The sequence below is a fragment of the Pituophis catenifer genome, unplaced genomic scaffold, assembly GCF_029215685.1.
Source record: "Pituophis catenifer annectens isolate HBS135680 unplaced genomic scaffold, rPitCat1.0.hap2 SCAF_1, whole genome shotgun sequence".
In the NCBI taxonomy this organism is placed as follows: Eukaryota; Metazoa; Chordata; class Lepidosauria; order Squamata; family Colubridae; genus Pituophis; species Pituophis catenifer.
In genome coordinates, this window is record NW_027256881.1 from 179,639,656 (window position 1) to 179,695,008 (window position 55,353).

General features: G+C 39.4%; 2 protein-coding genes across 2 annotated transcripts; one reads left to right on the forward strand and one right to left on the reverse strand.

Moving 5' to 3' along the window:
- Positions 1-9,096: 9,096 nt before the first annotated feature.
- CYP20A1 (cytochrome P450 family 20 subfamily A member 1) lies at positions 9,097-36,877 on the reverse strand. The gene is made up of 13 exons (XM_070933236.1): positions 36,598-36,877; positions 34,207-34,256; positions 32,971-33,137; positions 24,709-24,854; positions 21,861-22,028; positions 20,791-20,869; positions 20,128-20,243; positions 17,704-17,758; positions 16,045-16,165; positions 13,597-13,708; positions 11,781-11,845; positions 10,266-10,355; positions 9,097-9,852 (listed from the first exon to the last, which is right to left on the reverse strand). Exons 1-13 carry the CDS (start codon positions 36,667-36,669, stop codon positions 9,690-9,692), a joined length of 1,404 nt encoding a protein of 467 aa, XP_070789337.1. The 5' UTR covers positions 36,670-36,877; the 3' UTR covers positions 9,097-9,689.
- LOC139309097 (alpha-aspartyl dipeptidase-like) lies at positions 36,720-48,704 on the forward strand. Its single transcript, XM_070933237.1, has 8 exons — positions 36,720-37,134; positions 37,752-37,840; positions 40,606-40,680; positions 42,301-42,380; positions 45,419-45,592; positions 46,374-46,433; positions 47,769-47,851; positions 48,455-48,704. Exons 1-8 carry the CDS (start codon positions 37,034-37,036, stop codon positions 48,528-48,530), a joined length of 738 nt encoding a protein of 245 aa, XP_070789338.1. The 5' UTR covers positions 36,720-37,033; the 3' UTR covers positions 48,531-48,704.
- The last annotated feature ends 6,649 nt before the right edge of the window (positions 48,705-55,353 follow it).

Sequence of the window (55,353 nt, forward strand, 5' to 3'; positions counted from 1 at the left end):
TTGTTCAATGAAAGTGCCCATATAGTGTTCATCTGCTGGAGGGAAAAAAAAAACACCAGCATGTTAGGGATAAGAAGAAATGCTAATGAAAATGGAGGTGCCAATATTATAATACCCTTACAAATCAATGATATGACTGCATCTGGAATAGTGCATTTTCAGAGGAGAGCTACTAAGATAATCAAGGAGTTGAAGGAAAGATTGCAATATCGGAGCCTTTTTAATCTAAAAAGCATAGATAGATCTGAAAGATTCTCTTAAGGTAGCCAAAGTTGATAACAAATAGAGAATAGGCTTGCAAAATTATGTGTGACCTAAATACACGGAACTTATTTCCCCTTCCCAAAATACTAGAAGCAAAAATTACCCATTTAATCTTGGGAGGACAAACAAAAGGAGATTCTTTTTTTTAAAAAAATTAACAACATATAATTAAGCTTTGGAATTTGCTACCATGAGATGTCCTGGTAACCAGTCTGGTTGACTTCAAAAAAGGGTTGGCCCAATTCATGGAGTCATGGAGATTAGTGGCAGTTAACCTTGAAAGCAGAGAGATTACCTCTGAAAGATCTCTTGGGAGACTAGTGGATCTCCTTGTTTTCCAAATGCCTCTGTTAAACAGAAAGGCAACCTCCCCCCCCCCTTCCTCAGGGGGTGATTAGTAATATTTGGCAGGTCCATTCCCAGATCTTCATGGTATGCAGATCAGTGGTGGGTTGCTACCAGTTCACACCGGATCGGGCGAACCGGTAGCAGCGGGAGGCTCTGCCCACTCAGCTGGACACTTCTGCGCATGCGCAGAAGCATCCCGTGTGCACACCCACAAGCGAACCAGTAGCGACGGGATTTGGAACCTGCCCCTGATACAGATATAAGACAGGTTGGACAAGGATGAAGTGGGCACATGGCACTGCCCCAAACAGCCTATTTCCATCCTTAGGAATTACAAGATAGTCAGTCCCAGTATGTAGACCAAACCAAATAATCAACTCCATACGAAGACTAAAACTATTTTTTATCAACATTGGCTACATTAACAGAATCTTCCAAATGTGTCCATGATTTACTTGCCCACCCCCGCTTTACATTCATGTGAATTAGGAAGGCGTCTGCCTGAATCTTTTGAGCATCACTTTTTCTTGCTTGGGGCTTAAGCCATGTTTTTCCCTTGTTGTTTTGATAATGGATCTGACCTATTTCTGTCCGGGTCATCTTCCTTACTCTCTACATCAGCAGTCTCCAACCTCTCTGACTTTGTGGACCAGCGGCGGTGGCAGGGCAGGGGGGAGAGGAGATGGTTTCATACTTTGCCACTGCTTGCGGGGCCCGATTCCCAATGGGCCACAGACCAGTACTGTGCCACCCTTGCTCTACATTATTAGATGTGAGACAAATTTTCCCTACCTGAGCTGTAGTGTCTTTCTTTGCTGCTTCAGCTCATTGAACCCTTCCAGGTACCGTAAGGCTGACTCTGTGGTGGTTCTGAAAGAATGCTGGAGGCAAATGTATATATAATTCTAATGAGTTCCCTATCCTAAAACTCATCTGAAACATCAACAGAAGCTCTTATAAGAACCCTCCTATAGACAGCCTTTTTTGGCTAGATCAGTTATCATAGTTCTACATGAGAATGGTTATATATCAAACTTTAACCAGACAGTGGCTCATTTATCTCAATGGGATCACCCATGAAACACTATCCCATCCAAAAGAAGAGGCCAAATTGAGTATGTGACTACTGATGTGTGTTGGCTTTGTGATCAGTTATTGTGGCTGCTCTAAACTCTTGAGCCACCCCAAACAAGCCATATCCAAAATGGATTGAAATAATCCACCAGGAATAATCTAAAATACTCCAGTATCAACCACAGTCAACTTGGCCCAGCATTGTAATGGTAGGTACATAAGAGGCAGGGGTCAGTTCTACTTACCTTTACTAACGGTTCGCAGCGGGGCCGCGCCAGAGGTGGGTTCTAAATTTTTTTACTACCGGTTCTGTGGGCGTGGCTTATTTTGTGGGTGTGGCTTGGAGGTCATGTGACTAGGTGGGCATGGCTAGCTGGCCAGTCATTTCTGGAAGGTCCTCGCACTTACGACCAAGTCCTCGCACTTACAACCCGACTCATTTGTTTGCTTTTAACTGATCAGCTGTAGGGCGGCCCTTTGAAGCCCCGCGGCAAAAGTTTAAACAGTTTTTTTCCCTCTAGTCATCAGCTGGGACTCAGGAGGCAGCAATAGATTGGGGGTGGGGCCAAATAAAAGGTAAGAATAATGTGGGTGTGGGGGTGGGGGTGGCATGCGCAGAAGCATTTTGATGACGTCAAGATCGGTGGGCAGAGCCTCCCACTGGTTTTACTACATATTCAACATAGATTACGTCTCTGTTAGTAAACTTAGCTCTAACTTGTCAATTAAGGTGGAGTCTCTTAAACATTTTTTCTGAGATTGCTGAAATGCTTCATTTGAGATAAGCATTCATATCTTTGTTCCCTGTTTCCCCTGAGTAAGCCTTTCTGAAACCACTACAATGTAAACACAATCAGATAGCATGTGTGACAATTATATTTCTTTTGAGATTATCTTTTGACTCCATAAGTACACACATTTGGAATGCTGAAAACATTTGACGGATGCTTTCACAGAATAGTTGCTACAAAATACCCTCTGAGGTTTCCCTGAGGGCAAACTGGTGTGATTGCTCCCCTTTCCCATAATTCTTTTTAGAGTGCCCCCCTCTCTACTACCTCTTTTTAAGCTAAGCTTTTTCAAAAAAATGTCTTGAGCAAGTAATAATTTTGCTGCACTTGATTGAAGCTATCAGCCAGTTATATTTTTGGAGAACACTTATGTGTTCTCCTAGAGGCACTCTTGTAAATCAAAATGATGCCAAAAGCTTGTGCTTACAACACTGCAGTTTGCAACACACATTGCTGCACAAGCACACACATCATGTATCTTTGTATATAAATTAAATATCTAAAAGAAATAACAGGTGTGGAAGTATCTGCATGTACCACATGATTTATTCCTAAATTATATGAACAATTTAAAAGAATTATTTCTGAAATACTTTCTAAATGCCTTCCTGCTATAGCCAATACATTGTTTGATGTTATTCTGTCAAATATATATATATATCTATCTTAGTCTCCTTAGTCTCCCAATGGGCAGCAGAGTGTTTGCTGGCTGCCAGAAAGAAAAAAAAGCCTAGAAACTAGTGGATTGTGATTTCACTGAACTAGGGCTGCAACGTTTCAACAAAGTCTCATTCGTCATCTTCAGGCTGGTGTTTTCGGCTTCGTGCTTCTAGGAGCAATGTGTGATCACAGCTGTTTCTTCCTTTTAACTGCCAGTGGGGGTGTGTTCTGATTGGGTGGGAGCTTGGCTGTGTTCTGATTGGGTGGAGATGTGTTCTGATTGGTTGGAGGTTTGGCTGTGCTCTGATTGGATGGGTGGTTGGCTGTGCTCTGATTGGCTATGGGTGTGTTCTGTTTGGGTAGGGGCTTGGTTGTACTCAGGTTAGTCTGAGTTGCAGGGGGATTTGAGCTGGTGAGCTGCGTTGCTGTTGTTTGGCTTCGCGTTCGTGGTCGTGCCACATCTTCATGGTGGTTCCTCTTTTCTGACTGAGTTCTTGTGTTCTTCAATGTGTGCACTTATTCTTCTGTTGGTTTGTCCAATGTATGTGGTGGGGCAGGCGGTGCATGGGATTTCATATACTCCTTGATTTTCTAACTCAATTTTGTTTTTGGGGTTTCTTAGGATGGTGGATATTTTTCAGTTTGTGCAGAATACTGTCTTGATGTTGTGTTTGTGGAGGATCTTGCTGATTCTGTCTGTGGTGCCTTTTATGTATGGGAGGAGGGCTTTGCTGTTTTCTTGTTCTCTGTCTTGGATTTTAGTGGGGGTTTCTTTTTGGATTAGGTTGGTAATCTTATTTCTTTGGAATCCGTTGGATGTTAGTACGTTAGTGTGTAGTTCAGTTTTTAGGTGTTGTTCGTCAGCTAAGCGTTTTGTTCTGGAGATGAGTGTCTTGGCTATGGAGTTGATCTGTGCTGGGTGGTGGTGTGAGAGTGCGTGCAGATAGCGGTTTGTGTGTGTTTTCTTCTGGTAGATGGTGTGTCCTAGGGAGCCATTGGATTTCTTGTAGACTAAGACATCCAGGAAGAGAAGTTGTTAGCTTCTGTTTCCATGGTGAACTGTATTTTGGGGTGTAGGCTGTTGAGGTGTGTGAGGAAGTTGTCCAGTTTTTCTTTCCCGTGTGGCCAGATTATGAAGGTGTTGTCTACGTGTCTGAGCCAGAGTTTGGGTTTGTGATCAGATTTTTCTAGAGTTTGGGTTTCAAAGTGTTCCATGTAGAGGTTTGCAATGACAGGTGAGAGGGGTGATCCCATGGGTGCTCCTTCTATTTGTTTGTATTTTTGTCCATTATAGATGAAGTATGTGTTGGATAGGCAGTGGTTGGTCAGATCTAGGATGTGCTTGGGGGGGTTATATTTGTTTTGGATAGCTGTCAAGGCTTCTTTGATTGGCACTTGGGTGAAGAGGGATATGACATCGAAGCTCACGAGTAGGTCGCTGGGCTGTAAGTTTTGTTTATGATCTCTATGAACTGGAATGAGTTTTTTACGTGTGAGGTGATGGATTCTGCATAGGGCTTTAGTTGTTTGGCAAGAAATTTGGCTAGGTTTTGTAGAGGTGAGCCTATGGAGCTGACTATGGGTCTAAGTGAGGTTCCTTCTTTGTGTATCTTGGGGAGACCATAGAGTTTAGGGCATCTGGATGATTTCTCTCTGGGAATGATTCTTTGCTGGATCTCTTCGCTGATGGGGGAGGCTTTTATTTTGGATCTAGTGGTTTTTTCCAGGTAGGTTGTGGGATCTGTGTTTAGGGGTTTGTATGTGGAGTCTTGGAGTAGGTTGGTTAATTTGGTTTGGTAGTCAGATGTGTTCATAACCAGATATATATATATAAGTAAGAAAATAGATATATATCTATATCTATATATCTTTAGCCAGGTTCTTCCTATGTAAACCAAGATTTTTATGCAGCCCTAGTTCAGTGAAATCCCAATCCACTAGTTTCTAGGGTTTTTTTCTCCAGCAGCCAGCAAGCTCCCTGCTGCCCATTGGGAGACTATAAATATAATATCTTAATATAAAATAGAAATAGAAATAAAAGATAATGGAAAACTGGAAAAGGAAAGGGAATAGAGGGGATAAAGTGAGGGAAGGAGAAAAATAATTAAGAAACAAAAAGCAATGATTTCTGACTTTGTTTGGTGCAGTAAAATACATAGTAAAGTTATAATATCAACTTTTTAATTATGTCTAATAATAACCACTAGCCACTATAAAAATAACCCATTTAATTGTCAAAACCCAAAATCAACATTTCTTTTTTTTTCTCTTTCTTACACACAGAACTTAAAACTTTTAACTGGTTTGATTTTCAATCATTTTGAAAAGATGTGTGAACCCAAAGAAAATTATTTTGGGATATGCAATGAAATGAGAGCTTACATTGGATGTGAGGGGGAAGTCAGAGGTATTGGTAGAGATTGGAGAGATTTGTGTTGTGGACTATCCTTAGCCATGGAAGCTTGTTGGGTTGCAGAGCTCACCCTTTAAGACAGTTTTTGACTTCTAGTAACTGCCTATACTAGTCCCTGCATTTTTCTTGACAAGATTTTGGAGATGAATCTCTTTCCCATGGTTAAATGTATCTCACTGACCCAAAGTCACCCAGGTCCAATGGTCAGATCACTCTTCCAATTTCTACCCTAATGCTTTAACCACTGCACCAAATTAGCTTTCATTAAGGTTATAGTACTGCATATTTAAAGTGTCTTCCTTAAGGCAAGCACTTTTATTGCAAAGATACACATTTCCCCAAATTTCAGTACTTTGTTATTTTGAAAGGAGTGGATCATTGAGCAGAACATGATTTGCTTGCCTGCAGACTGCTCAACATGTCGTTTCACACTCCAGAAATGCAAAGTAGTATTTTGGTCCTGTTTAGTCTACAACTTGTTTTCATTTCCCATCATTCCTTTTGTGGATAAACCTGTATGTCGAATGGCCCTTGGCATTATCTAGTATTATACCTAAATGCACATTAATGGGTGGGGCAATGGAGATTGGATTAATCCCCATTCTCTTTGCATAAATTGACTCTATTACCAATACTTAGACCATCTTATTTATTTATTATTATTTATTAGTTTGATTTATATGCCGCCCTTCTCCGGAGACTCAGGGTGACTTACAATGCTTTTAAGCAATAGCCTTCATACTTTTGTATATACCTGCTTAGTAGGGCTTTTGGCCCCCCCTAAGCGGTGTTCTATTTTATACAAAGTCAGCTTATTGCCCCCACAAACCGGGTCCTCATTTTACCTACCTCGGAAGGATGGAAGGCTGAGTCAACCTTGAGCCTGGTGAGAATTGAACTCGCAGTAATTGCAGGCAGCTAGCAGCTAAATACTACTTTAACAGTGGTTTAGTCCACCGCACCACCAGGGTCTTATCTTATCTTCTTGGTATTGAGCAAGGAACTCAGGCAGCATCCTTTTATTGATCCTATTTCTGGAAATACACACTACTGTATTTCCGGTAGAATCTTGTCTCCACAGTTACAGCATTCTGAAAGCAAGCTTATAATAGGTAGTCCTTAATTTATGACAATTGAGCCCAGAATTTTTTTGCTAAGTGAGAAATTTATTAAGTGAGTTTTGCCCCACTTTACGATTTTTCTTGCCGCATTTGTTAAGTGAATCACTGCAGTTGTTAAATGAGTACCACTGTTGTTAAATGAATTTGGCTTCCCCATTAACTTTGCTTGCCAGAAGTTTGCAAAAGATGACCACATGACCCTGGGACACTGCAACAGTCATAAATATGAACCAGTTGCCAAGCATCCAAATGTAAGTCACATGACCACGGGGATGCTGCAACGGTCATAAGTGTGAATAATGGTCATAGGTCACTTTTTTCAGTGTCATCATAACTTTGAATTGTCATTAAATGAATTGTTGTAAGTCGAGAACTACCTCTATTAAGCATAACACCAAATATTTTATGGACACTTGGATGAAAAACTATAAATCAGAAGAGAAAATTTATTTTTGGTAATTATGTAAAAATTTTACAAAAGCTGCTTTAAAACCAACTGTGCTAATTAGGGAGCATTAGATGATCTATAGCTTAGTGTCTAATTCTCACTGGCATTCTTTAGCAAGCAAGAGCTTTTATTTCCCTACTTCTATCCCATGCCTGCTTCCAATTTCATACCTACATGAACATCCAAATAATTGGTTTCTCAGTGAGCCTTGTTTTAACTTCACTCTTTTAAGAGCACCACATTCAGTGCAGCAAGAGGTTTTGAGGATAGTTTAGGGTAGAATTCTCCATTTTGGATCTCCATATGATCCAGAGGCACAGGCAAGTTGTGACTGATATCTGGACAACTAAAATTGGAAATCATTAGTTGAGGGAGCTTTCTTTTTCTTAACATACCACTGCATAAGTAACTATAGTAAAATATTTAGTAAAATACAATTACTGAACAATGTAATAATACTATTACTATTTATAGAAAAAGCCCATTGAGTTACCCTTGAGTCTTCCAAGCATGCTAATTTGAATAAGCAAACTATGTCAAAAATAAGTTTATTTTAAAGAAGGTAAAAAACCAACAACAATCAGAATAGCAAACTCAAACAAATCTAGGATCAAGTTAGAATAGTAAGTCAGAATTCTGATTAACTGAATGCAATAAAAAGAATCCACAGGGCAGTGTAATTTGATACTGATAGGTAAAACAGAAAGTAAAACTATTTCATCCCCAACTTTCAGGTAGTTGCACATTTCTACTTCATGAGCTTTGAATGTTGGTAAATAAGAACAGAATGTTAATAAACAAGATGTCTAAGATAATGTCGATGTATTTACTTGGGCTGTACTGTTATACAATAAGATCTGCTTGGCAAGAGAAAAAACTTTCAAAACCAGCCCATTGTCTACCCCCACTCTCACCCCATGAATTCCTTCCAGAAAAAGTTGAAATATATGGATATTGAAGGGTAACAAGCAGCAATAATCACCGGTATCAGCAGTTTCTTCCAACTGTTCCATGGCTCATACAGTTCTGATGCTAATAACTTTTATCATTCTGCAAAGCAATCTATTTAAACATGGACTTCAGAATATTGGGGAATGGCTATGCTGGAAGGTACCTGAAGATTAACTTCTCTCATTTTACACCCATACAAAAAAGGAAGATCTATCCAAGCACTCACCCACACACAGCTTCACTTTTTATAACATACAGTCTGTCAAGATAGAAATAAGCCACCTCCCTCCATTTGGGAAAAAATGCCTATAAATTTAAAGAATGGTTTTGTAAAATAACAAATATGATTCACCACCAAACGTAAATTGAGTCCCACATTCTAAGAGAAAACAAAACCCACAGGTTGCTATTCCAAGCTATTGCCCTGTATAATCAATTTACTGATTTTGGTTTTTCTATATTATAGTTTACTATTTAAATAGTAGGTAAGATTGCTATTTAATTCAGCAATGGGAAAGGCAAAGTGACAGCACTGCTCTATAAAAAACATATAGATGAATATGTCCTCTTGGAACAACTGACAAATAATAGGTTAATTACACATAAAGACTGCTTTAGAGTCATTTTGATCAAAACTGTTACTAAAAAAAGCATAATGCACTGGCAGTACAATTGCTTCAACAATTATGTAGCAAAGGAAAGAAAGAACAAAAAAATAGCATGTCATCTTTCCCATCTCTCAAGACAAGGAAGCCCAGATTTATTTTTTTTTTTTTAAAAGAGATGCATTATTTTTTCCTGAGAGAGTCCAGAATGACCAGTACCAATTTTCTCCCCGCTCCCCACCCCAAATATTACTTTGGCCTCAAAATTAACTGCGAGTACATTCATTAAAAGCAATGGAACATATATTAAGTTGCATTGCCAATAAACTGCTCCCGTTATTTGTACTGGGTTGCGATTATGACTAACATTTCTACCCAAGCCCTGATAGAAAGGAAGAGACATAATCAACTGACACAGGAATGTTTCTTATTGGAAGTGTGCTTCCACCATTTTTATTGAATTGCATGAACCCATTACTCATATTGGAACTTAATTTAGAGCAGGGGTGTCAAACTTGCATTGTCACGTGACGTATTGGGACTTTTTCCCCCTTCGATAAACCGGGCGGGGGCGGGGCCAACACATGAAGCATCAGGCTCTTGGGCCGTGAGTTTGACACCCGATTTAGAGCAAGGGTTCACCTTTAGGTTTCTCTGTGCTATAACTCAAAGCTTGAGTTGTATGTCATTTAAAAATAGATTTTTAAAAAGTTCTTCTATCCAAATGCACAGTGCCTTTCCACAATGTGACTGTTTACACCTGTTTTTTATGGCTGAGGACTTCTAGGTTAGAATATAGGACTTCTTGCTGCTCTTGTTAATGGGAAGTGAGGAGCAAATTAATCACTGCCTCACAAGGTCCAGTTTTCCCATTAATCCTACAGATTTGTTTATAGGATCCAAGGAAATTTTTAGGAAAGGAGGGAAATATTTTGAGCCAAGAATGCCTAACGATGATTCAAAGGAAGCATTGGAAGGTGGTCAGTTGTGCCAAAGGATTCTCCCGCAGCAATTTCACTCCTCTCCTTTGTTCCTTCTGGATATGGTTATCCATGCTTCTTCCTTGGGTGATGTAACCAGCTCATACTTCGTGTCAATGACTTGGCCTTCCACAGGCTGCAGGTGGAGTTTCCTCACAATCACGCTCAGAAGAACTGTAGCAACTGTACAGGCAAACCTAGCCATGAAAAAAAGATCAGCCAAATAATTGGAATTCAGTGTTACAGAAACAGAAAGATACCCATGGAAGGAAGCCACTTCTTGCTACCGCAGGCATCTGAATCTCTGATAGATCAGTCACCCTTTGGACAGTGTGGAATGAGAGGCTAAGAAAGAAGGGGTGGGTGGTTTTTTTTTCTCATTTAGGAGATTTTCCTCCTGCCACAACCACCTCTGGATGCTTTTCTAGAAGATCTCCAAGATTCCTTCCAACCCTATTATTCTGTGTTCTATCTTCTAAGTACATAAGAGGCTTTTTACAGATCTCAGAGAACTACCAAAAGAAGAGAGTATTGTTTTTCCTCCCCTCCATTTAGAGCACATCCCTCCCCCCCAACTTTTTTTTTTAAAAAAATATTAATTTTCTCTCACCTCAATTCAGGGCATTCCTGACTTCCTGAAAAACCCAGGAGAGAGAAATTTTTTATAGCAGCTTCATCACTGAATCTATCTGGATCAAATCTATCAAAAAGAAAAGGAAAAGATCAAAAGCTACCCACTCCTTGAAATGAGCTACAAGAAATGTGAATTGGCAATTAAGAAGCTCTTCAGCAGAGAGTACCCAAGGCCGCCTGCATCCACCCAATGTACATTTTCTGATTTGGCACAATTTGGTGAGAGACAGAGCTGCTATCTCTTTCCCCTTTCCTCCCTTCCTTCTCTGCTGCTTGCACCAGGCCGCCTCCGTTTTTTCTCAATCCAGCTGGCCTGCAAGCAAATGTGTGCTCAGCAGCGGATGATTCATTAGAAAGAAAAGCATGTTTCACCATCACTGTTGGGAAGGAGGGGCAAACAAGCAATTATTCAGCCTCGCCTAAAACTAACAGTAGGGTTTTCATAATGAAAGGATGGACAAAGCAATCAAAAGGATGCCTGGTTATTTACTTTCTCACAACTCCACCCCGTCCCCCCATCCCGCTGCAATATTTATTAAAATCTGTAGTGTAGCACATGTGTGTTTTTCATTAACTTGATGTTTCTTTGGGCAATAAATCTTCTATTGTTCAACCCTTCAGCTGTCTGTTGGTTGTACCTCATCATGTTCCCTTTAAAAGACCAACTATATTCTGCAGGGAAACAGCAAAATCTGGAAAAGCTGTTTTGTTTGATGTATCCCTTAATTTGTTTTAATTAGCAGAGTTAAGAGTTGGATTGTAAGTGTCAGGAAATGATAATGCCTGGCTGATGCTAATATAGCTTTTTTTTGGGGGGGGGGGCGGCAATCTTGAACTCATTTGTGAACTCATTTCCTAACCCCCCAAAAATGTCTTTGATGTGGAATGAAGAATGCATTTGTACAGTTTCCAGAGCCAGATTTTTTCTTAATTTTTTTAAGCTGTTTGGTTAATTTTATTTCAATCAATTCTATGGTATTTTCCCCTTGGATTCAAAATCAATGTCTTCATTTCAGCTCCCCAGTCCTGCCTCTACTTGGCTGAATGAGATTAAAGGTTGCCATTTGGAGGCATTAGTGTGTTTTCTTCTAGTCTGTGGAATTCAAATTTTGAGGCCAAAATTATTCTTCTGTGGCCATAACTGGAAATAATGATGTAAAGCTTTTGACTGGTGTTCTCCATCCTTGTAAATTGCAATGTCAATATTTTCTAAAATTGACAAATGCACCATAAAATTATGAACCTCTTAAAATCTTTTGCTGAGAAAATAATGCATCTGGATAATTCTACTTTTTTTTTTTTAACATGCACTTTGTTGTTGTTTTTGAATCAAACATGAAATTCTAAACCTACATTTTAAATGGACGAGCCCAGAAACCATGTGTCATGATATAGGTCCACTATTCATATAGTACCAAGAGACAGAATTTAGCAGGGAAAAAATGAATTTACATTAAAAAACATTATCATCTAAGTTTTCTGTGTTCCATACTTGTAGGGCAACGGCCAGACTGAGCTGTCCTGCAAGACCACACCAAGTGCATATAAAACAAGAGTCTGTAAGAGAATTTAAAAAGCATCATATTAGGCCACTGACATGCACAATAGTATCACATTGCATACACAAGCTAGTAGTCTATTATGTGCATTAACAGCTGTATAAATACATGGCAGAGATATATTTTCTTTGCTTCAACTTCGATTTAGATCCTTAATGAAAAACTAATCCAATCTGCAAGTAAAGAAGAGATCAGGGACAGAAAAAGGTGACAGCAGCCAAGTACCACGGAACCTCTTAAGATAAATTTCCTTTTCGTGAAGCAGTATCACAATGATAGCATTTCAAGACAAAATGGACCATAATAGTTCCAAATGAGTATGTGTGTAATCATCTATAGCAATCATTGCATTTTATTAGAGGAAAAAGACAGTGACAGAAGTGATAGAAACCAAATGTTTTTTCTAGCTTTGTGCTTGAAATCAGCTCCTTTCACTACTTTTCCAGAAGTCTGATGTTTGATAATCTCACCTTAAGGAACTAAGTCATAATTGTGTTTATAAGGATGGTGAAAATATATGGAACTGATGTCCAAGTAAATATGGCACTAAATGGATCAATTACAATGGTTATATTTTTGTTGGAAATGGCACAAGCAAGGATGCTCTATTTATATTTTGTTGATCAAAACTCCTACTAATTTGGAACAAAAAATATAACAGCAATATTCATGTACCTCTTTCTCTTTATTTGTTAACAGGGATGGAAAACTTCAGGCTGGATGTGGCTCCTTCAGGGCCCATTTTATGGCCCCAAGATTTTAGCAAGCCTCAGTAAGATTTCATGCATTTATTCTGTTCCTTAAGCATCTCTCCCAAGTACTTTATGAACAGCTAAAACATCCATCTCTCCTCATTCTAATGATATAACTGTGTTACTATAACTCAGCACAGAGCACCATAAATTTTACTAACTATTAATAACATTCCCACTAAATTGCCCAGTTTAACAGCATGTATACCCAAATCTATTTATTTGTATCCTGCCTTTATTATGTTTGCAAATAACACAAGGCAGTGAACATATCCAGCACATCTTCCTCTTCCTGTTTGCCCATAACAACAATCCTGTGAGGTGGGTTGGGCTAAGAGAGAGTAACTGGACCAAGGGCACCCAAGTGGCTTTCATGGCTAAGGCAGGACTAAAACATCCGGCTTTCAAGCCTGATGCCTTAACCACTAGACTGAGCTGGCTCTCATGATCATGATCCAATTATTCTCAGTTAAGAATGTTATTGGTGTTCTGCTTAGAGAAAAAGGAAAACTGCTTAACTGGATCTTTCCTGGCTAAATTAGGTTCACAAACACACAGACGCACAAAGCATCTGAATGAATAAACAAAACTCTCAGTCATATAATGGTTTATTAAACCAAAAATGCATTTGAGTTCATTTGAGTATAGTCTCATTTTGGTTGTTTAGTTATTGTGTTTAGTTGCCATTTTATATATTGGGTAGGGTTTTTAAAAATATTACATGGTTATTTGGGGGATTTATTGTTCATTGGTTTTGTTGGTTTTTTTTTGCTGTACACCATCTGGAATCACATTGCTTGCAATGGGCAGCAATGTTCTTTGAATTGGTTTACTGAAAAAAGAATTCAGTGTTCTGGTTTACACGGCCACTAATGTGCCTCTCTTAAAAAAATCAAAGTCACATTCTGTCTTTGTATATTCTCTTTCTAGGAAGCCTCCCAGTTAAAATGGAAGTTTAACTGAAATTGAAGATCAGAGCACCAGCTTCCAATCCTACCTCCTTGGGAATCAGATGCTGATCAACTCTGCCTTCCAGCTCCTGAAGCCGGGCAGCAATTGGGGTTAGTTTTGCTGTCCTCACTGTCTCGTTCAAAACCTGCCGGCAATACCTGCAAGCACAACATTTCCAAGGTTTTCAGTTGATTAAAAAAAAAAAAAAAGAAGACTCCTAAAACACACACACATTCCTACAACTTCCAGAGACCGCATTCAAACAAGAATTAGATTAATGAACATTAATCCAGTCACAGCACAACTTGTGTTACAATAATCAGTTCTTGGAGGAATTACATGTATCTTGGCTAGGAGTTATCCACTTTAATATTCCCAATTTTATTCTGTTTCTTGAAGCTCAAATGGTTGCTTGTTGGCTGAGGCACTTCTTCTCCACCCCTAGCAAATTACACTTCTCTTGTATCTCTGTTCTAAATCGAAATGCAGTGCCACTCATGGGTCACTTAGATTTATTTATTTTATTTTTATTTTATTTAAATTTGTATACCGCCCTTCTCCTAGTGGACTCAGGACGGTGCACAGCCAAGTAAAAAACATCCAATACAAAATTTAAAAATTTAAAAGAATTATACCCTTTGGCCAAAAATTTAAGAACCTTACGACTAAAACCCATTAAACAATTAAAAATCTAATATCTCAAAAACGGGGGGGGGGGGTTTCACGCCAGCCCTGCTTGATGGAAGAGAAAAGTTTTTAGGGCACGGCAAAAAGCCCGGAGATCTGATATCCTCCGTATCTCCGGGGGCAAATCGTTCCAGAGGGCAGGTGCTACCACAGAGAAGGCCCTCCCCCTGGGGGTCGCCAGCCAACACTGCCTAGCTGACGGCACCTGAGGAGTCCCTCTCTGTGGGAGCGTACTGGCCGGTGGGAGGCTATTGGCGGCAGAAGGCGGTCCCGCAAATACCCAGGTCCGATGCCATGGAGCACTTTAAAGGTGGTAACCAGTACCTTGAAGCACACCCGGAAGTCCACCGGGAGCCAATGCAGCTCACGCAGGAGAGGTGCACGTGGGAGCGCCCTCTCGCTCTCATAATCCCCCGCGCAGCCGCATTCTGCACCAGCTGGAGCCTCCGGGTGCACCTCAAGGGGAGCCCCATGTAGAGAGCATTGCAGTAGTCCAGGCGGGAAGTGACAAGTGCCTGAGTGACTGTGCGTAAGGAATCCAGAAAGGGACGCAACTGGCGAATCAGGTGAACCTGATGAAACCCCCCCCTGGCCACGGCCGTCATATGCTCTTCTAAAGACAGCCGTGCATCCAGGAGGACACCCAAGTTGCGAGCCCTCTCCGTGGGGGCCAATAACTTGACTCAGCCTTCCATCCTTTCTAAGGTAGGTGAAATGAGGACCCAGTTTGTGGGGGCAATAAGCTGACTTTGTATAAAATATACAAAAGAATGAAGGCTATTGCTTAAAGCATTGTAAGCCACCCTGAGTCTCCGGAGAAGGGCGGCATATAAATCAAATTAAAAAAAAAAAAAAACTCGCCCCCAATAGCCAGTGTTGGCACCAGCTAGCTATATCGGGACGCCGGAAGCCACAGCCACTCGGTCTTGGAGGGGTTGAGTCGAAGCCTGTTACTCCCCATCCTCAGCACCACTAGTAGATTTTAACTACTTCAAGTTTTCCTGTGTTTTAAAATGCTTAGAATAGTTTTACACATAAAGGAAACCCATAATTGGGGGAAGGGGGAACATCCCAGAAAATTCCAGTCTTTCATGAATGTGCTTTGGCCTCACTCATTTTGCATCACTGCTCTGCCTATTGTTGCCCTCAAACACCCCATTAAGTATTGCCCCATTTGCTGGGTACAAGATATAAGATACAGGTAGTCTGCAATTTACAACAGTTTATTTAGTGACTGTTCAAAGTTACAACGGCACTGAAAAAAGTTACTTATGACCATTTTTCACAGTTACAACCTTTGCAGCACCCCCATGATCATGTGATCAAAATTCAGATGCTTGGCAACTGGTTCGTACTTATGACCATTGCTGTATCCCAAGATCATGTGATCACCTTTGCGACCTTCTGACAAGCAGAGTCAATGGGGAAGCAAGATTCACTTAACAGCCAGGTTACTAACTTATTAACTGCAGTGATTCACTTAACAACTGTGGCAAGAAAAGTCATAAAACGGGGCAAAACTCTCTTAATAAATGTCTCTCTTAACAACAGAAATTTTGGGCTCAATTGTGGTCGTAAGTTGAGGATTGCCCATGTGCTGGAATGGAATGGGTTGGCTAGCTCACATGGTAAACTCTGTCTTAAGTTAAGCACGTTAGCAATATAGTAACATACTAGGGTTCAAATGGATTTTAAAAAGTGGTGAGAAATTGATAGAGCAAGAAGGAAAAGAAGAGTCCTCCTCTTCTCACACCTTGTTAAGAGATCAGGAGTATGAAGAAAAATGAGTATAAAAACAGACCCACACCTAAGTTGTTCAATTTTCACGTGTGTAACAGGGCTCTTCCCAAGAACCTGATCCAACTCCTTGTAAAGCTTTTGCTGAACTTCTTTTGAGGTAGTTAACAAATAGACCGCCCACGTACATACTAACAGAAAAAAAAAAAAAGAGAGAGAGAGATGCATCAGAGGATAAAAGTCTTTAGGTGGTCAACACATGTATACAATTCACAGTTCATGTACTGAAATTAGGAAAAAGGAAACCCCCCACTGAGTAACTCAATAGAAAACTCAGGCCAGATGGAGCAGTCTGTAGGCAGAAGTAAGTATTAGGTGGCCTGTGAGAAAATGAAGAAGCATTTTAAAGGCTGAGCAGACTTTAGACGTAAACTACAGTTTAACAATCAGAGAACCTTTTTGTGAAGTGTACAATTTGTATACCATAGTTATTATTTCAGTCATCATTATCTTTGCTCTCTGAAATAAGGTTTTGAATTATCCCCACATAAAGAGGCTTGAAAAACAATGGCTTGACTAAAGCTAGCCAGTGAGTTTAGAGTCAAGACCTCTAATTCATAATTTCAGATATACCCAAGCATGCAAAAAACTATTCACCCATCCTCCATCCTTTTTTCTTCCACACCATTCATTCCAAACTCTTCTATATCTACACAAACCGCTCATCCCCATCCAAATGTTCCACGCGCTGGCAGCACCTCCTTTGGCACCATTTAATAGGCTCTCTGCTTCACTTAATATTTCCTAATTAAAAGCTAAAGTTTCACTGGAAGCTTGCATGCTGCAAAGCAAAGTGTCAGCCTCTGGCATCAGCTTTGTTCGTCAGATCCTGATAAGCTTTTTTAGAAAGTAAGCATAATGGGAGGCTATATAATGGCACCTGGGCTCTGAAATAGTCCTACTAGCACTGATGTTACCTAGTTTTGCTAATGAAACATCTGCAAAAAACAACCAAGCTCAGAGAGCACCTAGGACCCCTCATTTCAAATATTCTTGTTCATTAGTGACTGGACATTGTCTAGTACTAGGGAGCATCTGCGAGGGTATCTTGGATACTGACATGACTACTATATGGAATTTCTGTATATTCTTTTCATTTTATTCTCAAATATCAGTCTCTTCAAAAGAAAGGTTATAGAGTTATTTCAAAGTATATCATAATCAGCTAGGAAGGCAATTGCCTTAAAATATGAGGAAACCCATGTAATGCTATTTTCAGATCTGCCTCTAACATAACCCAAAGAATTCAGACAAGCACATCTCATGGCCAAGCAAAAGGAAATAAAGACCATTTTTTCCTATATCCTGAAATTTTTTGTTTATCCTGGGATACTGAGATTTTGCTTCTCCCAATCCCAATTTGCCAAAATGTTTGTTACCATTTTATTTACTCTACATGATGAGAAATTAGAATAAAGAATTTCAAGATATTTATCATTTATTTTGCTATTTCAGGCATAAGCCCTAGTTCCCTCCACCTGCCCTATTTTAACTTTTCATGTCCAAGAAAGAAAACAGTGTGGACATTATAAAGGCCTGGAGCATCTCAAAAGCCCACAAACTAAATCAAATTATCTATAGTATTATGAAATAACAAGCACAGTAACAACATTTTCATAGGATTCCCCCCTCCCTCAATGATTTGCACTATGCTGTTTTATATATTTACATTTTGCAGTGATTATGGATCCTGCCAGAGAGAAGATCATAGTGTCTTCCAAAATCTAGAAAATGAAGAGAGTTTCATGAAGGAAGGAAAAAAGACACTGAGAATTAGTGCCAAATCTAAAATTGAAAATTTAATCAAACATTTTATATATGTCAAAGCAGATATAACGGAAATGAATTCCAAATTAATTGTACCTCCAGAAGAAATGGCTCCAAAAAGAAAGAAAATGATTGATTGTTAACAATATATCTTCTCTCTGCTCAGAAAAAATATGCATGGAAAAGTCTGTAAGTATCATGTACATTTAGAAGTCTCCTCTTATGAAGCCAACTGGCCTTCAGAGAACTCCAGACTGTCAGCTGCGTGTCATAGAGATTGTTTAAATCAAAACATCTTCTCTGTGTCAAGCAAAATCCTCCTGAGAAAGGCCGCATGTAGCAAAAGGATCCATCAATCGAATTTTTATTACAACTATAGACCAGCATAAGTATGCTTAGCAAAAAGAGTTTTCCTGCCTCCTCCTCTTCTGAAGAAAAAATATATTTTATCTTTTTATATATTTAAAAATTTCTAGCGAGAAGCAAGGGCTTCAGGGCTACAAAAGGAGCTAAACCTCATGAGCATCCGATTAAAGGGGAGAACCTAATAGAATTTGGAAGAAGTAAGAGAGAAATAGAAAACTTTGTTGTAGTCCTCAGTTTGCCTCTATGAAATAATAGCAAATTAGGTAACTAGAAATGTTTATTTATTTATTTATTGGTTTGATTTATATGCCGCCCTTCTCCGGAGACTCAGGGCGGCTTACAATGCGTTAAGCAATAGCCTTCATACTTTTGTATATACCTGCTTAATAGGGCTTTTGGGCCCCCCCAAGCGGTGTTCTTTTTATACAAAGTCAGCTTATTGCCCCCACAATCTGGGTCCTCATTTTACCTACCTCGAAAGGATGGAAGGCTGAGTCAACCTTGAGCCTGGTGAGATTTGAACTTGCAGTAACTTGCAGTAATTGCAGGCAGCTGGTGCTGGTGCAGTAATTGCAGGCAGCTGGTGCTACTTAATAGCACTTTAGTCTGCTGCGCCACCAAGGCTCATTTCATGTTGCATGAAATTACGCTTATTTTGGAATGCATGGAGGTTTATGGTGCCTGATATGATCCCTTTCTGATTTATTTTCCTTTTTCAAATGTTCAATGGTTATATTTCCTAATTAATAGACCAATTTCACTTTTTGCCTGTAGTTTTGACTTTGGGGATTTGCTTGAGATGCTATAAGGGCTTTAAGAGCTCTCTATTTTTACACTTTTTTTTTTGCTGTACTGCACGTGACCACTTAAAATGATTTTTTAGCCTTCTTGTTTTTTTTTTTAAAAAAGTAAAATTAATTCTGTTATACTGTATCATGTGAATGATCTCCCAAAGGAGGGGTGCTGATTTCTTTTGTCACATGCCTCCATACCCCCGAGCCAGGACATAGCTATAAAAATAAAATAAGATTCATAGTTTCTTTTACTTGACAATAAAATGCAGAGATTATGGGATCCCCAACTATCTGATACACTGAGGTTGAGGAGGGATCTCAAGTAAAATCACTTCCCTAGAAAACAAGCAGTGGCAGCTAAGCAGCCATACCAAAGCAGGAAGGGAGATCCAAAGTGTGTCGACATTCAGGACTTCTCAGAGAGAAGATTTGATCCAGCCTTTCCTTCTGTAGGCTCAAACCTAATTGTTCCACCTCCATATACAATTTTATAATTATATGCATTTTTCAGACATAAATACCACTGTATTTAATGGGGCATTATTTGAAAGGTTATTGCCTTAGATACTAAAGATCAGAGAATGTATGTGAATGGCAATAGCTCCACTCTTCACCACCATGAGATGTGGACTTCTATAGTTTTCGCCAAGGCAATGCAGCTTCCATAAAAGCAACAGATATCTGGTATGCTGGTAGACCACTCATGCGATTGCCATGATGTTTCTGCCAGATTAACACCTCGGATATGCCAGATATTGTATCGCCTATCCAATATTCTGCCAATGAAGATTAGTTCAAGGCCTTGTCCCATCAAAAATAAAAAATTACTCTAGTCCTAGATCTACTAGACAGGATTTCCTGCCATTTTGGAATTAGCTAAAATAATACATTAAGAACAGCTTCTCCCATTTTAACAACAACCCTATCCATGTCACCTTAGTAGTTAAGTGCATACAATAATGTATTACTGTATTATTTTTTTTAAAAAAGGCTTCAAGCCTAAAGGTCTAAAATAGCCACACACATTAGATTCAAGCAAGGAAAAAAAAGTACTCAAATGGGATACAATGGAGGCTATTATATTAATCAAACACTACCAATACATAATTAGCAGCTGATCTAGAGGGAACTCCATTAATAGTTAATTACACCAAAGATGCAGATACCTGCTTGTCACTCAGATTCCCCTGTAGTAAAGAATCTATGAAGATGTGTCGGCTGAAGCTCTTTCCTTGTCGTTCTTTTATGACTTTCTTCAAGACCAGCTCCATTTCCATCAGGGCTTTAAGCAGAAAGAATAATGAGGTCATTTCCTAGCTAGCACAGTGGGGTGTCCTAGAAACACATCATATCATGTCTGGCAGCTGGTCTTTGGCTTCTGAAAGCTGCTTCCCTTGTGGTGGATGAAAAATGATTTGAAACGCATTTATTTTCATCATACCCCTATCCATTGGTTCCACAGATATGTGTCTGTATGCATGTGCAAGTATGAATGGAGAAACAAAATGTTATCTGTCAGCCTCCAGCAATTACAGAAAATTTATATCACAAATAGGTATTGCAGACTGCTGAAGGAGGGGCAAATAGGATTGATTTATTACACTATCCTACATTTGGAAAATAGATGAATAATGCTCACGGTATCTATCTATCTATCTATCTATCTATCTATCTATCTATCTATCTATCTATCTATCTATCTCTGTATACATGCTAGATAAAACAGTAGCATTTCTGAAATATTCAATAAAACATGATGCTATGCAAAAATGTTCAATTAGATCACCTTGCCAGGAATATGTGTCAAATAAATAGAAAACAAAACTCACCATCTTCATACTGCTTTTTTCTGGTCGTGCTTTTATCAAGTGAACCATCTAAGAAACCCTTTCCAATTTCTGCCCAGATCTGAAATAGAAATAAATAATAACAATCTTTCTTAGTTTATTGTTAATTATTTATTTCAGTCTTACCAGAATATTAAATATGGTTTCTGTACTAAGGTAAGGCTGCTGCTAAAATGGAAGTGATTAATAACTTAACTCACTTAACAACAGAAAGTTTGGGTTCAATTGTGGTCCTAAGTGGAGAACTACCTGTACTACAGTGGGTTCATAGGCTGCCTATTCTGTTAATTAGAAGAACAGAGGGACTTCCTCACACATGAAATAGTACAGTACTTATTCCAATTTTTAGAAGGTACCTAGATGAGTTTCAAAATACTATAGGGCAATTAAATATATTAATTATAACTATTGTAGATATTATGTTTAAAGTCTGAGATGAAACTGAAGATAACATTGGTATAGAGCAGGCTGATTCAGAAAGAAGGCAGTGAAATTGCACACTGTCTACCATTTTAGTTTTAGATGAAAGCTTGTTTTTGTTTTTACTCGCACTTAAATCTGCAGTTGGTTTGCTCTGTGTGATCAGACCTTAAGAAAATATCTCTCAGCTCAGTGGATTAAAGATCCTCATTTAAAAGTTCTTAATGCAGATATTCCACTACAAGCAAGGTATGCAGCAATAGGCTATTTAAGACTATTTTAAGAACTGAAATCTAAATTTCCCTTAAGGTGAACTTAGCCTCTGGTGACCACATGTTGGTTTTCTTGGCAACAATATAGACGTGATTTTCCATTTTTTAAAATTTCTCAGCCTAGTCTCCAGCCTGGGAATTTCCTTGTGGTTTCTATCCAAGGTCCAATTCAGCTTAGATTTTTCAAGATCAGCCAAGGTCAGCTAAGCAGTGTTACCTACTTATTCAATAACTGAAGGAGATTAGCAAAGCTATGTCTTTGAGCCCGTGCCTTTCTATGCACAGCTATGTGCTTTGTCTCCCCGTGTTAGAAAATGGAACTGAAGAGAACATTTCTGCCTCTTCTTTTTGCAGACTTACCACATCATGGTTCCTACGAAATCGGATGACTTCCTGGTCATCTTCAAACCTGCTGCCCATAGCAGTCTGTGTAACAGTCTTCATTGCAAAACCTAACATATGCTGACTGAGGGGCACATGTTGAGACTCGGGGAAGGTTAGCCATTTTGTTAGCAATTCTTCTGACAGCTTATACAAAAGAAATAAATGTGTCAATCTCTTTATCCCTACACATTCCCATGAAACTGAAAAGCACAAATTAAATATTATTACAAGGCCTGTTGAATAGAAAAGCAGGTCAATTCCTTTTAAACTATTCTGATGAAATCCACCTTTACTCATAATGCCTGTTTAGCATTGAGCTACTTGTTATAATGTCTCCCATCTAGTGGTGCTTTGGGAAAGGTGCAATGATTCTTAAGGCACACAGAGAGCATGTGCAATTACAGATCTCTAGTAATTGTACTGGACATAGCTGGACATTTGATCTGTATGATCAAAAAGATGAGGGGCATGGAGATGTTTCTCCAAGAAAAGTAAATGGAAATGCTAACTGCGGAGGTTCTGAATCTTTGTGATACCACAACTTATAAAAATGAACTTGGTGACCCAGCTGGCACGAATAAAACTGACTTGATTGGGATTGGGGATGGGCAAGTAATAGATTGTTATTGTTATTTATTTATTTAAATATATTATTGCCACCCACTCTCATAGACTCTTGATGGTTTACAATTATAATAAAAAACAATAAAAGCAGGTAAAAACATACAACTCCACAGGCAATCTTGGACTAAAACAACTGAACAGTAACAATTCAAATCAGGGGCCCCACAACCACATCAACTACAGGTCTAGGAACAAAGTCAAGTCTTTATTTAGGAAGCCCAGGAGATGAGGCATTGTATGTATCGCGGGGGGGGGGGGGAATGTTGTTCCCAAAGATGGGGTCCATGACAGAGAAGGCAGGCTTCCTCAGTCCCATAAAATTACAACATTTAAGAGACATGGAGTATATCCACTTTATCAGAATGTACCAGCCAGGCAGAAAAAGAGATGCATGGTCCCTCAGGCATCCGGAACCTGTACCATAAACAACTTCATACATAACAACCAGCACCCTGACTTACACCTGGACTTGCCAGTAATGCAGCTCAAGTAGCAATGGTAACAAAGGCATATTGGGATTTGGCAATTATTATTCATATTGCTGCATTTTGTACCAGATGTAGTTTCCAGGTAGTCTTCAAGAGCAGCCCTATGTAGAGTGTGTTGAAGTAATCCAATCATAACATGACCAGTGTATGAGTAACTGTCTAAACAGTCTTAGGTCAAGAAAAGATGCAACTGGGAGATGAAGAGTACAAGGGCTCTCCTGGCCACAGCTGCCACCTGCTCTTTGAGCAATAGCTGCAAGTCCAGAAGGACCACCTGCCAAGTTGTGCACTATTCTGGAATGGGGAAGTGCTGTCCCACATAAGGCCAATGATGAAAATGCCCCATATCCCAAGGGACCAGACAGCCATACCCACTCAATTTTGTCAGGATTGAGCTGAAATCTTTTCCATGCCTCTAGACCCAAACAGTCTCCAGACCCTGGATCAGTAATATATCAATAGCTTCACCTGCACAGCCCAGCCTTGAGATATAAAGCTGAATAACTTCAGTTTAGTGATAACACTGAGCCCCAAATTGATGGATGACCTCACCCAAGTGTTTCATGTAGATATAAAACAGGACAAGGGAGAGCTTCAAGCCCTGTGGTCCCCCACCAATGAGAGGCTGTGGGTGCAACTTCTCTCTCCCTAGTAACACTGACTGAAACCAACCACTGAGGAAGAAGGGAATCACTGCAGCACAGTGCCATCCACTCCTAACCACTATAACCAATCCAGAAAGAAGTCACTAAGAGATCAATACACATCTCAATTTCTGCTCTGACAAGGGTCATGACAAGAGTAACCTGCACTGCTCTGTACCATGCCCTGATATGAAATCTAACTGGCACAAGTCTAGATATACTATTTATTTTCAAAAATTAAATTTTCAGGGTCAGATTGTGAAGGTTTTCAACTTCTCACTATGAGCTTGTCCAAGAGTTTTTCAACAAAAATTTGCACTCTCTGTTTGCCTGTGCATGCCTGATCATGCTTAAAACATATTTAATATTAATAGGAGTAGTGCCTTGGGTGCACTCCCAAAACATCTCAAGCATTACTTGCATACCATTGGCACTGAGAAAATCACCATCAGTCATTTGCAAAAGGCAGCTTTACTTGGAACAGTTTACATCCCAATGACACCTTTAACGCCATCACACATCTGCCTTTTGCAGATCCTTGGGAAGGATTTGATAAGTGAATAAAAATGCTAAATCCAGTCTAAACATCTGTTTGATTGTGTGACCAACCATAATATTAAATGTATATGCCGACTAACTCTCAGCATCTCTGGATGATTCACAACAAAAAATTACAGCATAATCAATATGACATAAAAAATAAAAGATAAAAAACCAATTGTTTTTAGTTTGGAAAATATAAGTACTGCTAAAATCCATTGTGTGACAGAGTGAGGGTGAGGGGTAAAACAGTAGCAGGCATCTTCATTCGAGTTTTAACATGCCTTGAAAACACAGGAAAGATATAAAATGGAAATGCACAGATAAAATTTACCATAATACTGGGGAATCCCTTTTGAGAAAGTTGAATGCTTACACAAGATAAGCAACTTTCAAAAACCTTAAAACATCTGATTCTGCTCCACGCATCATGGCCTTTTAAAGAGATTATTCTGAATCATTTATCCTCCTAGAAAACACCCTCCCATACACTTGAGCAAAACTCTGCCCTCGGATGAAGCTATTCACCTTCTGGATGACAGGAAAATTACTCGGCAGCAGCTTGGTGACACCGTTTTCATACAGTTTTTTCCTCAAGCAGCTCTCAGCCATGTCTCCACCCAGGCCAGACTGATACTGCAACAAGGACTTTAACATCGTTTCAAAGGGGTCCGCTGAAAGAGAGAGTGAAAATGCAATCAATCCCTACAAGGCTCTAAGTCGTTCCTCTACTTTAGTTCCCATGGTTCCCAGCCACTGCTTATGCTGGAAAGGAGGAGGTTAGGAAAGACTGCTATAAATCTGTCAAATTAGTTCAGAGGTTTGCAGTTAGTTACATGGGTGGGTGCTAAGTATTGGTACCTAAAATATCGATTTTTCTTCAACAGCAATAACACAAGAAGATGCACAACTCTCTATGCAGAACAAATATCTTTGTTCCTGAATGTCTGCATTGTCCAAATCTCCAAATAACCATTTTTGTCAATAGTCACACATTCTTACAGCTTCTTCTAACCCCTCTGCAGAAGAAAGGGAGAAGTACAATTTGTGATCTCAGAGTAAGAAAGTGATCTAATCAGGCAGTCAAGAAAGCTTCAAGCATGTAGTTCATGTAGAACTAGCCTCTCCTGTAAGAATCAGTAAGAACTTGGCAAGTTCCGCAGAAGTTCATTTTTATTTTAATAACCCTATCCCTTGCTTCAATGACATAATGTAACTTTTACCAGATCGCTAAGGGAGTCTTCCTTAAAGTACGCTTTTCATCCATTCTGAACAAAGCAGAAGCCCAACAACCAGTGCTTCATGCCAACTGGACCAGCTCCAGGTTATAGTGATTATGTAGCTCACTTTGCCTTCTGACAATATCCTTTGCCCAGTACTATCAGATGCTCAGAGATTCTCAACCATCTGTTGTCCAAGGCAATTTGCAAAAATGCTACAAGTTTATAAAGCTGGTGATAGATAATATATCTCTCACGAGAAGCAGTGGTAGAGAAGTTTAACCACAGGTAAACCTCTCTACTGAGGATCTCAAAGCACCAGTGGATGTATCAAAAGGCACACACGGTCACAGGCAGGCCTTAGGTTTCAGATCCTTTATCATCTCTTACTAAAAGAAAAGATTTTCACAGACCCCAAATACATTACAAACCTAGGTGAAAATATCTGTAATGGAATGTGGTAGATGACCTTGAGGGAATGAAGGAAATAGATGCTGGCTAGGGAACAATCAGACAAGAGAGGGAAGACCTTGCAGGCTGTTGCTTAACAGACAGAGGAAGAAACTTTGGAAGGCTCACCCTAATTGATCAGACAGCTAAAAGTGGCAGCAAGACGTTTGTACCTTCAGATTTGCAAGATTCTGTTAATGTGTAACAGAATTACAATAAAGTAGATTTAGCTCACCTAGTTGTGTTTTCTGTCTGGTTTACCCAGAAGGCCTGACAATACTTCAGCTACGGGGCTAACCCTGGGTGTCTCAGAAACACTGGCGGCTCACAGCTTGGAACACTACATCAATAATGGTTGCATACAAGCTATTTCAAAATGTATGTGCAATCACACTGTATATATTTGGCAGAAATGCATGAGTTTCCTGCTGCATTAATTACAGGGTATGTGATGCTAATCCTAATGAATTTAAAGACATTCTTATTTTAACCGATAACAAATTATGTTACACTAAATTACAACAAAGTGTTACTGCAGCCAGAACTAGAGGAATCCAAAAGAGGTCATTGTGTGACCCAGCTCTGCCTTATCAAATATTCTGGTCTACCATCCACCATTATTATACAACATAATCTCTATTTAACAGAATACCTTGCAATCATAATCTTGATGTTTTTTTCCCCTCTGAATATCTTTGGAAGAGAAGGACAAAACCAAGGCCGTCTGATAAAGCTCCTGATGAGTAGGATTGACAAAAACAATCAACTGATTCACCTATTGCACAAGTGTAAGCAAAGCATAGTAGTCAAAGTACTAAATTAGGAATAGGAAGACTTGGGTTCAAGTCCCCTTTCAACCACTGGATCTTACTGGGTGATTTGGGGCCAACTGCTCTCTCACACAGGGTTATGATTGTGGCAATAAAATGAAAAGAGATTTTCTTGTTAACTGAGCTCCACTAGGAAAGGCAGGGTTTAAGTCCAGCAAATTAATAAAATAGATGCATTCCATTAGAAAATCACTTTGTCCCTGCTTCTATAGCATGAGCTATACCCAATCTATTCAATAAGATGCAGCAGCAGCAGAAACCTCTGCAGAATTTTGTATGATTTACATCTTAGTATAAAAGTGTAGCACTGCACTATAGAACTATTTTATTCTCTCTTCTTGGCAGTTTGCCGTGCAAATGCTCAAGTGTTCTTTAAATGTGTGACTCAAAGAAAGAAAGGGGGGAACCCTCTATCCTCTAGGTGCTGTTGACTTCCACCCACTCTCAAGCCAAGTATAACAAAAGCAGCATGGTGCAAAATAAAAGCATGCATTAAACAAGGGAGCTTGGCAAGCGGTTGGCAACAGAAGGCAAACATGCCATGAGTAATATGAACCTAAAAATCACACAAAATCCAGGAAAGATATCCTGCAGAGTACATGCTACAATCTCTGGAGGCTGAAATCAGTTCTAAACTACTCGAACAATTTGTGCTTCTATTATTTCTACTGCTTAATCTTTGTCCAATTCTCTTCTTTGCTTGAAGCCCAATATACAAATAGCAGAGTTATAGTTGAGGGTTTTCATCTGTATCAATAGAGAGAGAACAATAAAAAGCCACAACAGCACAGTAGCAAAACAGCTATCAACAAAAGAATGCTGAATTAGTAGAGGTTAAAAAACCTCCATAATGGATGAAACGCAAAGGTATGGTGCATACCTTTACATTGTGTATTCCGAGAAGGAAGAAAGAGATGTTTTCTCTTTTAAAAAAGAGGACCACATTTATTCTGGTGTATGGATTGAGTTTGGAAAGATGGACAAGACATGAAAAGCAATTTACAGTTGAATTTGAGGGAGGGAGGGAGGGAGGGAGGGAGGGAGAAGGAAGGAAGGAAGGAAGGAAGGGAGGAAGGGAGAGGGAGGGTCTGAGGGAAGTCCTGCCTTAGCACTTGGCCACCTCAGGCACCCAATATGAGTGACATTGACCTGGCCACATCCCCTGTTTCCTCACACCCCTCCATGGTCAAACACAACCCTGATGCGGCCCTAAATGAAATCGAGTTTGACACCCCTGGATTAGAATTTATGATTAGAACGTGTATGATTTTGGACCCTCTGTGCATGCGCAAAGCCTTCTGCGCATGCACAGAGAGTAAAAAACAGGTTACTTCCTGGTTAAAACAAGTAATACAGGTTTCTTTCATCATCACTTATGAAAAGACCAACATTATTCCAATTTAAATTTTATAACATCTTTCTGTCAGTAGACTATTTTATAGACTTTTTCCAATGTTGCTCTATGTCACATTCAGCTGGAATAAAATTCTGCTGCTTTTGAAATTGTTCCTTTCCTCCCCCCTATGAGGATGTAGTCAAGGTTACACTAAGGATAGAGCAAGATAAAGCCAGTGCCAGAACTGGTCTCCTCCTGCAGCTCTTGTGGGGGGAAGAATTTCTCTTTCAAACTCAATTATCCTCCAATCAATGGTATTGTTTTTAGAGATAAAACAGCATGATGTTTTGAAAGACCAGACAAACACATGTGCACATACTTGTACAAGAGCGAAAAGGTACCTATGATAGGTACCCTTTCCCAGGATAATTATCTGAAAACTTCCTTCTTTCTCAAAATTCTACAGGGCCATTAGCCTTGGGCATCCATATTGCTGCAAAGCTTTCATGCTGATGGAAACTGAAAACACAAGAGGGAGTGCAAATAATGACATCTCTTTTCAATTTTGGCTTTCTATCTCATTTCTTCATTTTTTTCCCAGACTGTAAGCTCTTTGGGACAGCCACCTGCATCTTTTGCTTCTTGAACTCTGCAAAACTGCTTACCAGCCAACTTTTTTTGGCCAAAGGATACATCAACCTTAATGTTCTGTTGCTCCACAGTTAAAGAAAAATGGAAACAAATTATATGATGTGTTCTGTACAAGCCATAGAAGAGGTGAGAGAAGAAATACAACAAAAAGTCTTTCGGGCATGAGGGAGGGGAGGAGAGGAGTTCCAATTTCAGAGGGAATCTGCACAACATTTCTCCAAACAAATCTACTAGTTGGGAGGACAGCAAAAAGGAAGCACTCACAAATTCACAATGCTCGTTTGTCTGGGGAAAAAATGGCTTCCTAACTCACTTCTCACCTAATGCTTCACCTAAGTCTCAAAGGTAGTCTAGGAAATGTTTTTAAGAACTGCTAATTAAAAATATGTGCAACAACTTTAAGAAACAGGCTTGCCCAAGAAATTTTTTAAGCTTTATTTGCATCTGAAAGGAAGAACTGAAAGAACAGACTTGTTAAATGTCACACTCTTTTGTTAAAGGCAAGAATCTGTTGAAAAGCGTCATGAGAAATTTAACTGCTATGTGTTTAGATTAGCACCTCTCAGCTGCAAAAAACTATAAGGCTGCTAGCCCCCAAACTTTCATATCCTGCCAAGTGAGTGAAGGGACAGCTGGGAGAGCTTTAATTCATAAGAGTCACCAGAATTTAATAGAACAATACCCAGCCCAACTCACCTCATATAATTACTGTTGTGGGGAAAATAGGATGCAGAAGTATTAAGTACTGTGTGTGTGTCCAGAATAAAAATCTATTATTAATAATAATGTCAGTAAAGTAAAATAAATGTTGATCTTGTCATTCTTCACTGAACACGGGACCTTAAACTCACCCAGTGTTAAATAAACTGTCAGCTCAGCCATAAAACATTAAAAAGGCCAAAAAATATTGACAGAGCTAAGAAAAGATATTAAGAGGCAAGCAAAGGCTCTGGGAAGGAAGGCATAAGAAAAACCCATAGAAGTAACTCTTTAGAAATAAAACTATGTCCATGAAATATTGCCTTTGTTTTCTCAAATATACATCTCTTACTACCTTTATTACCTCAAACTTTTGCCTTCCTCACCCAGCAATGTGCTTTCATAGCCAACCACATACTCTGCAGTGTATCTAATCACATGTACAGTGTAATTTGCAGGGCCTGCATCCCTGCCTCTGGTACCTTAAGAAACAAAGTGTGTTTCCATGAGGTTGCATTTAAACCCCGTTATAAAAGAACTGTATGAAGAAATTCTTTCTACACACAGACACAGAGCGATCATATTTAGCCTATTACAGGCAGCAGAAGGGGAAAAAAAGCAAGCACGTTGATTGAAACACAGCTAGTCCTTGACTTACACTCATTCATTTAGTGACCAAAGTTACAACAATACTGAAAAAAGTGACTTAAGACTGGTTTTCACACTTACATCCATTGCAGTACAGGTAGTCTTTGAGAGTTCATTTAGTGACTGTTCAAAGTTAACAACGGCACTGAAAAAAGGTGACTTGATTATTTTTGATACTTATGACCATTGCAGCATCCCCAACTACATTCGGATGCTTGATAACTGGTTCATTTTTATGATGGTTGCAGTATCCCGGGGTCATGTGATCTCCTTTTGTGACCTTCTGACAAGCAAAGTCAATGGGAAAGCCCATAAGATTCACTTAATGACTGTTCTGCTCACTCACACGTAACTATGGTTTAGTGAATTTATTAATATTCCCCAGCAATTCCATTCACCTAAAAATCCAGAACTGTCCAAATTAAGTCCAACTATAAGCAGACCAATGCTAGTCTACAGAGCAATGGCCAAAGTCCACAAGGCACTTGAAAGTTTCTCAATCAAAATAAATCCACCAGGCAAACTTAAATCCACAACACAAGAGAGTTCATGAGGCAAGAAAAGTCCAGAGTTTCCAAGTCAAGGTAGTGTCAATCCAAAGCAAGGCAGGAATCACAATGACTAGAAAAGAGACAGGTAGGAAACAAATAAGACCTGTGTCTGTCTGCTGTGCTAAACAGCCAGCTTCCGGTGCAGGCCATTGAGAAGGGCAAGGCGTTCTCCTCATGAGTACTCTGGCTGACCTTTTCTACTCCTGCCTTTTCTATGCCCTATGTGTTCTTGGATCAGGAGCAGAAGGCAGTTCCTCCTCCTCCTCATTGACAGCTGCAGCTGCATGCTTTCCCCACCTGGAGCCTCAGCCAAAGCTCTCATAGACTGCTGCTAAGAGCCATCAATCAACTCAGCTCCTGATTTGACAGGAACCAGTCCATCCTCCCGCAGCTAACATCTAGACAGTTATCTAGGAAAACGTGGGGTGGGTGGGGGGAGTCATCACACTTAACTGAGTTACTAATTTAATAATTGCAGTGATTCACTTAACAAATGTGGCAAAAAAAGTAAGATGAGGAGAAACTCAACAAATTTCTTACTTAGCAACATAAATTTCGGCTCAATTGTGGTCATAAGTCAAGGACTGTGTATTGTCATGGTCCTGTTACCAAAATTCAGGCGCTTAGCAGCTGGCATGTATTTATGACAGCTGTACTGTCCTATGGTCATGTGATCACCAATTGTAACCTTCCCAGCTGATTTCCAACAAGCAAAGTCAATGGGGAAAGCCAGATTCGCTTAAGGACTGCATGATTCACTTAACAACTGCTGTGATTGGCAGTTGATTAAAAAAACTGATAAAAAGAGGCAAAACTCACTTAACAGCTGTCTTGCTTAGCAACATAAATTTTTGGATCCAACTGTGGTCCTAAGTCAGAGACTACATATAATGAATAATGTGACTGTAGGATTTTGTCATAATAATGTGGCAAAATTTAGCATTAGGCTATATGCTATAAACCAGGGGTGTTAAACTCAAGGCCTGCAAGTTGAATGCAGCCCACGGGTTGCTTAAATCTGGAGATAACAAAGGACCAGCCCGCAGTGCCTCTGGCAGCCAAAAAGGGGTACTGGGGAGCTGCAGGCATTACCCCCACACTCTGTTTTCAGCCTGGACGGGCCCCCCGGACCCCATTTTGGCCGGCAAAGTGCTGCAGGACGCATCAGTCCTGTCTCCCCACCCAGCCGGCCTGCAGAGAACTACAATGCTGATCCGGACTATTGATCATTATTATGTCTACTACATTTTCAAATCTGTTCAAATGACATATTCAGAAGAACAGCAACATTATTCAAGTTTCATTCACCTGGACCAGGGGTGCCAAACTGGCAGCCTGCGGACTGGATGCATCATGTGCAGGCCACACACACTCCAGCTCTGTGGATGGGGAAAACATCGCGAAACGTCACATGATGGCAACGTGACGCAGGGAGTTTGACACCTGTGACCTGGACAATTCTCTAAAGCAAAGCTCCCCAACCTTTCTTGGTTGGTGACCCAGAATAGGAGAGGGGAGAAAGAGGGAATGATTTTGTGGGAGGGGCAAGTGCATGTGTCTGTGCATGCACAAACACCTGTGATTTTTCTGGCAACGCTTGCGTGAATGGGGCTGCGAGCACCCACAAGGCTCGCATGAATGGGACTGCAAGCACAAGTAGAGTGCCCGCAATGACAGAAGTGCGAGTAGAACCGTGAATGCTCGCAATAGCACAAGTGGGGCCATGTGCAGAGGTGCGCGCGCACACCAGCTAGCCATTCATGCAGCCTGCAGCTTGGTAGTGAGCCGTGACCCACAGGTTGGGGACCCCTGCTCTAAAGCGATTCTTGACATTAGGTGTCAGTAGCATTTTATGGCACTTTCACTGGATTGATGTCCCACAATAATTAGTAAGATGAATGTTTTTAAAGTGAAAAGCAGTATAGAAACCAGTATTTCACTATTTACAAACAAATATGAATAATTTTGCTGTAGTTTTAAAAAAAGTATTTTAAAAATCCATATATTAACTTTCAAATATAGAACTATCATACTGGGCAGTAGCTTGTTAACATTGCTTTAGATACTGAAGTACTGAAATTGAAGTATTTTAGATGCATTTAATTACTTCTATCATCTAGAGTTCATGGGAATGTTGCTTTGCCAATTCAAGTTTGCTGGAAGTAGGTTACCCACTTTCTAAATGGATCTATTTATATGAACAGATCTTTTCTTATTTCTAAGTTTCACAAATGATTTTCCACCTTACAATTCTTCTGGCTGAATTCATCTGTCTAAATATCACTCAGCTGAGGATAACATTCAGTGGAATTCATGAAATTCATAAAAACTCATGTTCTCCTAACAGAGTTTATTTCATACCATCCACTGATTCAGATTATTGTAGACATGAGAAAAGTACTTACTTGTCCTGTTAGGGTTAATGTGCTGCTTCAGGAGGTCAATGGACCCCAGACTGATCACAAGACGTTGTCCAAACCAGAAAGAGACAATTGGGCCATATTTCTCATGGAGGTTGACCAGAAACTCATGCAAGCTGCCACTAGTTATGATATCGGGGAGATTCCCATCTCTGGAATGAAAGAAGGATGAGATTAGGGCAAATTCATTAAAATCTCCAAAGAAGAAATGAAGAACTTAACATAGAATCACAACATTAAGCTGAGCCATAGTTTGTTCAACTATTTCATTAACTATCATAAATGACTGTAAACTGGGCACAAACAAGTAAGCCACAAACCACAGTTTGTAGACCAAAACAGCTGGATTTAAAGCATAGTTTATGACTACTTGAAACCTAGATCCAACTAATTACCATACTTTTTGGAGTAAGACACACTTTTTCCCCCCCTAAAAGAGGGTGGAAATGTTGGTGCGTCTTATACACTGAACATAGCTATTTTTGGCCTCCCAAAACCCCGCCCTGCGCATCCCGTTTTTGCTAAAAATAGGCTCATTTTTTGCAAAAGTGGGGTCTGCAAAGGGTTTGGGAGGCCTGCAGAGTCTCCAGGAGGCTGGGGAGGGAAAAAATGTGACACGTGGGGGGTTTGGGAAGCCCAAAACAGGGTTGTTTTTCACAAAAACAGGGGCATTTTTGCCCTCTCCAGTCCCCGGGAGCACTCTGCAGGCCTCCCAAACACTCTGCGCACCCCATTTTTGCAAAAAATGGTCCCATTTTTAACCCAGACCAGAGAGTTTAGAAGTATTCATTTTCAGTTAAGCATTACTACCTTTGCTGAGATGGACAACATGTTTAAAGAATATTTTTACCCTACTGAACCAGACCGCTCCAAACAGTCTTTGAAACTTTGCAGAGGTTGCTCCAGACTACAGCTTCATTGTTTGAAAGATGGGGATAAAAGTGAGAGGAAAAAACCTAAAATCAGCTAGGAAAAGGATGGAGTAGGCAATGTCTTCAATGAAAAAGAGAGCAATTATTGAGATCAGAAGAAAAAAAGCAGAAAGACAATAATATACATAGGAAACAGGAAAGGAGTTTCCAATGCCAAGTGCATCCTCCCTCAAATAAAGTGTGGTAGTTCTAAACATTGTCTTAAAATTTGCAACATGTCCAATGACCCAAAAAGATTAAGGGCACTTCTGTGTAGAAAAGGGAAATTAAATAGAAAGGAGTAACTTACTTTTCATCAGTTGGAGTGATCCCTGGAATTCCTGAAGCTTGTCGGGAAGACTAAAAAAGAAGGTAACATAATTGGAAAGATTAAGATGTTTTTTATTATCAAGTCAACACAAAACAAAATATATTACTTAGCCAACTCTTTCCTTAAATCTAGGTGCTTATGATTTTACCAAATATAGGACTACAAGTCATCATAATTTCTATGGGACTAAACATGTATGTCATTGTAGTTTATTTTAATCCTAAATACATATATTTTGCATTCAAACTCAGCTATTCAGAACTGTTAATTTATAAATTGCTGATCCATTATGGAGTTCAAAGGAACATATTTTAGGCAGTTTCCTATTCAAAATTGGATTACGGATGCAGTCTAACAAAACAAATTATATTGGATAGCTGAAGTTTAATTCCTCTATGCTTTTAGATATTGATCTATATAACTATCTAACACAGGGGTGTCAAACTCAATTTCATTGATGGCTGCATCAGGGTTGTGTTTGACCTGGGGAGGGGTCATGGCTAGCTCGATGTTACTCCTATCACAGAGGCCCGCATGTGGCCCTCCCGAACTCCGTTTTCACTGGCAGAAGGTTGCAGGAGGCTGTGGCAGCTGAAAACGGAGCTCGGGAGCATGTTTTCACTGGCAGAAGCACCGCTTGCTGTATCCAAGGATCCGGCCCCCAGGCCTTGAGGTTGACACCCCTGATCTAACACTACTTTTCCTCCTTCCTCCTCATCCTATTTCTTTTTGTGCTGAATCTTCCAGTCTGTAAAGTTTACATTTTTATTCGTCTTAGTTCATATTATAGGTTTTCTAAGTTATTTAGAAGCAGTTATTTTAGAAAGCCAAGGCAGAAAATTTTAAAATAAATAATTGCATTAGAAGAACCTTGATACTGTGCTAATTTCCAGGATCTGGAATAGTTCAGAGAAAAACATTTCCCATCCTTGCTAGGGACTGGACTTCCCACCTCTGGACATGCCAACTATTTTCTTCTCTACTTCTCTTTCTGACCTAAAGCCCCTCCCACCACAGGAAGCTTCCTTCCTTCCTTGGGGCAGATCACAGGCCCATGTTAGGCCATTTTGGCTACTAACACTGGCTACTAACAGCTGAGCTGTCCATCCCCTAAGGCAAAAAAGGGGGCTTCACATCCCTTTTAAGGGGTGCCTTTGAGTGAGCAATGATCACAATTTGAGATTACCAGGATCCTGGCCCTCATCCTAAATTGAAAGTCTGGATACATCTGAATATTAGAATATATGAAGCAAAAGAAAACTGAAGAAAAAGAAGGTAACCAAACCCTACTGGTGGGTGACCCACCTACACCAATTCTGCTCTTTGGATTAGTGTTCTCATAAATGAAACAAACACTCCTTGGAAGGAATTGAGCTCAACTCTTGATTTAATGGAAATATTTTGGCAACAATGTGGAAGTAGTTAATTGTTACTTTCTTCCAGAATGCCATCTTTGCTTCCCAGTTTTATCTTCACTATTCCTAGTGGTCTCCCACCCAAATATTATCCTATCCTGTCCATATTCCTTCAGAGTTGGCTAAATGCTGCCACTTGCTGTCCACACTGAACACAGGCTGAACTCCTTTTCTCCAATTTGCTTTTTCCTCCACAGTTGGTGTGGGCAATAAAGTGACTGGCTGACTAAATCAACTGACCAAGGGCTTCTCCACTTTATCTGATTAAGTTTCCATTTTGTATGCCTGCATCTCTTGCACTTTTCTCGGGTTTTCACGTGTAGAAGAGAGCAAGATGGGTGTTGCTGGGAAAACTTTGGGGATCCTCTTCCAGTGCTTTCAGAAATATATTAAATACCCGGGGAGGAGGAGGGGGGGCGGACAGAACGGGACACCCTTTCGCGGGGAAAGTCTCACTGGAAGCAAGGTGGATGGTCTCTGGAAAGTCCAGAGAGCGGGGTGGGGGTGGGGATCAGAAAATGGTTTCTGTCCCCTCTTAATTAAATTAATTTAATTTAATTTATCGCATTTCTATGCCGCCCAACTCCCAAAGGACTCTAAACTTTACTAAACCGCTGCCGCAAAACCCTGAATATAACAGAATAACAGAGTTGGAAGGGACATTGGAGGTCTTCCAGTCCAACCCCCTGCTTAGGCAGGAAACCCTATACCATTTCAGACTACTTCGTCACAAGAAACTCAACGGAAGTACTACTTCCAGTCAATCTCAGACGCGAACTGGGTGTTGCAAAGCGAATGTCCTGGCTCACTTGTCTGCGAGTAAGCCCCGAGGTCTTACTTCCGAGTAAAGTTGCCTAGTAGGATTGCACTGCAATGAGTGCGTGGCGGCGAAAGTTCCCTTTGGTTTGCAGACATTCCCCACCCCCCACCCCCGGCTCACACCCCGCTTATTTACCGGGCAGAGATAAAGCACGGCTCCCACCAGGATCAACAGGAAGGTGACGGCGAAAATGACAAAGTCCAGCATGATGGATCGCCCCCGGCCGACCGCCTTCCCTCCCTCTCTCCCTCCTTCCTTCCTTCCGAAAGAAAACCCGTCCACGTCCACGCCGGTCTCCGCAGCTCCAACGCAGAGCGGAGGGGCAAGAAAGAGGCGGAGAGCCGAGGAGGGAGGCGAAAGCAATCGAGTCTTTAGCGGCGCGAGCTGAGTTGGCCTGGCTGGGGGCCCAGTCCGCACTCCGCTCTTCTCCTAGGCAGCCTCTCCCCCCTCCGCCGATTGCCAGGCAGACACACCTCTCCAAACGGAGCCTCCTGCTCGCCTCTTCTCGTCCAGCGCCGGGTGGCTTTTCCACGGCTTCCTGGAAGAGGCACCGTCGCGCTTTTTTAACAAGATGGGAAATCGCCGGCGGCTGTTGCTGATTTCCAACTCCACCCGCTACGGAGGAGGCTATCTCGACCACTGCCAGGAACAGATCAAGACCTTCTTGGGGGCGTAAGTTTACACGAGAGGCAGCGCCCGGTGAGAAGAGGCGCTGCGTCTCCAGGTTGACCATCCTAGGATCGCTTTGCCTCCCCAAACTGTTCCTCGACTTCTGCTTTTAACTTGCTGGTTGTACATACAGCCTCCTTTTCAAAGTGAAAGAAGAATTGTAAAACTATTTCTATGCTACCCGGAACAGGAATCAAGTTGCCTGTTGTTATTGTTGTTACAAAAATGAAGCCAATAAAGGAGAAGCCCTGTAATCAGAAAGCTATTTAACATTGGAAAATACTATTTATATATGAGTGGTGTGTAAATTATAAATAACAAACAGCTTGGTCACATCAAAGAGTGTTTCTTGAGAACTGTTTCCGCAAATCTGTAGGGTTCTTATGGGGAAATAGATAAATCGATTGGTTTTTCAGGGTCTATTTATTTAAAAATAATCTGTGTTCAGCCTGCCTTAGTAGGTATTCAATCAGCTTCGCTAGGTTCCTGCTTTAAAATACTAAGTAAACATCAGAATGATAGGGGAAAGGCACTTTCATATTGTTTTACTTTTTAGGGTAAAATGAGATATTGCCCAATCCCAAACTTGTGTTTGTTTGTCACAAAATTGTTTCTCCTAGGCAGGTGAGGAAAATTCTGTTTGTCCCCTATGCTCTTCATGACCAAGCTGCATATGCTACACTGGCAAGGGAGAAGCTGGAAAGTTTAGGTAAGTCAGACCTGTCCTTGATTCACATAGAACAGTGATTGCTAACCTTTTTGCCATCATGTGCCAGGAAGGTGGGCGAGGGAGGTTCGCCCACATGCGTCCCCTCCCCCCTCCCCCACTGGGCGATTGCCCAGTAGGCCCTTTTTTCTTTCTCACCTGGCTCCAGAGCCTCTGTATGCATCTGGGGAGGGCGAAAACAGCCTTCCCCAGCCCCTTGGAGGCCCTCCGGAGGCTCAAAACGGCCTGTTTTCCAACTTTCAGTTGGACAGGAAGTGATGTTTTTTGCTGTCCCTAGCCTCCAGAGCCTCTCTAGGAGCTGAGCTGGCATGCCAGGCAACATGGCTCCATGTGCCACCTGTGGCATGCGTGCCATAGGTTTGCCATCACGGACATAGAAGATGGATGGGTGATCTTTTTGCTCCAAGGCACTAAATTGGAGGGTATCCAATATTTTTAATGTTTGTTTATAATATATTTCCCTGTGTTAATATAACATATGATTATAATATAATATACAACATGACTTTCTTTTCATCTTCCTCTCTGGCAACAAGTGTAGCTTTTACCTATGCCCAAAGGTATGCTTAGTCTTTTTCTTCTCCATCTTGACATCAAGGGATGGGAAATTGTAAGCCGCCTCTTTCATTGTATGGGCTCAAGTGTTTTTTTGAAAATAAAGGAGAGAGCTTTGCTTTTCTCTTTCTGCCACAGCAAAATGAGATGGTGATCCTCTCAACCTGTCAAACTATGATTTCCATAAGAAAGAAGTAGCATGGGTTGATTCTTACCACACATCTAAATGCATCAGGAAAGTGGGAAGAAGAATGATTTGCAGGGAAAGAAGTTGCCAAGCGTGATTTCCCAGCCCATCTTCCTTTGTGTTGGCAAAGATGGAGGGGTTTTGGGTGGTCAGCTGATTGGGGCATTCTCTGCAGACTATATGGTGCTCACAGGGTTGCAGGGGGCCATTCCTGGTGTGAAGAAATTACACAGAATTTCTCAATAATTGTTGAGCACAAGTGAAGACACTCAAAAAGGTTATCCTACATCAACACCAATCTTTTTTGCAAGGATAAAAACTGCTGTGGCATTTGGTAAAAATGTTTTGCTACATTTTTTTACAGAAGTATACAGTTTTGTAGCCCTTAAGCTGTATATTGTGGCTTGCAAAATGGCTAATAATTCTATACAGTTTGTAAACCCAGAAAGAAGTTAAAACAAAAATGCTTAGGTACTGGCTAAAGAACTAAATTCTTCTCAGTGTAGGAAGTTAGCACCCACCCATTCCTGGAAGAGTGAAATATTTTAGGAAATATGAAAAAAAGGCAGAATATTATATTTCCCTGGATGAGAAATGGAGAAGCATATTTTACAGACAAAGCAGCTCCCACCTTCCTGCCCCCCACCCTTTGTCAATGGGCCATTAAGGCCTGGGCCAGTCTATTCTACATAACAAAGATCTGCCTCCTTCAGGCAGAGCCATAGTAGGAATTGCCAAAGATCCAAGAAAGATAGGATTAACCCTCTACACAATAGCAGCAGAAACTCACCACATGTGACCTGGGAAGCACATGTGACCATCAGCCAGCAAGCCCCCCCCCCCCCCCCCGCGGGAGTCTGACAACCAATCAGGATACTCTTTCTGGGCCCCAGGAAGTTCAGAGCCAGAGAGAGCATAAAAACCCGAAGATTTACTGTATCTACCCCTTTTCTGTTCAGGAACTCAAGCCATGTGATCCTGTCCACCATTAAACCATCTTTCCAAGCAGTCTCCATGTCTCCAGTGTCTTTTTCCCCACTTGGAGCAGAACCTAGATGGATGTTTCTTCCAACATCAGTAGATAAGGCTATAGCACCAAAGTGCAAACTTTATCTACTTGTCTATTTTTTTACTTAACTGATACAGGCTGAGTGAAAAACACATGTGGAGGAGCTACAATGAAACTGTCAGCTGTTCCTGAAAACATTTAGGGTATTCTCTTCCCCTGAAATCAGGCTCTTGCTATTCCAAACAGGGGTTTCCTTCTCACAATCACCAGAATTGTCCTTGACGAGGCCTTTTTTTTTTAACTCTTGCACTGTTTCAGTATATAATAGATATAAAAAGTCTACCCATTCCTGTTAAAATGCCATGTTTTTGAGATGTAAAAAACAAACCAAGATAAATCACTTAATTGAATTGTACATCTGACATGTTATATTAATGGTGGAAAAAAACTGAAGTTATTTATCTTGATCCGATTTTTTTTACATCTCAAAAACCTGAAATGTATAGACTTTTTATATCCATTGTAATTTAGCCATCATAGCATCCTTAATATTACAGGGCTTGATCTAATTCTTTAGTTGATGATGAAGCTAGCAAGGAAGTTCTAGATCAGAGATGTCAAAATGGCGGCCCGTGGGCCAGATGCATCACACGCAGGCCACGCCCATCTGGGCTCTGCAAAGTCAAAAAATGCCATGATACGTTGTGATACGTCACGTGATGCGATCAAGTTTGACACCCGTGTTTTAGATGGTCATAGCAACAATATTCCAGGCTATTTAGCATCCTTTCTTCAGCTTCCTTCTTTTCTGCACAGGTATGAAACTTGCTTCAAAGACCACTATTTCCTGATAGATATTTTGATCATGAATTCATTATAGTACTTTAGTACTTACCCAGGACTGTGTCTCTGAGCTAAGAACGTCTTGCTTTCAAATTCTGTACAGTGCACATTGTTGCTTACTGATTTATATGTAACTTCTTGTCTTCTTCTTAGGCTACGGACTAGACAGTATCCATGAATCAAGCAATCCAAGAGAAGCTGTAAAAAAAGCTGAGGCAATATTCATTGGTAAATATTAACCTCTTGAAAGAATTTGCACAAATTGTCTTCTTGATAAGCCTATGATAAGGTACAAAAAGGCAAAGGTAGTAGGGTAGTAAAGAGACTTCTTAACTCTACTTCTGCTTTTTAAGTGTTATGGCAGTAACATAGGCTTTTCAGAATGCTTCGGGAGTCCTTAACATTGGTTTTTAGTTCATGTGTATGTGCAAGTCAGTGCTTTAGTGCTTTAATCACTAAAAGTTGTATTTAGGTTATAGCCTTACATTTGGCAAGTGTATTACACTGAACCAGACTCTGGTCTTTTTAACATAGATGAATCTACATCAGGAAAAAGGAAGTTTCAGTATTTTGGCTATAGACCACCTGATTCTGAACATATATTAATGATCACATGCTAGAGGTGGGCAGAGTCAACTCACATATGATCTTTCTTTCACACTGATAACATTCACATTCTGGACTCTCCATGTAGCAAAAACGTTTTGATTTTATTCCAGAAATGATCAGGAATAACATTACAGATCCTTCAGTTAAGATTTGAAGTACAGATAGTCCTTGACTTATGACCACAATTGGGACCCATTAAGCAAATCACTATAGTCTTTAAATGAATCACATGGTTATTAAGTGAATCACATGTTTCTTTTTTTTTTTTAATTTGATTTATATGCCGCCCTTCTCCGGAGACTCAGGGCGGCTTACAATGCGTTAAGCAATGTAAGAGAATAATTAAGCAATTCTTAAGAGAATCTGGCTTCCCCAACTGACTGCTTGTTGAAAACTAGCTGGGAAGTTTACAAATCGCAATCATGTGACCACAAGACCATTGTAAATGTGAGCTGGTTACCAAGCACCCAAATCATAATCACATAATTACAGGTAACGCAATGGTCATAACTTCGAGAACAGATTTTTAGTCATTTTTCCTAAGGGTCCTGTAACTGAACAGTAATAAATCAAGGACTTCTTGTATTTCTGATGCAGCCAGTATAACCCCCTTAAACCCAATTGCCTGTTTCTGTGGATTTGGTATGGTAGGGGTAATAGAGCTATCACAAAATAGCTCCACTTTCCTTAGGATCAGATTCTCAAATGGCCTTTGTGAGAAGAGCCTCTAATTCAGTGGACTCCACAGGATGTGGAGTCAGATTTCATTGCCAAATAAAAACCTCCAGAGATTGAGCATCACATCTTCTGGAGGCAAGCCATTCCATTGATTAATTGTTAATTAATTATTTTCACTGACAGGAAATTTCTCCTCAATTCTAATTTGGATCTTTCTTTGATAAGTTTCCATCTGTTACTTTTTCTCCTGCCCTCAGGTGCTTTGGAGAATAGGCTGACCCTCTCTTCCCTCAGCTCCTTAGATATTGGAACACTACTGCCATATCACCGCTTGTCCTTCTTTTCATTAGCCTCCAGTCCCTTAATCATGTTTGCTCCTTTCTGCACTCTTTCTAGAGTCTCAACATCATTTTTGTCTTCCAGTGACCAAAACGTCATGTATGACTTAACTTAGTGGGATTTACTTCTGGGTAGAAGAATATGTATAGGATGTATTGTATATTGTGGACCCAAATAAGAAAAGGAATAAACTTGATCAAACAGTACTTTTTCTTTCTGTAGGTGGTGGCAATACTTTTCGTCTTTTGAAAGCACTTTATGACAATGATTTGATACGGCCAATCAGAAAACGAGTTCTTGAGGTAGTATAAATCAGTAATTAAGTAATTCTGAAACAAACTTTTGGTACTTGCTCAGAAATTGTAGCTATATTAAAAAGATGCTGCGTTAAGCTCTCTTAAGGAGTCCATTCTGAGTCTCATTCTTTGTAAGTATTATGTTTTTTTCTGAGTTAAGCAGCCAGAGGTTCTCAATTTACCAGGGAATGTTCAAGATGGCTTATCCCTCTTATCGTATGCTGACGAGACTCTCTTAGTGCTTACCTGGAGATCATGTTTTGCTAGGCCTAGTACCCTGAATGACACTGGGTATTACATTGGAATAAGGGCATGGAACTGAATAGGGAAGGACCAATCTATGCTGTTGCTGTCCTTCAAAGTCTCAGAAGCATGGAATATAGAGTTTATGTTCTTATCTGGTGACATCTGGTGACTCCTTGTGTGGAAAGGGCAGTATGAAACAATGATAATCCCTGATGCTTTGTAATGGTTAGAGCTCCAGAGGACTTGCAGAATCCCCATTCATATGGTAAAAGCAGGGCAGTACTTCTCTAGTTTTTATACAATTTCTATCTTGAGAGCCAGTCCCTGACTTCAAACACTCACTGTTTAAATATTTGTCTTTCGATAGCTCTACAGAGAAAATGCTCTGCAAAATGCTAATGAGTTTTTGATGGAGCACTTCTAAAACAAAGATGAAGTAGGAAAATGGCGTCCTGCTCTTTTCCCCAGAATTCAACCTTGTAATAACAGCATGCATTAGATCAGGGCTGTCAAACTCACAGCCTGCAGGCCGGATGCGTCCTGCGCTGGCCACCCCCACCCCCCCCACCCCCAGTTTAGCAAAAGGGGAAAGTCATGATATGTCACGTGACAACAACATGATGATGCAAGTTTGATACCCCTGTATTAGATTGAGTGCATGTATAGCACAACACAGCATTAGCATTAGGGCATCCATCAGACATTTAAAGGCAGATCAACTCTGAAAATTATAACAAAATAAAGAGCCAAGATCATATAGAAGAAACTTCCCTTTCATAAAAAGCTCCCACCACAAAGAAACACAGAAATCTAAAAAGGTTTTGGCGTTTCTGTGAAATTTTAACAATTTGAGGAGGTTTCAGTAACTTTCTGTCAGCTCTGCTGGATCATAATAAAAAGGTCTACAACTGTTTATTAAAATCTTCTCCCCTGCAGTTTGTACTAAAAAGCATGGAGAGCAAATTGTGGCTTTAATTGCATTGTGGTTTATTAAACAGTAAATATGCATCTATCTTCTCCATAATCTGAAGAAGAAATTTGGTGCTTTTTACTGATACCATTGGGGTTTCTTTCCATTCTTAGTACATTTCCATTGTCCTTCAGACAATTCCTGTGGCAACTGTTTGTCATACAAATATGTTCATCAGACCTTGGCTGCAAAGACTAGATGTCTAGAGGGAGATACAGAAGACTTACTCTTTGCTAAGGTATAGTGGTCACTTGGACTGTTGTAGCCCATGTATGCCATACCTAGGTCAAAAGAGGTTAGGCAAAGATGCAAAGAATCAAAGCTGGCGTATCACACTGGCTTTCCACCATTATAATAATACTGTATCCTTTTGTGATAACTTTGTTTCACCTTTTGAAACAGAGCATATTTTAGGGCAGGGATGTCAAACTCACGTCGTCACAGCGTCATCACGTGACATATCGGGACTTTCCCCCCCCCTTCACTAAACCGGGCATGGGCATGGCCAGCACATGATGCATCTGACCTGTGAGTCAGGAGTTTGACAGCCATGTTTTAGGGGAAGGGAATGTTAGTACAATGCACAGAATGTGTTTATTTCTGCATAGTTTTCTATCTTGTGTAAGTGCTGTCCCTCAAGCCCTAGAATCAACAGAACAAGACTTCAGCCACTAAAGCTGAAACCTTGCTTGCCACTGTGGTCTTTCTGGGGTTTAGGATTGTACAACTTTTGTGGACATAAAGACAGTCTTTATGTGGAATTTTGTGGATCAGCCTCCAAAAGTCACCTGGGTCTGGTGACCTGGAAAGGACAAGCTGGAATTTTAAATGATAAAATAGCACTACTGTTACAAATATTCTGGTTGGATCACACTTTCAAAGGAAAAAAAATAGTCCAAGAATATCCAGACATAGGGTAATCGTTTTCATCCACATCCTCTGGAGTCAGATTTCATTCCCAAAAGTCTGTCTTAGATTTGCCATAACATATGATAGGATCTCTCTGCAGGCAATGGAGTTCATTAAGCAACCCAAATTGTAACTTCAGAGTAACATGGAGTATAAATCATGCAACTTTGCCAGTAGTTGCTGCCCTAGACTTTAATGAAAGTGCAATATATGTTTTTATTCTTTAGTATTTTTACACTTTGGATATAAACATGATTTAAGTTCAATAAAGCTTCAGATCTTATATTCTGCTTTGTATATATAGGATGGTCAATTATAATTGTCACATTTCAGAATTGAATTACAAAAGCTTTTAGTATAGAGTTGACAGTTTCCTTGTGATTTTAAGTTTTCAATATGGTGAAAAGAGAAATTTGCAGGCAGAGTACACTTCCTATGATTAGCTCTTCAGATTAAGAAAAAACTAGACTTTAATTTCCATGCCAATATCTATACTTTAATTATGTGGGTTTGTGCAAGAATTAGCTAGATCTGGTTTTGCTCTCATCAGTGCCAAAATGATGTACTCAATAAAGTTTTGCATTCAGAGATTGAATCATCTTGACCGTGCCTGCTTTGGTTGGGTGCATCAGTCGGAACGTTGACAGAAAGTATAGCTGCCTTCCCTACTGTCCTCTTACCTACTCCCTTAATATCTACTCAATATTTCAGTATTTCTAGTAGAATGCTGGGTAGTATTAATGTGTTGTAATACCACACATCTGGAGACCACTGTTTTTGGAAAGTCTTCTGTACTTGTAATGATTCACACTACATGCTCAATTTAAGAGAGAGGTAGAACATTCAAATCATCTTCAGATTTTTGAGCTTTATAAGCACTAAATGTTGCTCTATTATTGTATTCCATGTTTTTTTACAGGATGGTATCCCATACATTGGATCCAGTGCAGGAACCAACGTAGCAACCATCAGCATCAACACAACTAATGATATGCCCATTGTGTATCCACCTTCTTTGACAGCTCTCCAATTGGTTCCTTTCAATATCAACCCACATTACTTGGACCCAGATGTTAATAGCACTCATATGGGGGTAAATATCCAGTCTATTAACAGCTTTCTAGCACTTATTGGCAATGCTTAGCAAAGCATGATGGAACTATATTATCCCCATGGTCTTTGGATGGGCATGAAAGCATTAATATTATTGGTGAAGGTCTTTGAAAGAGATGGGAGGCATTAATGATTGAATCCAGAGATTACCGTACATTAAACAACAGAACTTTGATTTGCAGTCGTTAGGAAATGGAACTGAGAAATAGTGGGAAGTCCATTTATTATTATCTATATAAATACTATTTGGTATCTGAATGAACAATCCAAATTACAACTACCATGGTAGCTGAATAGGCACGGTATACTAAGTTGTAACATTCTTTGTCTAATTTTGGCTTAGCCAGAGTATAGCCAGTTGTAGGAAACCTGAGTACATCCAGAAGGACATTTCCCATGGACATGGGAGTGAGTATATGAAGGTACTTCATATTTTAGGTGGAAGGAGAAGTTGAGTGCTTAAAAAAGTCTAGGAAAACAAGTTTCCCCTCCCTCTTTTAAGTATACAAACTGTAATGTAGGTTTTTATTTAAAGTAATGTATCTATTTAAAAAACTAACTGTAGATTTAGAAGGAATCTGTGGATGGCATCTTAGTAATACTGTTAGTACAAGGAGACAAAACTGTTTAGGGATTTTTGAGAGCCAAACTGGAACCCATGCAAGTTTACATAGGGGATGGCTTCTTTTTTTTTTACACCATCCTTTTGACATCACACTTGCTGTATTCTAACACCTGAAAGTGCTGTACTATTATTCTAGGAAACTCGTGAAAAAAGGATTATGCAGTACCATGAAGAACCAGATACACCTCCAGTGCTAGTGAGTAATTCTTGGGGGGGGGGGTTGTTCCCTCCCATCTTGATTAATTTGATCATTCTAAAGAATATATGCTAAAGCCAGATGCACTTAAAAAGTGCTAAAATTGCTGATCCCTAAATTCTGGGTTTGGGTAAATATTGACCGAAAATATGAAGTGAATCATGAACCAGTGGTCTCTTTAGCTGCAACTCTGAATCCAGGTTCACAAGCCTTCTTCAATCTGCTAACCTGCAGGTATGTGGAATTTTGCCTCTCCAAATTTAAATAGCAATAGCACTTATATACTGCTTCACAGTGCTTTGCAGCCCTTTCTAAGCGGTTTACAGAGTCAGCATATTGCCCCCAACAATCTGAATCCTCATTTTACCAACTTTGGAAGGATTAAAGGTTAAATCAACCTTGAGCTGGTGAGAATCGAACTGCTGGCAGTCAGCAGATTTAGCCTGCAATACTGCATTCTAATCACTGTGCCACCACAGCCCTTGTTACCAGAACCTGTCTACAACGCTTCAAAACAAGTCCTTGTCCAAAACATAAATATTTAAGAATGTAGAAATTTGAATATGACTTGAGGTGTATGGCTTCATACTACATGCTAAATGTTAGCCTTCCATGAGCTACCTATTCCACCAAAGCCATAATTTATTTCTTTAATTTTTTTATTAATCTAACCATTCTGGTTTGCAAATAAGGACTTATGGCTCAATATGTTGTCAGAAGTCTTTGGTAAACTTTAAGCTTGGCTGTTTTCTTGCAGAGGTTTCAAGAAAAGGTTACCCAAACTAGGTAATCAGTGCTAGTCCTGATGATGTTAACTAGTTTGGGTAACGAGAGCACCAAGGACCCCTTATTTCAATCCTGAGCTACAAATATTCTCCTTTATTGATAGCAATATGTTGTGTTTGGAGAAGCAAGCTACATTTTAACAGAATGTGTGTGAATTAATTCAAGGATGGCCAGTGGCTTCCCAGTGTTTTCAACAAAGGCATTCCACACTCCTATCAAGAGTATGCAAGTGATTCAGACTGAGATACACTACATTCCAAGTAACTGCTGTGCTCTTGATCTTTCACATTCCTTCCTGAGAAGAATTAAACATTTCAGTTCACGTAGTTAATCTGGTGTATTGAAAATACAAGAGGACTGATTCTGAGCACAGATTCAACCTGTGTCATAATGTTCCTGGTATGCAACACACGTTTCTATTTGTTCACACACACTCGCTCAGTCAATGGTAGTCTCAGACTCGATTGACCCTGCCTGTACTTTTCAAGGTGAGTTTGCCTGTTGCTCCCCTGTATTAAACAACACACATTTTGGTCCTTACCTGTCAAGGGCTTACGTGAAGGATCGTTGCTGCTTGTGGAAGAAAACAAAGCTACCCTGCAAGGGGAAACTGGGGCTCGGCTATTTGTGAGGTAAAAACCTGTTCTGTACCTTTACTTCAAATCCAGAGACTAAGCATGATCTGAAAAAAGGCAGTCCAATACATTTTGCTTTTATTTGTATTCTGAAACTGGCTCTATTGGCAGTTATCTTTCCAAGGAGTAGCCCTCTTAATGCTTTATCTCTGCCTAAAGGCATACCACTTACGTTGGTAGATGTTAATAAGAGGATATGCCCCCTCCTCATCTTTTCACTGAACCATTTAGATCAGTATTTCTTTCATTATCCTTACTGTCCAGTCTTAACTGCTTGCTTTCCATGTACATACAATATTTGAGGAAGACCCAGAAACTTCTCAAGTGAAGTCACCGCATAAGACCTCAATAGCAGTTGAGATTTTTTCCTTAATCAGCAATATTCACATGCCACTTAATTCTAACGTGATACCGACTGCTGTTAGAGGACTTGTGATAGGAATGTATGTGTACAAGTGATAGAGGTTTTGTGTTCGTTAAACATTCTCCAGTACTATATAACAGGTGAATTGTCAGAAATGTCTATGAAACTAGTACTGATTTCGAACACTTCATTCTTAAACTTGTCAGTAATTATTCAAATGTTGTCTTTCTGTGCAGAGGAAGTGCCCCAACGGAACATGAGCATGGAACAGATTTCAGTTTCCTGTTAACCGAGGGCTTCAAGATAGTGTAATTATTTTTCCAAGAGTCCTCTCCTATGCAGGATTGTGCTCCTCAAAACGGCTAGGAAAAAAATGCCATATATTAGAAGGTCTGGATATAGGCTGCCATACTGATCACCTCTTTCCACAGCTTAATGGCAGTCTTTTGCAACGGAAAATTTGAGTTCTGGAAAATACTAATAAAGAGTTAATTATAAATGAAGAGCTGCAATATTTTCATTTTATTAAGCAAATATTTATGGATGGACAGGTTCCCCAATCCGAGATTATAGTGTTAGTGAGCCTCAAGTCTAGTGCTTCCCAAGCATACCTTAAGACATTAACAGACTGGATAAAGGGCAGACTGGATAAATAAATAATTCAGACTACAGGGGACTTACTTTGAAGCCTACATCTGAAGATCTGAGGAGGTTATTTTCCTAAAGCCGCTTAATAACAGCAACATTTCAGCCATCTTTCGACTCCAGCTTGGTTTCTTGGCTATTGTAACTTCAAGGATTTTAAAGAGCTTAAATTCATCTCTGAATTGCAGCAGCCTAAGTAGCAATTCTGATATGTGAAGAAAAAAATTGTATTGTTGTCAGGACTAAATTGTCTCGTTTAACAGATTGCAAGATAAGATTTTGGGATCATTGTTTGAAGAATTCATTTGCTAAGAATAGAGAATAGAATAGAGAAATTTCAGCTCCAAGATAAATGTCAATCGCTATCAAAAACAAAACAAAAAAATAAAATGCCAATGCAGCAAAAAAATAAAATGCCAATTGCATTTGGGTTACTATGTAATGGTAATGTGCAAACACTAAGCTTATGTTGCAGTCCTGGAGTTCCTTAGAGATAGGCACATAAATGGGAATGGAACAAGGGAAAAGTATAGAGTAGAACGATAAAAATTATATAAATAAAGGCTCTGGAAGAGTTGAAGAACCTAACATGTTGTGTGACTAGTAAAGACCGATTACCTAAACCTTTCTGATCTTCTCCTTACCAAAGATGTGTACTCAAGAACAACTGGGATAAAAGTTGTTTTAAATCAGAGTTTTATGGGAATAATATACAAAGTTAATTCATCCTGTTTGAAACCTCTTTAGATACATAAATCTGGATTTATTCCACAATTAAGGCATTTGAAGACCAATACCAGTTAAGGAATGGCAGCTGTGATTTCACATTGTTGGGTTATATAGTAATTTGTTAAATTTGTATGATGTCTGACTCTCAACAACTGGGTGGCTTTTGTCCCTTTGTAAATGAAATAGAATACTTCGCAGAGTTGCCATGATAGGTGGGCTGTCCCCTCCCCCATGCCAACTGCTGATTTTTTTTAATGAAATCCATGAGATAGTGTTCAATGATGTAATTCATTTTTTGTTTAAAAGGTGTCCTAACCTTTTGAAGTCATTCACAGCAAGTTCAACAAAATGCTGAAATGAACATTTCCTAAACCTATCCAGCAATGAGCACAACTAAATTTATTTTCCCTCCAGTGTCCTTGAGAGTTTCCACAGTGTGAGTTGGTGGCAAAGGTCTACGTCTTACAACTGAGGTGCTGTAAGGGATCCACAAGGGTTGCTCATACCTTGCAAAAACCCTGCTCTCTGCTATTATGCACCTATTATTCCATGAAGGAATGGGAGGAGAGACAATGACTTCCCAAACCTGTTGAATGAAACCATCTGGCCACCACTGCCTGCACAGTGATCTGGCTCCTCCCTCCCAGTTGAAAACATTCTTTTTTACAAAAAAAAAAAAAAAAAGATAACTATAGGATCAGAATGTGTTTTTGAAAGGCACAATTTGATTTCCTGCCTAAAATTAGTATTTTCTGTAAATTGCAGTGCTTTACTCTAAAGGAGTCCCCCAAGCACAGTAAAAACATACAAATTAAGCGTGTTTTCAGGCAAGGGAAAGGCTGCACCCATCCAGTCATGCTCCAATCTCGCCTATGAACATGCTCAGAACTGCAACCCTTTGAATTTATTTTCTTTAGGAGAATAAGGGTTACTGGCTATAAAGTCCATACGGACATCTGAATTCCGCCCATGAGGCTGTATCTGGCACTGTATTTTGAGAAATAGGAAACAAGTCCATCATTCATTAGGAGACTAGTCGTAAATCCATTTTTTAAATTTAATTGGCTTCAAACCTTGTTATATACAAAGCTAATTTGACAATCATTTTATGTACAAAGTATGCAAGCATTTTAAAAAGGTTTAAATTACAAATCTGTAAATCCTACAAAGTGCAATTTTTAAAACATTTCTCACCATGCTGTACAGAAACAGTTCACTGTTAGCTAATATACATACATACATACAAGCTTAAAATTATTAAACGTTATCATTGGAACATTAATACAAATAGAATATTATTTAACCTTAGAAGCACCAGAAATAAAGAAAAGATATTGCACAAAAGGTTTTAACATTCCATGATGGCTAGTTGAAATTTAATTATATCAAAACACTTCCATCTAAAATTTGAAGGCATTTTTGGCATTTGAAGTCAAGATTGCACTATTAGAATAATCAGCATTAGATTATCATTTGCCCTTATGTACAGAAGGCTTCGTGCTCTTTTTACTTTTAAGTGTGATGTTTTAAGCAAATGCAGAGGCACAGATTAGGTGTAATGCTGAATTTAGTAAAAGAAAATTTGTTTGGTGCCAGCACAATTTCCAAAGCCAGTTCTTAATTAATGGAGGAGAGTCTAAAACTCCGGCCTTTGTGACACTTACTCTCTCTCTTGTAGCATCAAATCAGGCAAAACTTCATGCCTACTAATGTATGCATTTTTGATAGCAAAGTGGTGTTGGAAGCTTTAACAATGGAAGCTGTTTCTCTACAATTCATGACAGCACAACACTGAAAACCGCAGATATTTTCCTAAAGTGGTTCATTCTGCTTTAAGTTAGGGTTAGCAATCTGTGATGGTGAATTTCACTGGCATGTAAATAGTACAAATATGAATATCATGGATGTGCATAGATAGCTCAGCAGAAAGACTGCCACTGGAATAACATGGAGCACTGAGAGGTGCTATCCTTATCTGACTGATCTGAACATAAGCACAGTCCTGGAAAAACTGTGCAAATATTGAGACTGGATGGTTGTTGTTTTTAAAAAAGCCTGATTTAAATGCTGAGAAATATTAACTTGATGCTTTGTGCAATAGGCACTGTCAATCAGTCTCTTTCTTGATGCTTGTTTATAATCTGGATTTCAGAAAACTACCAAATAACCAACCAATTTTCTTTTCAGACCACTCCATCATCTATTCTGGCCCCTATCCAAGTCTGCTTGATTTCAGTGAGCTATATCATAATTCTGTTAGCCTGAGCCTAATGCCCTCAGTGTAGCCTTTAGAAATACAGCTCTTAAATGACTGAGTAAAGATGCTGAACAATTTTTCTTTTTTCTTTTTGCAAAAGCCCATTCAAAGAAGATAAAACACTATTTGTTCTCTGAGTAACACAGAGAAAGCAATATCAAGCATGACAATTTCACTTTCTGAAAAGCAGACCTTTGTGCAAAATTTTAAACAAAGCACAACTTTACATTCTTAATGTGGATTTTCCATGCCATCTTTTCACCTTATAGTGTTCCTGCACTTTTCTGATATTCAAATGTATGACACGGGTAAGAAAACATTAAAAGTGTTCAGAATTGATATACTAAGGGTCTTTTTTCTAAAGACAGCCAAGGTAGCAAGCATCCGTCCATACAGTCACAAGGTATCAAACCCAATTCAAAGGCACCAGTGGGAACACCAATCAGAAGAATACCATAGAAAGCAAATGTATAATTTTCAGATTTAAGTCCACAAATCAACCATTCCCACCACGCTCTGGTCCTAGGCATATCTTCTTGGAAGTAGGGAGACAGCTAGACAGAGTGTTGCAGACACCTGCTCCCAACAGAATATTTGGGCCAAGATAACAGAGATGAGAGATTGATTGATTGATTCTGGGGCCCTCACTCATATGCTATGGAACATCATCAATTCTGCAGTATCTTTGGGGGCAAAATGTGAATTTGTATTATAGTGCTTTAGTACTCCATTGATTCTATTTTTAGCATTGATTCCTTCAAACAACATTTTACAAAAAGCAAATATGGTGGAGAATGACCACTAAAAATAATGGAAATTAATATTTGCTTTTTGCAAAATGTTATTTGAGGGAATAACATCTGATATTTCATCTCATATATTTTTGTTACAACAGATAAATCAAAATCCATTTTGAGCCACTTTCCACATCCTAAAAGAAGTACATGAATAAATACATAAAATATAGTTATTAAAACAGGAATTAAAATTATTAAACTAATGGTCAAAGCTACTCTTAGCCTTACATAGGAAAGAGCCCAGAACTCTTTCAAGTCAACCTTTTGCACATCTTAAATAAATAAATAATCATAGCGCATATAGAAAGAACATTTGGATGGTTTCTGATACGATTTCAATAAAAAAAACATTTTTAAAATGTCGTTACCCTATTCTTTTTGGATACACCCTAACATTTCATTTTTTAAAATTATAAATTATCTCCAAGAAATTAAAATGTTCTCTAGGCTCTGGTAAATAGCTGAGAAATTTCTAGCAAGAGGCTTTTTGATGGATAGAAAATATCCATTATTTTCCTGGAATGGAGATCTTTGAATTGGCTCACTTGAAATCTCTCTGAAATTTTAAACACATTTCAAAATATATACATATCAAATATACAATTGGAAAACCATTAATATAATGCCCTAGAATATTCTTTACATGCAGTCCCATATTTAAGTATAGCATCTACATGCTTTTACAGAAATGGTTTAGTCTGCAACATTGATTAACAATCCTTCAGTTTTTAAATTCTCATAACCCAACTTCACGTCAAAAACATCAAACACTTTGTGATTATCTTTGGTAATGCTACTGTTTTCTATTCCAACTTTCACATACATCTTTTAACATATTTTGAAGTTCAGTCTTGTGTAACCTTTCCTTAAACTCTTCTATCCAATCTGTAAGATTGTCAAAAAAGTCAGGTCATCTTTCAGTAGAGCTCCTGGTGACTTCATAGATACATCCATATCACTTTCTTCGCAAAAATACAGAAATAGCTTGCAGTTCCCTTCTTCTGGGCTGTGCTTTCAACTTCCTTATCTACTTCACAACTCTGGAATTCCCACAAACTCTTCCATCTATGTCCAGACTCTGCTTATCTTTTAAGATTAACCCCAAATCTGTGCTTTTTTGCCCACAATTATTTTACACTCAAGATTAATAAAATATAACATTTTTCCAGAACATTCTACATATGTCTCCTTAAATATTAGTCCCATTAACTTCATTTAGTCATCCAAGGATAAGATTGAAGCTTAGACTACAGAAAGATATTTAAACACATATGTATCTAAGCAGAATAAAAGACAATAGTCTTTGAAGAAATAATAATAAAAATGAATGAATTTTGTATCAGTGATAAAAGTCTGCAAAATTTCAACCCGAAATTAAAGATTAACTTCATATTTTCTTGTGTTTCTCTTGTAGTTCTTCAACTTTTGAGCCTCAAAGGAACCAGGAGAAAGTTATAAATCCACCTCCATAAGGTGTATATGGCACACTGAAATATTCATGTATTCTGCTCTTAATAAGCCTGCAATTTTTCTTACAACAGTGAATACAAAATCATAAAAAGGTATTATAACAAAAAGATGTTCTTTGCTTGGGGAATCAGAACATTCTCACTCAAAGACTTTGCAACCAAGGCTAAAATTGCATCATTTTCCCATTACATAATTGCCTATATTTAGCGTCCAATTTGTTTAAAAAATAAACCCCCTGTTAGGGTTATAATTCACACTGTGCAAAATAAAACCTGGAGAAATATAGAGAAGGTATATATTATATTTGTAGAGTCTCTCATTTACATTTCCCAGCATTGAAATAATTCTTTCTTAAGAAATGTTATTATACCATAACTCTGCAGATGAAGATTTCTTCCCATTACAAAAATGACTGCCATTAACAACATAGTACCGGTAGCTTTTTCAGATGTGTGAGATGAGATTCAATCATGTGCATATACGTTGGCTCTTAAAGAACCAAGCAAAACTGCTAAGCTACCATCTTCTGACCGAAAGAACTATCTAGCCCTATTTATGGCATCTCCCTCTCCCCGCTATTGCACGTAAATGTAAATAGGACTATCCCAATGCTTTTGTGCATGGAATACATTTAATGTTTTAATGCTCAAATTTAATATTTAGCAGCAAAAAATGGTTCCAGTTACCATTTAATGATGCTGAATCAGATACCCTGAAGGATGAAATTTCTGTGCTGAATCCCACAAAATTAAGAACTCATGCATTGGTCCTCTATTTTTTTGTCATTTATGTTCATATATTAACCATTCAACTTGCACCTCAACCTGTTCAGAAAGCTGACTTCTGAGTAGAGCAACTTGCGCTGATAGTCATCCATTTCCCCCCTTAAATAGGTGAGTTTAAATAAATTTCTCATTCAGTTTCCAAGAACTAAAAAGGCATTGGAATTTTTTTAAATAATTGTTTTGTTGATTTATATAGTTAAATAATTTAGAGACACATTAACCAAGATCCAGAAGACTCCTTTTGTCAAGGAGGATTTAAAAACTAGATCTCTAATTCTTTTTTGGCATGACAGCAACTACCTCTCCAGTGGCCAAGGCCACTTTGAACACAAACCGTGAGTTCTATTATGCCAAAACAGCAGCAGGTTATGTAAAGGGGGGTACAGAATAGTGTTATAATGGATAGCCACAAATTACTGATTTTGACATTTATGTCCAACTGTCAGTAATTA

Bases quoted from the DNA above. Each gene is read 5' to 3' on its own strand.
- CYP20A1 (XM_070933236.1), bottom strand. From the start codon at position 36,669: ATGCTGGACTTTGTCATTTTCGCCGTCACCTTCCTGTTGATCCTGGTG. The intron at 20,244-20,790 runs GTGAGTTTTGTT...TTCTGCTTAAAG, and splicing joins AAAAAAGCAGTATGAAGATG to CCCTGATGGAAATGGAGCTG. The intron at 17,759-20,127 runs GTATCTGCATCT...TTCATTTTCTAG, and splicing joins GGAATCTGAGTGACAAGCAG to ATTTTGGAAGACACTATGAT.
- LOC139309097 (XM_070933237.1), top strand. From the start codon at position 37,034: ATGGGAAATCGCCGGCGGCTGTTGCTGATTTCCAACTCCACCCGCTAC. The intron at 40,681-42,300 runs GTAAATATTAAC...TTCTTTCTGTAG, and splicing joins AGCTGAGGCAATATTCATTG to GTGGTGGCAATACTTTTCGT. The intron at 47,852-48,454 runs GTAAAAACCTGT...CTTTCTGTGCAG, and splicing joins GGGGCTCGGCTATTTGTGAG to AGGAAGTGCCCCAACGGAAC.